The 72089-nt window shown below is 43.5% G+C and overlaps 1 protein-coding gene and 1 pseudogene across 1 annotated transcript; one reads left to right on the top strand and one right to left on the bottom strand.

Moving 5' to 3' along the window:
• The first annotated feature begins 40646 nt into the window (after positions 1-40646).
• LOC123170867 (uncharacterized) lies at positions 40647-41670 on the top strand (annotated as a pseudogene).
• Positions 41671-44286: 2616 nt separating this feature from the next.
• LOC123168341 (uncharacterized) lies at positions 44287-46559 on the bottom strand. Its single transcript, XM_044586211.1, has 3 exons — positions 45915-46559; positions 45498-45731; positions 44287-44891 (listed from the first exon to the last, which is right to left on the bottom strand). Exons 1-3 carry the CDS (start codon positions 46499-46501, stop codon positions 44420-44422), a joined length of 1293 nt encoding a protein of 430 aa, XP_044442146.1. The 5' UTR covers positions 46502-46559; the 3' UTR covers positions 44287-44419.
• Between the last annotated feature and the right edge of the window lie 25530 nt (positions 46560-72089).

Raw genomic sequence — 72089 nt, forward strand, 5'->3', positions numbered from 1 at the left:
GTAATTAGACACTAAACAGGTGGCATTCACACAAAGCATGTCTAAACTATGCAAATGACATAGCAATGCAAGATACCATACGCACAATATGAGCAACATAACCCTGCCAAGTTAGAGCATGCACCTCGGGGGGAAATAGGACTGGTCATCTGTCTCTGAATCCTCCTCCGAGGAGCTATCTGTAACCAACAAGACATGCGCTTCGTCAGATAGCATTGTCTGCTCTGAAGACCTTGTTTCCACTCCAGATTTTTCCATGACCGTGCCGAATGGCTGATGCACAGGAAGAGTAATTGAATGTACTAAAATTGTTGACAAATTTAACACGTAATAAAAAATGATGTCATGAAATAATTCACATATAAGATGACTGGCTAACCAGGGTGGCATTGCAAAATTCACATATATGATGCCTGGCTAAACAAGATGGCATTGCATGATTCACATATACGATAAAGAAACTAAACAGATGGCATTGACACAAAGCATGTCTAAACTAAGCAGATGACATCTTTTATGTATATAGAAAGCAATGCAAGTCACCATATGCATGATATTACCAACATCAGCATGCCAAGTTAGAGTGAAGACCTCATGGGGTAAATAGGAGTGGTCTTCTGCTTCTGAATCCCCCTCATAACAGTTATCTTCCTCTTGATTACGATCCGAAATGGGTGGAGGGGGGCTGCCTTTGCGCCCACCATGGAGCGACGTCTGCATGAAATTTTATTGCCACGCAAGGCTCGTTTCTTTTGCTCTACATGTTTAGTTCCATTGTGTACAATAACTGACAAGCATAGGAATAAAACATAGTGAGATTATGTAAGGAGTGCATGCACAAATCCAGAGTGATGGTAGCAAATTGTGGATAGACCCAAAACCAATGATAGCAGGCAGATAATAGCTTTAGTTAAAAAATATAGATAATGGCTCCTTTAATGTTTGTTTGCACCCAACATGAAACTCATAGTAGACACCTGAGATTAACCAGATAGTAGACAGATAATACTAATTGCAGCCCCAATATGTACCCCACAACGATTTAAAAACTCAAGTTTCAGCATAAGTTTGGACCTGACTCGGAGTCTAATAGGTGAACATGACGATAAAGTAGCATGTCATCATATTAAGCGATGCATAACATAAGAAGACACAGAAGAGTGCGACCTCTCTTGCGGACCCGTGTAGTCCTCAAGGTCATCTGCTCAGTTGATGATGGTAATGAAGTTGTCGTGGCTGCCGGCGGCGGGGAAGAAGATCTGAGGCGGCGAAAGACAGTCTAGAGAGCGGATCCCTACTGTGGTGAACCCTTCCGTCATTGGAGCAGCTGAGCTCGGATGGAACAAAGCACCGCAGGAGCAGGACAAACCACACAAAGTTTTCTTTGACATATATCTGTAACAGAAGTAATTGTGTAAGGGCTTGTTTGAATTTGAGGATTCTAACAATGAATGGATAGGAAATAGATAGGAATAGGATAGGAATGCACGTGCAAAACAGAGAATTTAAAAACACAGGATTTCTGCCAATCTGGGTGTTTTGTTCACAAGAATTATAAGATCACAGGATGCAAAGAAGCATGGTGAGATTAAGTCAAACCACAAGAAAATGTACATTTATAATGCTATTATGCTACTATCTCTTAGTCTTGTGCTTCATGAATAGGAATTTGAAAAGGAGGACAAGTGGAAATTAAAATTCCTACGGTTTTTCTTTCAAGGAGACACTAAAGGAACAAATCCTACAGTTTTCCTTTGCTCCATTCCTTTGCACAAAATTCATGAAAAGTAGTACCATATGAAACTTTCCAATTCCTATGTTTTTCATTCACTTTTCCTTTCAAGCACTGGCTATTCTAGTAGGTAGGCTTGAGCAAGGAAAAGCCTCCACTAAAAAAATGTTTTTGTGCTACTTCTATTACTTTGGACCCAGGCCACTGCCCTACTAGCTCAACTCCCAGGGCCATCGACAAATGCACAACTCAAACGCGCAGAGATAAATAATGATGGCGTTCAAGAGAGTCCATCACAGATAGCTAAGTTTCCTGGTACCTCACTACTTGTCATATAGTAGGATAAAATAATCATATTTCTCGTTACTCCGTGTGCTCAGTGGACAATATATATAACATGTAGAGTAAAAAAGAGATGCAACAAGTGTACAACCTCTTTGGCGAAGCCATGTCGATCTCAGCATGATTGGGTTGGCCGGTGAGGATGCTCCGGCTGACTTGGCTGTCGGAGGAGGGGAAGAAGATCTTAGGCGTCTAGAGATGGAGCCCGAGGTACTGCTCCGCTGTGATGGAGGGTTTCGTCGTTGGAGCAGCTCCGGTGAGTTGTACGACGCCGAGGCTAAAGCAGGACAAGAGAGACAATGTTAACCTGAGTGGAATTCTAATAGCATCTCCAATAGATGACGTAAAATACAAAACCACAAAGTGCTAGATGTAAAATACATCAACCGCTCATCTCTGAACTTAACTGTCGAAACTGAATTTAACTGTCGAAACTGAACTTACCTGTCGAAACTGAACGCACTAGAGGTGAGGCTACACGTTAGTCGGCTGACTTTTTCATCTCTGGTCAGTCGATTTTGCAGCCGTTGGATACGAAATCAAGGGGCTGCAGTTCATCTTCAACCTCCACCCCCTGAGCCGCCAGCCACCACCGGCCAAACAGCCGCCCCCTGCCGCCCGCGGCCGGTGGTGCGCCGCCCGGCCCGCCCCGAAACACTCCCCACTGCCAGTACGCCGCCTCCCCGGCCATCCCTCTAGCCCCCCCCCCCCCCGTGCCGAGCATTTTCTCCGGCGATCCCCACGCCACTACCCCACCACCGCCGGCGACCACCGCCCCCACCCTGAACCCTAAGATAGATAGTGGGGTACCTCTCCGGTGAGCCCCCTCCCTGTTGCGGCGGGTTCTTCCTTAACTCCGACGAGCCCCCTCCCCACCCCCTGAAAATTGACTGACCCAAAAGTCGATTCAGTCAACTAAAGTGTAGCTAAATCGGAGCAGCATCGCCAGCAAGATAAAGAGCGAGAGCAGCAGCAAGAGCAAGAGCAGACAAGGTAGGGGACCGAGAGCATAAGCAGAGCAGCAGCGCGAGCGAGAGCTAAAGTAGCAGCAGCTCCTACTGATGTGGACGTTGCCGCCGAGGGAGCGACGCCGTGGAGGGGAGCCGCACCATGTCGGCTCGGGACCGAGCACCGGCAGCACCGTGAGATCGAATCAAGAAGAAAATACGGTGATTAGTGTACAACCTCTTTGGTGGTGCCGATTAGGCCTCAGATTCATCCGAGGAAATGGTGATGATGATGCTCTTCCGGTGGTGCAGGTGAAGACGGCGGTGTGGGAATGGAGGTGGTGCGAAAGACGAGGGGAACGTCGGGGCAGCTCCTTGGAGGTGGAGGACGGGGTGGCTGAACCGGCAGGACGACAGAATCAACAATGGATCCTCGTCCGGTATGGTGGATGAGGGACGTCGAGGTGTTGCTGTGGACGACGTCGTCGGGGAAGAGGCTCCGGCTGGGTGGCGGACGGAGGAGGGTGTGGGGCTTCGCGGGTTTTCCCAGCCTCGGTGTACGAATGGGTGGGCGGATGGGATGGGAGTGGGGAACCATGGCTTAGGGACGCGCTTGTCTGAAATGTGGGGTAAGTTATGAAAGTACCCCCACCGATTTGAGGCGGTTCTTTCGGTTCAGGGGTATCACGGGCATTTTGCGTGTCGGGATTTCACAGGAGGTGGGAGTTTTCGCACGCGTTGTAATTTTGGAAGAGCAAGGCGCGGGTTGAGATGGAGGGATTTGTCGGAGGACAACGAGACAAAGATTTATCTTAAATATTTCAGGGTAACAAGGCGTGGGTTGAAGAGGCGGGAGTTTTGCAGCACGATAGACAGAGACGCTATCTTGAACTTCTGGCATAACAAGGCGCGCTTGAAATTTCGGGAGAACAAGCTTAACGTGTACCCAAAAAAGACAATTTAGACTAGTATGATATACTACGTACAATGTGTTCAACACGCACAACACACACACAGACACCATTTAGACTAGTAAGGTACACGTGCACTGCACGCATGAGATTTGGCAACCAAATTATGAATAAATACTACATTATAGCATGTAAGCTTTGAGTCATATATGCATGATGTAGATGTTCGTTTAATTCTTATAGTTCATTTCATTCAAACTCATCTAGTTTTCATAAGAAAGCTAATCTATTTTAAAATTCATGGAATTGTGCATTGTAAGGCATAAATTAAAAACAAATCATGTAGAAAAACATTTGGGCAATTCTGATACGGAAGATTCTAGAACAAAGAAGAAGTGCTTGTGTTTTGAGGTTTGTGCATTATGCTTAAGTTCAACCATAGAGTCTTCTAGATTGTACTGGTGGCAAAATCTGGTGGAATCTAGATGATATCCAACGGCCAGTAGTGCTCAAATTTGCCAGCTCTGCACCATCGGATTGGCCTCATCCAACGACCATCTTTCAAAGTTAAAGTTATCCGCACACTATATAAAAAATATAAAATATAATATATATAGGGGTATAGATATAGATATGTGATGCGAAAGCCACCCATCATCTCCAATTAGAATAGTGTGTCCATGCACGGATGCAATGTGGCCAAACGATGTCTGCCATCGGTATCTCAAATTCAAACCAGTCTGACCTTGTTCAATGTGTATACATTACAACATGCTCGTTTCCAAACCACACCGCGCAGATCTCCGTTATATTCATGCATGCATGGGTTTCAAACATCATGATCTCTTATTCAAATATTTGAATTCAACTTTACATTGATTATGACCTCACCTAGTCTTTTACACCCACACATTGGTCTTCTCTTTATAATTGTACCACTAACTTTCTCTCGTGCATGCATGCACACACACTACCAGTCGGCATTATCCATCGCACACATGCAATCTTTTTCTTCAGGTCGGTCTCCCATGAAGGCACACACACACACATCCCCCTCTCCATCATATCGGGCATTCTTTATCTCTCACGTGCATGCGCAACGATCGATGTTCCTCTATGTGTGTGTGTATATAGCTAGGTCTTTCATAGTTTTCCACATAAACCGATCAATCTATATATCTAGTGAGGTCTCACCCTCTTTCCCACGTCCACATCGATCAATCTATACCTCTCTATATAGGATTACATATATAGCTAATACACCCACATTAATTATATATCCAACGCCCCCCTCTCATCATCCATGCCTTCCGCTTCATCTCTCAGACGCGCGCACAATGGCGAAGACAGGGGGCAGCAAGGGCCCCGCCCCCCCTAACATCACTATATATCGAGGCTAATATGAATGTGATCATTAGACAATTGCTGGTAAAAATGGTTTAAGTTGATGAATTGGCCCTCCTCCTAAAGGATTAGCAATGCTTGCCCCCCTAGCTCATGGGACATTTTTCATGGCTCCGCCACTACGCGCAACAGCGCATGTTCTCGCCCCCTCTCTCTAAATATCGATCTCGCAGTTGTGCACTCCTTCATAGTCTCCCTCCACTCGGCCCCTCGCACCATCTTCTAGCCCCCCACTGGAATTTTCCACATGTACAATCTAGCAGACTCCATGGTTGAATTTAAGCATAATGCACAAATCTCAAAACAATAGTGGTTCTCCTTTGTTCTAGAATCTTCCGTATCATAACTGCCCAAACTTTTTTTCTAGTTGAATTGCCATTATTTGTTTTCCATGAATCATAAAATAGATTAAGGGCTTCTTTGATTCAAAGGATTCTCAAAGGAATTTTGGAGGATTCTAATCCTTAGGAATTCTTCCTATCTTGGTGGTTTGATTCGTAGGATTGTAAACCATAGGAATTTTTCCATATGATTCATTCGCACTAGATTTCATAGGAAACATCCCATCCACTCAAACCACTTTGAAAGAATTCTGCGTTTTTTCTATGCACAATCAAACACTCGTACAATCCTGTAGGATTCAAGATGACATTCCACTCTAATCCCATGTTTTTCCTATTCCCGCGTTTTGGATATCCTACGAATCAAAGAGGCCCTAGGTTTTTTATAAAAACTAATTGATTTTGAATGAGATGAACTATAAGAATTAAACGAAGGTCTACATCAGGCATATATGACTCAGAGCTTACATGCTATAGTTTGGTATTTATTCATAATTTTGTTGAAAAATCTGACGCGTGCAATGCACGTGTACCTTACTAGTACTTCGAGTATGTGCAAAACACAATGGCACGCTACACAGTGTCTCTCTTACAGTTCATGAAGCCACGTGGCACATGTGGAGGCGTTGTCGCGACATCCTTGTGTGGATTGATCACAGTGACGTGCTGCTGGTTCCAGAAGAATGTACTCGTCCTCCCTGAGCCACACTGGCGGTACATGCACGAAGCGAAGATGTGCACGCACGCCACGCACGCACTCATTCCCTCGCACGCACACGCGGGTACACGGGCGGACGCAATTTTGTACCAAGATCCACCCCATGTGATAATTTGACGCGTGTAAAGTCCTTCACTTCATTGATGGTCAATTAATACAGCGCATGCAAATTGAGTGGACGTGAGGGCGGAAGAAAGACATTACTACTCCACTGCGCGCATGCGAGTAGTTAAATCATGGGTTGCTAGTAGTACTTCCATTGGTCTCCTTCGTATTTTGTGCCAATTTTTGACAGTAACATAATATTTACGCATCTGAGCAGTGTAGTCTACTTGAAATTTATGTTCCACTAAACTCATCGGGAGCCGTTTCGGGCCTCGAAACCAAAACCCATCAATTTATCTTTACCTTGTTCCCATCACATTCGAAAGTACTAGTGCTACAATTAAGTGCAAGCCTGCTCACACCTACTAGTACGTACCAAACCTGAACGTGTTCCCACTATGCAGGTATTAGTACTAGTGCTAGTACTTAGGTTATAAAAAGGGGAACTACCTAACCGAAAATTACTCTACCTTTCCTCCTCATAAGTGCTTCTTCTTCGTCCGTCCTTGCCATGTCCGGTGCGCAGAGCTCTAGGTCGAGAACTACTCGTAACAAGGGAGCGGCAACCAAGGCTGCGGAAAAAAAGAGAGGGCTCGCCGCCACGCAGAGACCTCGAAAGATCTCTCACGGGCTGGCGATGGCTCCCAGGAGCGCCCTAGCCGCGGAGGCGAACATGCCGAGCTGGCGGCGCTGGAGTCGTTATCCCTCGACGGCATGCCCGATCAGCTCAATAAGCACCTCAATAAGCAGAAGGAGTTCATCCACGGCTTGGTGGAGCTGCTGAAGGAGAGCCTCGATGACATGCCCGCTGAGCTCAATAAGCAGGGGGAGTTGACCGCCGGCTTGGTGATGCTGCTGAAGAAGAGCATTGCCTCGGAGAAGAAGGCGACCGGCGAAATCCTGCAACTTCAGGAGGACAAGGCGAAGCTCTGCCACGAGCTCGACCTGCTGAAGGAGAAGAACGCCGGCTGGAAGAAGCTGCATGAGAGTAGTAGTTCCTCGATGAAGATGCTGCAGGCCCTCGTCATGGAACAGAAGGAGGAGTTGGCGAAGCTCCGCATCGAGCACCCGGCTGCTGTCAAGGTACGTAATGCGGCCGTGGAACAGATGATGAAGGCTCGCGTCGAGAAATCCCGCGTCATGGACAGAATGAAGAAGATGGCGGAGGAGACGCGCAAGGAGATGGAGGTCGTGGAGGCGATGAAGAAGCAGTTACGACTCCGCGGCGAATTAGATCATTTGGGGTGATAATCTTCCTTCTTCTTTTGCTCCTGTGTTTCTTCTTTTGCTTCGGGTGTTTCGCCGCACGTGTCACGTTCTCTGCGAGGCATGAATAGAACAATGCTAACAATGAGATGACTAGCAAATTAGATCATTTTTTATCGCCATATGGCACTGGGCTGCCGTGTTTCGTGCTCCTCCGTCGTAGTACTACTCCAGTGGAAAACTTGAGTATACCGCACGGTTCTTTGCTCCTCCTCAGGTCGTCGGCACATTTATACGAGCAGTCAAATCACAAGGCCCCGCCTTCCAGCAGTAATGAGCCGTCAAATCACAAAGGCCCTCGCCTCTCGTGAAAAGGACCAAGCTAGACTGCCCCGCCCTCTAGCCTTTTAAAAAATGTATACATTTGTACAGTAGTATCGATGGATTGCGCCATGGAGCAAAACTAACAAGATGAAATTAAAGAAAAAAGGTGGTACATATAGAGAGCGCTCGTCGCCAAATTATGCATATACTATATGACACTACCCACTATGAAGGTACTAGTAACATAGACTAGTAACTAGTCTATGTTACTCTCCACTATGACCAGCCAAAGTCGAGGCGCGGATACCAACGAGGGCCTGGTTGTGTCTATACTTGGACAACTCACCCGACTAGATGCGCACCAGGCAGACGAAGCTCGTGTCGTGTTGGTGCCATGTGCGGCCCGCACATTAACCAAAACCTCGCACCTCCATCTTAGCCTCCGCGTTTTAAACTTCTCAATCTCAAGTCCAAGGAGCAACGTGAAACCTATGATAGAGCCAATTAGATGGTTGAGAACACTACAATTCGTAGCTACAGATGCGTGTGTGAGAGAGGATGAGTGCGTGCGTGCACCTATTCTCAGAGTACAAGTGTATGTGGGTGGCATCGACCTAGGGAGCAGTGATGGTGCGTGCGAGAAGTCCCAAGAGATAGGTGTAATGCGTCTGAAAAAAAAGACTAGTCTATAGCTCGCCACGAGGCTATTCCTGTCGAACGCAAAGCGTAAGATATGTATCCGATGGTGCCAGTTTTTGCACGTACACAGCAGTAGAAAAAGAACTAGTACCATGGCATATGCTACACCACGGCCGAGAAAACATGCCGACGTTACGCCATCCGGGAATAGTGCCGCACTTCGAAACGAGAACCGTCAATAAATTTTGAGTGCGTCTCGGCACATTCCAAATTACTACTACTACCATGCTATATTTAATTGCAAACCAGTTCACACCGATCACAACCTAAACAGTTTCCCACTTAAGAGCGTATTAGTAGTACTCGGTTATAAATACTACTATGCTAAGATGACTGCACATTCCTCCATAACTCCTCATCCACAAAAAATCAAGTCAATCAAGCCATGGCCAGCGTGAGTTCTGGGTCGAGAGATTTCCACCAGGGAGAGGTGAGCATGGAAGAGGAAGCACGAGAGATGTCCCGCCTCGCCGCGAAAGCAGCCGACATGTCTAGCCATGCAGCAGTAGTAGCACAGAGGTCCCGCCCTGCCGCCGAAGCAGCACGGAGGTCCCGCCGCACCGTCGATGTAGCAGACTGGTCCGGCCACGCCGCGGAAGCAGCAGAGATGTCCCGCCGCACCGCTGAAGCAGCATGGAGGTCCCGCCGCGCCGCGGCGGCCTACGAAAATTTCTCATGGGCAGGCGAGGACTCTTACTGGCGCATGCATGCGATGGTCCATAGCCAGATGGATCAGATCTCCGGCTGGGCGAGGTTGTACGACGAGGCTACCGGCATCATCCGGCAACTAGGGGAGGGCAATGCGAAGCTCCGGCGCGAGCGCGACCTGCTGAGGGCGAAGATCGCCGGAAGGGCGAAGCAGGAGGAGGAAACCGCTGCCTTGTTGCAGAGGATGGGCGTCATCATCAAGAAACTTATTGACGAGAATGCCATGCTCGGCATCGAGCGCAACAGGCTGGTGGAGGAATCCATGGATGCTTCCAAGCAGCGTATTAAGGACATGAAACTGATGAAAGAGATCATCGCCTGCCGCAAGAACTAGTCTCCGGGACCTGCAGCGCATAAAGAAAGTAGAGATCAGCGAGCCAGATCGTTGTATGTGTCTTCCTTCTTCTTTTCCCTTGTGTATTTCGGGCATAGCCGCATGTGGCTTTTTTAATTATCTTCCTAATTATGTAAGACAATTATTATCCACTCTCATCGTCCTCATATATATTCATCAGTCTTGCTATAAGTCGCAGTAGATGCTATATAGGTCCGTCGGATCTTACATCAAGAACCATGCAAAATTTTCTTTTCAGATTTTCTTTTTTCTCTCTTAAATCTCAGTCGAGTGAGACATTGCCACGCCATTAAACAGAGGCTCGGGCGCCATTAATGGAGACCTTGGGAGAGAGGTGGACGGCAGATGGAGGTCAAAGGGCTCTCCTCCCGATAAGCACGCGCAGGGGTCTGATCGCACGCCTCCCGTACTCAAATAGCTACCCTGCACGGCGCCTCCTAGCTAATAAAAAAAGGGGACGCGTGGCGGCACGTAAATGGTAAATAGAACGCCCACGGTTTCAATAATACTTGTGTTTCCGATTGTAACGTGACAACACTTGTTCCAAAATGACTTTGTTGATTGTTAATGTGTGCGCCTTCGCAAATCGGACAGCAAAATTACCACAGCATGTTGGTGCCATGTCATGACACCAAGCCAAGTTTCATGATTTTCATGCGTGTTTCGGATTTACAGGAATTAAAAAACCAAGTTTCTCAATGTTTCCAGCCGAGAGCCATGACGCCCAGATGTTTGAATTTCATTCCCATTTCTGGCATGGGACCTAGAAATTTACCCGAGGACACACATGTGATTTTTCAACCAGCTTTGGTGCACTGGAGCATGTGCTTGTATTTAAAATTTGAATTATGCACACAAAGGTGACACGTTCCCTCTCAGAACCACGAGCCTTCTTGAGAGAAGCTCCGGTTTGCAAGAAACTTATACCAAAACTTGTTCCTATTCTGCAAATTTTTTACCACAGCATGGTAGTACCATGACATGACACCATGCCAAGTTTCATGATTTTCAGGCGTGTTTTGGATTTACAAGAATTTTAAAACCAAGCTTCTCAATGTTCTCGGCCGAACCACGATGCCCAGATGTTTGAATTTCATTCCCATTTCTTGCATGGGACCTAGAAATTCACCCGAGGACACACATGTGATTTTTCAATCAACTTTGGTGCACGGGAGCATGTGCTTGTAGTTCAAATTTGAATTATGCACATTAAATGACCAGAAACTCAATTAATGTATAAAAAAGGCCAAACGAACCCGGAATAATTCCAAAATTTAACAGGGCACTCATATAGTTCTATGTTGCCTCTGTAAAGAAAATCTGGGGGGAGGCAGCGTATATTGTTTCGCACACAAAGGTATAAAGAAATAAAGAAATTAGCATACCTATTTAATTCTTGGGTTCTTATTATTTATGCCACTAGTTGTGTATCACTACTCAGTTTTGCCATTAGAAGTTACAACTACTCAAAAAATGCCATCGATCCGTGAGATGCCTGCTCAAAAATGCAATTAGATATCTAAAAAATGCCATCGTTAAGTTAGATGTTTGCTCAGAAATGCCATTAGACATTGTTATTTTCACGTCAAACCCGTTGACCATGTTACATGACAAAAATAAGCCGATTCTCACAATGATAAGTTAATGGTGTCCAGCACAACACACCCCTCAAATAAAACTAAGCACCCTGGAATTCTTTGACAAAACTAAGCACCCTGAAATTCTTTGACAACTAAACTGCTGGCTATATGATGTTGGCCATATATATTGTACGTATATAATGTGAAGAAATGAGTGGTAGTACTATACCAACTAAAAGATGAAATGTACGAAATATAATGAGAAGAAACATAACATGGTTCTGCTGGGGCCTCAGCACAACACACCCCTCAAATTAAACTAAGCACAGCTGAAATTAAACTATGCAACTAATCCAGTAGACACTGCATTAGAACCACCATGAGAAACGACACTGCCACCTTACTCAGAGTCCTCGTCCACGTCCTCGACTTCGTCCTTGTCCCTCTTCCTCTTGGCCGATACTTCTTTGCTTGAACCGCACACTTGGCTCTTGCTCTTCATCCAACCCTTGTAGATATTGAAATGAAGGTAGCCATCCATTGCAGCGTAGTGGATGTGGTCTATATCTAGTACATTCCACTGCCATGCATGACGATGAAACGTGTACGGAGGTTTCTCTAGTTTACCGTACGAAGGATGAACCATGGCTCCTGCCATGGTCGGCATTGAAGGATGACCACGGGAGGGCAGCAGCGGATTCTTCTGGAGGTCGAAGGGGTTTCCTACAACGAGACCTATCTGACCATGGCTTCTTGAGGAAGTTCTTAAATTCCTCGCACTCAACGTCGGCTTGGCATATGTGGTAAACCAAGCATAAGTCATGCACGCAAACCTGGATCACGGCGGGCTTCTTCTTCTCTTCCTCCTTTAGATCCTTCTCTTGTCCCAGGACTGTGGTGTACTCAACATCTAGCCCAGCGACCCACTCATCATTTGAGTTTTCGAACATGCGACTAAAGCGAGCAAGGCATCCTTTCACCGTCGCGGAAGAACGGGTGTAGATGACGTCGAACTCATCGCCGGTGATGGTTCTAACCTTGTACTCACCGCCGATCATGGAGATTTGGGACGCCATGAATTTGGGAGGAGGGTTAGGATTAGTGGAACTGCCGTAATGTGAAAGGACGGGACGACTAGGAGCGAACTGCCGTAATGTTAAAGGACGTCCGGGGACGAGTAGGAGCAAACTGCCAGCGGTTTTTCGATTGTAAAAATGCTGAGTGGAGCGCGCGAACGGCAGGGTAGTGGCTTGCCTGCTGGATAAATGGATTCATGCACAGTGCTATGGGGGCCCAATTAGATGTCATGTCTACTCGACGCCCAATTAAATGGCTTTCGATGTCATGTCAAGCGTCGGGAAAATTACAGGTGATACGAAGCTTTCCATTCTCCCATGATACGGGCTTCCGAGAGCCCTTGGATCTGAGATCGAACGGTTGCATGGCGTGATTCTAGACCTATGGGTGAATATCCTATCCTGGAGGGTTATTCTGCAAATTTTCAGCAACTTAGCATGCGACCGTTCGATCTCAGATCCAAGGGCTGCCAGCAGCCCGTATCATGGTCGCGCCGCCTACCACGACCGTCGCCTCGCTCGCGCGGTCGCGCCCTTGGAGATTTAACACGGTGCGCTAGGCTATCTGATGTTGGCATGTCATACATAGTCATCACTTAGTCACTCGTACTACAACAAGGTTAGCTATAAGGTTGGCTATAAGAGTATTTTTTTACTTCTCTCTATCTCTTTCTTCGTAGTATTATTGCATTTGCCAAGGAGTGACCTCTTTCAATGAAATGGTGCTTAGATGAGGTGCTAAGGGCATTAAATGGCTTAGCAATCAAGTCCCCAATGCATAGGTGCTTAGTTTCTTGTTGCTAAGTTTGCTTCATTTAATTAACTATAGACTCATAATTGTCTTTTCACCTAGGTACACGCGCTTAGCACCATTTCTTCCTTGGGTCACCAAACTAGTCTCTCTCTTCTTAATTAACTTGCCACATCAGACTTTATGCCTATGTGGCAAGCTTAGCACCTGTAGGAGCAAGTAAGTACTCCATCCGTTCCAAAATAGATGACTCAACTTTGTACTAACTTAACTTTAAGTTAGTACAAAGTCTTAACTTTAAGTTAGTACAAAGTTGGTCATCTATTTTGGAACAGAGGGAGTACAATAGTGGGCTATAAGCCCGCTTTACATGGCATTTTTGCATATGTGGAGGAAAGCGGCAAGGAAAAAGTTGAGGTGTGGGCTCTCATGCAAGAGCCAGCCTCTACATGGTGGAGCATTGGGAGAGGTATCTGTATGGAGGTGGTCAGGAATCGGGAGACTCACGCTGGTCGTAGCGCCGCAGTTAAAATGATAATGGCAAGTCAAATCACGGGGCCCCACCTGTCCAGCAGTAAATCACTGTCAAATCATACAGCCCTACGTTTGCAGCAGCCTACTCCCTCATCTTCTCGCATCTCTGTCGAACCGACTAGCCGGAAAAGCCCCGCCTTCGGCTTTTAAATAGTATAGTATACTAATTTTGTATCCATGGATTGCGACATGGAGGAAAGCCTCAAGAAAACGGCGGTACACATGTTACGGAGTATACAGCACGCCCGTCGCGTTCGCGTCGCACTCGAGACGGTCGGTCGGTCTGGCACGCCGCTCTCCGAATGGAACGCGCGTCATATTGCGTTTGCACACACATGTGGGACCGCAATTGAGAACCGACCATGGGCACACTCCCCGGCCCCGCAAGTCGGGTGAGTTAATAGAAGAGAGAGACGAGCAATAGTACTACTAGAGAAGTTTTGTAGGGGTACATACGTTGGTACCTGGACGATCCCTGCAAGACACAGAAGATCGGTTCGTCCATGCATGTGACCAGACTCCAGCAGACACGCCTGGATTGGATATCGTCTACATATCGTGCAGGCTGTGTTGTACAGGGCTGTAGTTCTGGTGAGAAATCTAAAAAAAGGTTTCTTGTCATCTCGCAAAATTAGGTGTCATGTGCTTCGGATCACTGCGAGGTTAAACAGCAACAACTGAGTTGGGCTAGTCATTGGGGCACATGCACGAAGACTACTCGGCTGCCATCTAGGTCAAGCCGGCTATGTTAATTAGGACATCTATTGACGGACCCCTTTTCTACGAGTTTATCTTTAATTTGAGCTTTGATCCTCGTCTAGTTTGTCCGTCGGGATTCATCTTGTCTCCTTTGGGCAGTGAGGTTATGATTTCTTGTCATGTGGCATTTTTTCGTGTTATATGTTATAATCCGGTGCTTCAGATCAAAATGACGACAACTGCGCCTCCGGGGCACGTGCATGAAGACTTCTCGACAGTCATTGCCGAGGTCAAGCCGGCTCCGGCCGGTAGACAAAAGAAAACTAGTACTCCACTATATAGGCAGGAGCCTCCGCGCTTGCTTGCTAGTGTTGCTCTCTTCACACTGTCTCGTCCTCTCCAGATCTAAACACGACAGCGGTGGCCACACTCTCTCTCTCTGCTCACCGCTGGTCACAGATCCAGCCGGATCCTCTCCGCCGGGGAAGGTGAGAAGGTGCAACGTTCACGCGGTCGTCCTCGGCGACGGCTCTTACCCACTGCCGGCGCGTCCCGATCAGCGTGCCTTGCCGTTCTCTCCCAAGCATCGCTGGCGAGGGAGGGCCTCCCACCCCTTCTTCCTCGCTGCCGTAGTGTGGGCAGATCCGGCCTCCCGCCGCCCACCTAGCGACATCCCGGCGACCCTCAGGTATAACTTCCTTCGAAACCGGCCTTGCTCTACTTCCCGAGCTCCTGACGTCGCTGCATTTGTATCTTTTACTATTTCTCAGGCCCCCTCGTAGATAGGATCGATCGGCTGTTCGAAAACCACCTAATTTTTTACTGTTAAGAGGTAAAACTAGTTCATGCACTCGAATCTAGTACTACTTGGTTCAAACAAGGAAGAAAGGGGGTGGGGGTGGGGGAAGATTTGTTACCTGAATCTAGGACTTGGTCGAAAGAGGAAATAATGGGGGCGAAAAGTAGCAGAGACTGGCTATCCAACTGGTCTCTAGGTCTAATAGGGAAATAAAGGGAACGCAGTACAAACTCAATATAAACCCGATCTATTGGTTGAAAAAGGAAAGAAAGTGGGGACTGGGGGACAAGTCAACAGAGTAAGTCCAGCACTAGATTTGCTAGCCTCACACAGTATAAGGTGGCTATATACCGAACAAAAATGGGACCAACCCAGATATCCTCTTCTGATGTTTGTTGCCCCGAGCCGCTCTTATGTAATGCCACTGGTAAAATGTAGCAGTCGCACTGTTAAAAGTAAGGACACGTTAAACCAATGTTGTTTTCAATGTAATGCCTCCAGTAATATGAATCAATGGCACTTTTTTTCATGTCCTGCTAAATTTCCCATTAAGATAAGTTGCTTCTTTTCGTTAGAGATGCAACTGTCCTGGTCCGCCTACTCTCCCGTGCCCAAATACCGACTCTGTAGCAGCTGTTAATGTAATGTTGCTGGTAAAATGAAGCAATGGCACCATTAAAGTAATGTCGTATTTAACGGTTGTCATAGTTAATCCTAATGCCCACACTAATATCTAGCAATGCTGCTAGAAATTGCTACTGTCCTTGTACGATTGCCATTCAGATAAGGAACATGCTTTTTTCATTTGATGCATGTTTCATCACTTGTTAGTCACCCTCCTTTCCACCTTTTTTGTGCAAACAGAGATATACATTTCACGCTTGATCTTAGTTGAACTGCACAAATGATATCCAAATTATAGTTGAACATTCCAGGAGCTTCACGACCAACCTTGATGTTGCTCAATTTTATTGCAACTAATGAAGAAGAAGCTCTGTGGGTTTCGTTTTCTGATGGAAATGGAACCGGGGCTGGAGCCCTTTTCTTAAAAAAGAAGAAGAAGCTGCTAGCTCATGGGACATTGCTTCATTTTAGGTGAACTGCACCAAAAGGTCCCATGAATTGAATCATCCATGTTGGTGACTGGTGTCATCCCTTCTACGATGGCGTTGACTGCAGATATGGTTCCCATCACGAGGTATGTTCCTTTTTGGTCTGACCGTTTGCCAAAGATCCTGCATGTTGATCCTGCTCTTGTGCTACTGTTTTGGCACTGCCATGATAAAGCAGTAATGTTATTATTTTGCACCTTAATCTAGTGGCACTATTAATTTGAGGCAATGTTTTGGCACCGCTAGTGCCACTGTTTTTTTATATATCGAAAGAGGGGGTTCCCTCCGATTTCATTAAAGAAACCCAACCATAGAGAACCATTATCCGACAACATCTCAGTGTAAACGGGCAGTTATGCAACTACTACTAGAACGGACTGAGTACTAGCAGGAGACAAGTTCGCCACATAAGCTAGGCAGGTAGGGGGACGCAGCACCAGCTCGACCAAGTTTGGATTACAACCCAAATGCTACCACAGAAACATCAGGGGGAAGATAGGGACTGAAAGAGCCAGCTTCAGCATCCCAGTCTAAGCACCCCCGGCCTTCATCCTTGCGACGCACGGTACACCTCGTTTGCCACCTGCTCGACCCTAGTGTCACTGATAAAATGAAGTAATAATACAGTTAAAATAGAGCGAGTGTCCTCTCTATCATTTCATTTCCAATGTAGATAAAGAAAGTGCTTCTCTTTGTTAATGTATGTTTCATCAACTAGTCCCATTGTTAATGTTTAAGCGTTTCTGCAAACTGGGGTGCTTAATTTTAGTTGATCTGCACAAAAATAGAGATTTGAATGTCTCAAGGCCCCTCCTTGTACTACCGCTGTACACTGATGTTCATCACTGGCAGAAGGTGTATCGGGGAGACTTGGGACGATTTCCAGTATGAGGCGTGGCGTACCGTATGAGGCGTCGCAGGGCCCATCTCGCCCTCGCAGCATGGCATACTATGATACTATCGCAATATTTTCTTCTATTTATTTTGCGTGTTTCATCAACTAGTGCCACTATAATGTAATCACGCTTTTTCATTATCTGTGCAAACAGGGTTATTCAGCTGCATTTTGGTGGAACTGCACAAATGTACGGATGGAACCGGCATATATGCAGAGTGCGAGGTGTGCCAAGTAAAAATTACCGACACCAACCATGCTCCATGCACGCATTGGCATCCACCACCACCAGTGGGATGTGTGGCGCTCTCTGTGGACGGATCTTTCTCGGCAGCAAATCCTCTAACCAAATACTAGTAGCTTATATTGGCAGTTTTCTAGGGAGTACTCTTTTCTGAAAGAAGCACCAATCTATTTTTCTTTATTTGTACACAGTGTCACAACTTTGACCCAAAGGTCCAGAGCTATTTAAGGGTGATTGGCGTAGTACTCGGAGACTGATTGTAAGCATGATTTTCATTAGCTGTCACACTGATTGTAAGCATGAGCAGGTGGAAGATTAGGTTAGTGCGAAGCTTACCTTAAACCCTACCGCCGCCGTTGAAACGAGGCGAGCGTCGAGGGAACCATGGAGAACGGCGGGGAAGCGACGTCGTGCCATCCGGCCTCGTCTTGCGGTGGGAGAATGAATACTCCTGTGGCTCCGGCTGGCTCTGCACCCTCACGAACGGCACACCGTACTCGATCGATTGGTTATCCTCTGGGTGCTCGACCTTCGACCTGTACGCCCACCACCTCCTGACTTTCGCCTCGGGCGAATCTGTCTGCTCCATCGCCCAGAGGAGATACTCGATGAACTCGAAGGACTGCGGCGTGACTGCCGCCGAGGAGTACATGTACATCGCCGCCCTCATCGCCGTCGTCTCGCTCTTTCGCATACATTGCCACATGGCCCTCACCGTCCTCGAAATCTCCCACTCATTGTCAAACCAAGTAAGGATCTCCTTCAACTTGGCTAACTTTGCCTGGTCGCCGCCGGCGATCTGCCTGATTCGCTGTTGCATCCTCTCCATAAATGTCCTTCTGAGTGGTCCGGTGCTAGCTTTGGAAGATGGGAGGAGAGACGGTGGTCTTGCAATAGAGAAGAGGGAGAGGCGAGACGGTGGTTTTGGAATGGAAATGATGGAGAGGAGAGGAGGTGGTTTTGCAATGGAGAAGAGGGAGAGGCGACACGGTGGTTTTGGAATGGAGATGATGGAGAGGAGAGGAGGTGGTTTTGCAATGGAGAAGAGGGAGAGGCGAGACGGTGGTTTTTGAATGGAGATGATGGAGAGGAGAGGAGGTGGTTTTGCAATGGAGAAGAGGGAGAGGAGCGTGCGGCAGCGATTTAGGATTGGACGAGAGGGCCGGCGCGCTGTGACTGGATCAAAATCAAAATCAATTTACCCTTCAATTAAGAAAGCGACCCCACATTAACTAGTCTCCCTTTTATTCTGGGTCATAATTGACCATGATTTTCGCAAATAAAATATATGTTATACGTTGCAAAAATAATATAATTTGAAAGTACATTCAGATACGAACCAAACGATACAATTTTTGGTGACATGCATTCACATTTTGCTTGTCAAATACAGTACGTGGTCAAACTTTGACCCAAAATACGCAAAACAAAAAAATACTTCCAAGACCAGCGCCGCTCTTCCGCTCTTCTCCTCTTAAACCACCGCCGCTCCTCTCCTGTTCCAATCTAAATCCAGCGCCGCTCCTCTCCTCTTCCATTTCAAAACCACCGCCCCTCCTCTCCTGTTCCAATCCAAAACCAGCGTCGCTCCTCTCCCGTTCTAATCCAAAACCAGCGCTGCTCCTCTCCTCTTCCATTCAAAAACCACCGCCGGCGAGTGAAGGTGCTGTGGAGAAGTAGATCGATGGAGGAGTACAACCGATACGTGAGGATCGCAGACGGCGACCCTGTGAAGCTAGCTAGGATGTTGGAGATACAGTCTTGGTTTGACAACAAGGACCAACTAGCGGCGACGGCGACATCCATGGCCAAATATCTGCAACAGAGCGAAAAGGCGGCGATACTCCCGGAGGGAGTCGCGCGGGAGTACATAGAGCTGCTCCTCTGGGCCATGGAGCAAACAGATTCACCGAATCCGATCGTGAGGGAGCGGTGGTGGGAGTATCGATCCCAGATGGAGCATCCACCAGAGATTGAAGGATCGAGCATCTACAGGGTGCCGTTTGTGAGGGTGTCGTGCCAGAGCGAGCCGGTGGAGTCTTCGTCGACCGAACCCAACTGCAAGAGGAGAAAAACAGTTGGCCCGACGACGCTTCCCCGCCATCCTCTCCCTCGCCGTTCACATCGTCTCACGGGGCGGCTGTCTGCCGCCGAGGAATAGGAGGGACTGCCCCCCCCCAGCCCAATAGTCGGGCAGGTTGTGAATTGTCAGGAGGAGCTTAGGGTTGTCAGTATTTGCAGGTTGTGAATTGTGTTTTGTGTTGTGTATTTTGAGAGTACTTTCAGATATGAATGTCTTTTGAATTTCAGATTTGCAGTATTGAGCATATGAAGTATTTTATGAATTCTAGAGATCTATTTTTAGCACTTAAAAAATGTAGTTTCATAGGAGTATAAAAGTGCAGACAATGTGATTCTCAGAGAAGAAACTGCAAGTTTCAGTTTCAGATAAGAAACTCCAAGTTCAGTTTCAGATAAGAAACTGCAACTTTCAGAGGCAGAGCATTTATATTAACACGGCCTTTTCAAACAGTGTTAACATCATGTTGGAAGTTTTATTCATGGTCGAAACTGGAACTACCAGCCAGTTAACATCATGCTGATCAACATTCATGCATAGCACATCTTCATATGATGCACAGTCAAAAAGATATGCTATTTTCAAAATGCCCACACAATGTCGAGTGTGCGAAAAACAGAGAAAACGAGGGACGAAGTTTTGGCAAGTGTTGGACGTGGTGTGCGTAGATGACAATTGGGACCCACATGTCAATAAAGGCAGAGGCAAAAAATTTGGAGATATTTTCTCTGCACAGGTGGAATCGAACCCGGGCGGAACAGCTGTCGGGTAGTGTCACTCGGCCACTAGGCTAGTTCAGTTGTTTCGTTACTAATAAGGCACTTCCTCAGGTGGTCGGATCTCCTCCTGCGCCTTTGTGCGCTCGCCGCGACGCCGCTGTCTGCCGTTGTGAACATGCTGAACAAACGAGAGGAATCTGGAGAGGACTGTACGTGGAGAGGCGGACAGTCGGGACCCACCAGGTCTATGGCCGTACGCAAGCAAGTGCCTCATCGAAAAAATACTTCCTCCTAATGCTATACTGACGTTGGGGCCCACGGGTTTGTCAACATAGTTACATTTTTTAGGTGCTTCAACGTAGTTACTATAGGAGATAAATTCACAACGAAGCCGGGGAGCTGGCAGGTATCATTTATTATCACTGGGGCAGCAAGTATCAGCTGGGTTTTGGGCTGCCCCGTCTAGGCTTTCTTTTTTAACATGCGCAGCCCACGACCTCGGATGGGAGGTCCATAGGCCTGTTTGTATTTTCTTGAGGGCCGTCATGTATCGACCGGCCTATGGACCTCCCATCCGAGGTTTTATTTTTCCTGAAACATCGGCAGCCCAATTTATGTATTTTTTTGAAGAAAACGCAGAGGTCTGTTCTATTTTTCTATATAAGAATAGGAACGCCTGGTCCAACTTATGTTTCCCTTCTAACTATATTATATATATTTAAATTATTTTATATGTTATTATATATTATTGTTATTGTCATCATATATTTAACAGATACTTACATATGTAAGAAAACAATATCCCACATCTTATTAACTTATAAAAATAATTTCTTAACAATAAAATCCTGGATTTTTTTGGCAACGAAAATCCTGGTGATTGTGTACAAAAGCTTGGTAAGATTTAAGGACCAATGTAATAATAAATCACTTATTATTTAAATATATATATATAACAAAATGCTCAGCCCCTGTTTATTTTTTGATAACATTGCTGCGCCCACCCCAACATTATAATTAGAATCAGCCCAGCAAAATCGTGTATTTCGAGAAAGTGCAAATGGCCTGTAATTTTTTAGGAAAAACATAAATGGGCCGCATGGACGCTACATTATTTGTTCACCCAGCCCAGCTAATGGACTGTAATTCAAAAAAAAGATCAAATTGACTGTAAATTCTACCCCGCAAAAAAAGACTGTAAATTCTGAAAAAATGGGTTGAATACGTGCCACATTTTTGGAGGCTGAAATGTGGGCCAATAGGTCGAAGCCAATGCAAGTCGTTGTCAACTTAGTCAACAAATGATTCTGACATCGTTAGCCGTTGGATTTACATCCAACGACCGGCATCCATCTTCAATCTCTCGTCTTCTTCCTCCAGCGCCGCCGGGACCACCTGCTCCCGCCTCCTGCTGCTAGCAGCTCTGCTTAGCACGCTTCGCTGTGAAGCGCTACTCCACCGTTGGCCAGGCCATCCCTCCACCCCTCCACACCTCCTGTTCTTCTCCACCGACTGCCGAACCACACCGCACCAGAACCAGTTAACCCTCGTACACCTCTCCGTCTGCGACTCTACTCCCGCGTCTTCCCATCTCCGGCTCGTTGCTGTCCGGGGCCTCGCCGTCGTCCACCACCTTGGATGCGCTCGGCGCGGAGTGGTCAACGTGGTCAACGAACGACACCATCGGAAGTAGACTGTGCGTGGAGAGGCTGACAGCTGGGTCCACGGCCGCACGCAAGGAAATGCCTCCTTATTACGCGCAAAATAATGATTCCTCCACCTGACAGCTGGGACCCACCGGAAGGGCCTCTGTATTTCGCGAAAAAAACGTTCCCACCGCTGACAGGTCGGACCCACCAGCTATATCTTCGCACGCAAGGAAGTGCCTCCTTATTACGCACAAAAAATGAATACCCCCTGCTAGCTGGGACCCACAATAGTGGGAGGCTGACTTGTGGGCCAACTAAGTTGACGGGGACGGAGGGCTTTGTCAACTTAGTCAATATGAACGATTCTAGCTCCAGTGACCGTACGATGTCCATCCAACGGCCGTAGTGCTTCTTCAACCTCTGGTCTTCTTGCTCCAGCCGCCCAAACCAGCGCCGGTCGTGCCTCGTGCTCCTGCCTCCCGTGGCCGGCTGCGATGCCGCGGAGGCCTCACCGCCCCCTACTACTCCCACCGCTGGCCAGGCCATCCCTCTACTCACCCACACCCCCTGTTATTCTGCGGCGACGGCAGCCTCACACCGCAGCGAACCAGTGAACCCTCATACTCCTCTACGCGTGGGCATCCACTGCCGCGTCTTCCCCGGCTCCGCGTCGTCCCCTTCCTAGGCCTCGCCGTCGTCCACCGCCCTGGTGCTCTCGGCGCGGCGTGGTCAACGTGGTCAAGGAACGGCTTCCATCGGACGTGGACTGTACGTGGAGAGGCTGACAGCTGGGTCCACGGCCGCAGCAAGGAAGTGCCTCCTTATTACGCGGAAAATAATGATTCCTCCACCTGACAGCAGGGACCCACCGGACGGGCAACCGTATTTCGTGAAAAAAACGTTTCCCCCTGACTGCTGGGACCTACCAGCGACATCTTCGCACGCAAGGAAGTGCGTCCGGGCAAAAAAACGATTCGCCCCCTGACTGCTGGGACCCACCAGCTACATCTTCGCACGCAAGGAAGTGCCTGACAGTCGGGACCCACCTGGTCGAAGCGTACGTAGCGTTGTCATTCTGGTCGCGAATGTGTACGTACATACTGGTCGATGTAGAGGCGCGCATGTGTCGTAGTAGAGGCGCGCACGTAGCATGTACACGTACGTACAGCGGCCAGGGTGCAAGAAAGTAAATACGGCCACGTACGTACATACGGGCGGGGTCTCGAACGCCTACTCGCGCGTACGTACGGCCAGGGCTCGTGTACATGGCTGGGTCGGAACGGAGAAACTGCGTCGTCATCGTGTTCATGGGGAGGCAACGGAATGCGTCGTGTTCATCGGGAGGCAACGGAACGCGTGGGAGCCAACCGGCTTGGACGGAACAGCCGATGGAAACGAGGCCTGGCGTACCGCAGAACGGAGGAAACGGCCTTGTGTTCGACCGCCACGCTCGAAACGGGATCCTGTTCATCGGGAGGGGTCTGGCGTACCGCAAAATGGAGGAAACGGACCTCCTACGGTCGAAACGGGGTCCTGTTGATCGGGAGGGGTGTGGCGTACCGCAAAACGGAGGAAACGGACTTGTGTTGGAGCGCTACGGTCGAAACGGGGGTCCTGTTCATCGGGAGGGGTGTGGCGTACCGCAAAACGGGACTCCACGGGATACTGTTCATCTCCACCGTCGACCCACTCCAGCCTCCACGGGCTACTGTTCATCCACCGTCGACCTCCTCCAGCCTCCACCTGCGACTGTTCATCCACGGGCTCATGTTCATCCAGCCTCCACCACGCGCTACTCCACCGGCTACTGTTCAACCAGCCCTCTCCACGGGCTCCTATTCAACCACCCCTCCATGGGGTACTGTTCATCCAGCCCCCCACCGTCTACTGTTCATCCAGCCCTCAACGGGGTGGTCCTATTCATCCAGCCCTCCACGGAGTCCTGTTCATCCAGCCCTAGCCGGCTCGATCGATCGGGGTCCTGTTCATCCAGAGGCAACACCACGGGGTCCTGTTCATCCACCCCCATCGGGAACTGTTCATCCAAACCCCCCCCAGCAATGCTCACTGTTCTTCCAGAGGCAGCATCGATCGGCTTCAGTTAGTAGCAGTAGCGAAGGAATCACTCGGGTTCAGTAACGTAGCAAGTGCAATCGCTCGGGTTCAGTTAGAGCCCAACGCCTCGCCCGGATTCAGTTAGAGGCCAATGCCTCGCTCGGGTTCAGTTAGACCCCAACACCTCGCACACACGCGCGTACGTGTACGAGAGAAACGCGCATCGCTCGGCCCCCGACCACCCACCGTAACCGGAAACTCCCCGAAATTTTCCTCGCCCTCGCTTCTACCACGGTTTTTTCCGTCATGACGGCCCAAAGAATGTCATGCAGTTGCGTCTCCGGCCCGCCCAGGACGAAAAGCCCATTTTCTGTCATGATTTTTTGTCATAGAAGTAGGAGCCCACCACATCTATGATGATGCCGGGTTTTGTCACAATTATTGTCATAGAAGTGTCATAAGTATGACAGAAAAAAATCGTTCGGCCCAAAATGTCATGGATGTGTCTTTTTTTGTAGTGTCAGAGGTGGGTCTAGCCGCGGGTAACTCCCCCAACAATGATGTTTGTTGCCCTCTTGTGTGAGTAGACCCCAATTTCTTGGGGATATGGATGAACCTTGCTATGTGTAGGATCTGAAACGTTTAATGTGGCTATGAGATCCTCTATTGAATGCTTAGTTTAATAACTTCATGAATGTTGTGGAGGGGCCCCACTCAACATTTGTGCCTTATGGCTATGAAGTATACCATTGTCGTTTTAAAGGTTTAGGAGACAGAGGTAATTCGAGGTGACAGTAAAAGCCTACCGCTCCTAACCTTTGCAATTGACTGGGGAATAATGGAGAACCCTTAGAGAGGTCGCGCCCACGGGGAAACCCTTAATTATCATGAGTTGTAACCCTCTGGGGGAGACTATGATAGTGGCTTGCACGGCATGAAGTCTACCACGGGTAGAACATGTACTGTACCCGGCTCTGCCCAACATAATTGTCAACAGTAGCTCAAGTATTGATACGTCTCCAGGGTATCTATAATTTTTTATTGTTCCATGGTATTATATTATCTGTTTTGGATGTTTTAGATGCATTAATATGCTATTTTATATTATTTTTGGGACTAACCTATTAACCTAGAGCCCAGTGCTCGTTCCTGTTTTTTCCTTGTTTTAGAGTTTCACACAAAAGGAATACCTAACAGAGTCCAAACAGAATGTTCGCGATGATTTTTCTTGGCCCAGAAGACATCCAGAGGGCTTGGAGTGCATGTCAGGAAAGCCACGAGGCGGCAACAAGGTCGGGATGCGCGCCCAGGGGAGTAGGGCGCGCCCCCACCCTTGTGGGCCCCTCGTGACTCCAACGACCTATTTCTTCCGCCTATATATTCTCAAATATCCCAAAACCTTCCAGGAGAGCCGCAAAACCACTTTTCCACCGCTGCAATCTTCTGTACCCGTGAGATCCCATCTAGGGGCCTTTTTCGGCATCCTGCCGGAGGGGTATTCAATCACGGAGGGCTTCTCCATCAACACCATTGCCTCTCCGATGAAGCGTGAGTAGCTTACCACAGACCTACGGGTCCATCGCTAGTAGCTAGATGGCTTCTTCTCACTCTGTGATTCTCAATACAAAGTTCTCCTCGATGTTCTTGGAGATCTATTCGATGTAATACTCTTTTGCGGTGTGTTTGCCGAGATACGATGAATTGCGGATTTATGATCAGCTTATCTATGAATATTATTTGAATCTCCTCCAAATTCTTGTATGCATGACTTGATATCTTTGCAAGTCTCTTCGAACTATGGATTTGGTTTGACCAACTAGATTGGTTTTTCTTGCAATGGGAGAAGTGCTTAGCTTTGGGTTCGATCTTGCGGTGCTCGATCCTAGTGACAGAAGGGGAACCGACACGTATTGTATTGTTGCCATCGAGGATAGCAAGATGGGGTTTTCATCATATTGCTTGTGTTTATCCCGCTACGTCATGTCATCTTACTTTATGTGTTACTCTATTCTTATGAACTTAATACTCTAGATGCAGGAAGGAGTCGGTCGATGTGTGGAGTAATAGTAGTAGATGCAAGCAGGAGTCAGTCTACTTGATACAGACGTGATGCCTATATTCATGATCATTGCCTTAGATATTGTCATATTTATGCCCTTTTCTATCAATTGCTCGACAGTAATTTGTTCACCCACCATAATATTTTCTATCTTGAGAGAAGCCTCTAGTGAAACCTATGGCCCCCAGGTCTACGTTCCATCATATAAGTTTCTGATCTACAATTTTAGTTTCCTATTTACTTTCTTTGCAATCTTTTACTTTCCGTTCCATAAACCAAAAATACCAGAAATATTACTTTACTGTTTATCCATCTATATCAGATCTGACTTTGCAAATAACCATGAAGGGATTGACAACCCCTTCATGGCGTTGGGTGCAAGTTGGTGTTTGTTTGTGCAGGTATTCGGTGGTTTGTGCGTTGTCTCCTACTGGATTGATACCTTGGTTCTCAAAAGCTGAGGGAAATACTTACTCTACTTTGCTGCATCACCCTTTTCTCTTCAAGGGAAAAACCAACGCAACCTGAAGAGGTAGTAGGAAGGATTTCTGGCACCGTTTCCGGGGAGATCTATGCCAAGCCGAGACATACCAAGTACCCATCATAAACTCTCATCACTCCCATTACATTATTTTCCATTCGCCTCTCGTTTTCCTCTCCCCCACTTCTAAAACGATTTTTGAAAAGATTCGCCTTTTCTTCGCCCCTCTTTCATTCATCTTATTCATTTGCTTTTTGTGTGCTCGTGTGTTGGATTGCTTGCTTTGTCACAATGGCTCAAGATAATACCAAATTGTGTGACTTTTCCAATACCAACAACAATGATTTTATTAGTACTCCGATTGCTCCCACTACTAATGCGGAATCTTGTGAAATTAATACCGCTTTGCTGAATCTTGTTATGAAAGATCAATTTTCCGGCCTTCCCAATGAAGATGCCGCATCCCATCTTAATAATTTCGTTGATTTGTGTGATATGCAAAAGAACAAAGATGTGGATAATGATATTGTTAAATTGAAGATATTTCCATTCTCACTTCGAGATCGTGCTAAAAATTGGTTTTCATCTTTGCCTAAAAACAATATTGATTCATGGAATAAGTGCAAAGATGCTTTTATTTCCAAGAATTTCCTCCCACTAAGATCATCTCCCTTAGGAGCGATATCATGATTTTTAAGAAACTTGAGCATGAACATGTTGCACAATCTTGGGAGAGGATGAAATTGATGATACGAAATTGCCCTACTCATGGTTTGAATTTGTGGATAATTATACAAAATATTTATGCCGGATTGAATTTTGCTTCTAGAAATCTTTTAGATTCGGCCGCAGGAGGCACTTTTATGGAAATTACTTTAGGAGAGGCTACTAAACTTCTAGATAATATTATGGTTAATTATTCTCAATGGCATACTGAAAGATCTTCCACTAGTAAAAAAGTGCATGCGATTGAAGAGATTAATGTTTTGAGTGGAAAGATGGATGAACTTATGAAATTATTTGCTAGCAAGAGTGATCCTATTAATCCTAATGATATGTCTTTGTATACTTTGATTGAAAACAATAATGAATCTATGGATGTCAATTTTGTTGGTAGGAACAATTTTGGTAATAACGCGTATAGAGGTAATTTTAATCCTGGGCCGTTTCCTAGTAATTCCTCTAATAAATATGGTAGTTCCTACAACAATTCTTATGTAAATTATAATAAGATGACCTCTGATTTTGAGAATAGTGTTAAAGAATTTGTAAGTTCTCAAAAGAATCTTTGATTAAAGAAAATTTTCTTGAGATTGATGATTTGGCTAGGAACGTGGATAGAATTTCTCTTGATGTTGATTCTTTGAAACTTAGATCTGTGCCACCTAAGCATGATATTAATGAGTCTCTCAAAGACATTAGAATTTCCATTGATGAGTGCAAATAAAAAACCGCTAAGATGCGTGCTAAAAAAGATTGGTTTATAAAAGCGTGTTCTTCTAGTTTCCATGAAAATAAGGATGAAGATCTTAAAGTGATTGATGTGACTCCTATTGAATCTTAGTTTTCCAATGTGAATCTTGATAAAGATGGGACTATATATGAGTCAACTTTAGTTAGAAGGCGTCCCAATGATTCGGAGTTTTTAGATCTTGATGCAAAAATTGATTAAAGTGGGATTAGAGAGGTCAAAACTTTAAATAGCAATGAACCCACTCTTTTGGATTTCAAGGAATTTAATTATGATAATTGTTATTTAATAGATTGTATTTCCTTGTTGCAATCCATGTTGAATTCTCCTCATGCTTATAGTCAAAACAAAGCTTTTACTAAAAAGATTGTTGATGCTATGATGAAATCTTTTGAAGAAAAGCTTGAATTGGAAGTTTCTATCATTAGAAAACTTTATGATGAGTGGGAACCTAGTATTAAGATTAATATTAAAGATTATGAATGCCATGCTTTGTGTGATTTGGGTGCTAGTGTTTCCACGATTCCAAAAAACTTGCAATCCTACATGTCCTATTATTCTTGGTAGACCTTTCCTTAGAACAATTGGTGCAATTATTGATATGAAAGAAGGAAACATTAGATTTCAATTTCCGTTAAGGAAAGGCATGGAACACTTCCCTAGAAAGAAAATTAAATTGCCTTATGAATCTATTATGAGAGCCACTTATGGATTGCATGCCAAAGATGATAATACTTAGATCTATTCGTGTTTTATGCCTAGCTAAGGGCGTTAAACTATAGCGCTTGTTGGGAGGCAACCCAATTTTATTGTTGTTTTTGCTTTTTAGGTCCTGTTTTGCAATAAATATTTCATCTAGCCTCTGGTTAGATGTGGTTTTGTGTTTTAATTAGTGTTTGTGCCGAGTAAGACCTTTGGGATAGCTTACGGTAATAGTTGATTTGATCTTGCAGAAAAACAGAAACTTTTGCGCTCAGGAAAACAATTCTCATTTTTAGCAGGAGCACGATAAAATATTGATTCTTTTTGAGGAAGATTAATAAACAAATTTCTTTGGATATCCTAATTTTTCAGGATGTTTGGAGTTACATAAGTATTTGAAATATCCAGAATGCTACAAACTGTTCTGTTTTTGACAGATTCTGGTTTTCGCGTGTTCTTTGCTTATTTTGATGCGTCTATGGCTAGTATCGGGGGGTATGAACCATGGAAAAGTTGGAATACAGTAGATATTACACCAGTATAAATAAAGAATGAGTTCACAACAGTACCAAAAGTGGTTATTTATTTTCTTGTACTAACAGAGCTCATGAGATTTTCTGTTGAGTTTTGTGTTGTGAAGTTTTCAAGTTTTGGGTAAGGATTTGATGGACTATGGAATAAGGAGTGGCAAGAGCCTAAGCTTGGGGATGCCCAAGGCACCCCAAGGTAATATTCAAGGATACCAAGAGCCTAAGCTTGGGGATGCCCCGGAAGGCATCCCCTCTTTCGTCTTCGTCTATCGGTAACTTTACTTGAGGCTATATTTTTATTCACCACATGATATGTGTTTGGCTTGGAGCGTCTTGTATGATTTGATTCTTTGCTTTTTTGTTTTCCACAATCATCCTTCCTGTACACACCTTTTGAGAGAGACACGCATGAATCATGATTTTTTAGAATACTCTATGTGCTTCACTTATATCTTTTGAGCTAGGCAATTTTGCTCTAGTGCTTCACTTTTATCTTCTAGAGCACGGCAGTGGTTTTATTTTATAGAAATTGATGAACTCTCATGCTTCACTTATATTATTTTGAGAGTCTTTAAAACAGCATGTTAATTTGCTTTGGTTATAAAATTAGTCCTAATATGATAGGCATCCAAGAGGGATATAATAAAAACTTTCATATAAAGTGCATTGAATACTATGAGAAGTTTGACTCCTTATGATTGTTTTAAGATATGAAGATGGTGATATTAAAGTCATGCTAGTGAGTAGTTGTAAATTTGAGAAATACTTGTGTTAAATTTTGTGATTCCCATAGCATGCACGTATGGTGAACCGTTATGTGATGAAGTCGGAGCATGATTTATTTATTGATTGTCTTCCTTACGAGTGGCGGTCGGGGATGAGCGATGGTCTTTTCCTACCAATCTATCCCCCTAGGAGCATGCGTGTAGTACTTTGTTTCGATAACTAATAGATTTTTGCAATAAGTATGTGAGTTCTTTATGACTAATGTTGAGTCCATGGATTATACGCACTCTCACATTTCCGCCATTGCTAGCCTCTCTAGTACCGCACAACTTTCGCCGGTACCATAAACCCACCATATACCTTCCTCAAAACAGCCACCATACCTACCTATTATGGCATTTCCATAGCCATTCCGAGATATATTGCCATGCAACTTTCCACCATCCCATTTATATGACACGCTCCATCATTGTCATATTGTTATGCATGATCATGTAATTGACATCATATTTGAGGCAAAGCCACCTTTCATAATTCTTTCATACATGTCACTCTTGATTCATTGCACATCCCGGTACACAACCGGAGGCATTCACATAGAGTCATATTTTGTTCTAAGTATCGAGTTGTAATTCTTGAGTTATAAGTAAATAAAAGTGTGATGATCTTCATTATTAGAGCATTGTCCCATGTGAGGAAAGGATGATGGAGACTATGATTCCGCCACAAGTCGGGATGAGACTCCGGACAAAAAAAGAAAGACCAAGAAATGAGAGAAGGCCAAAATAAAGAAATGAGAGAAAAGAGAGAAGGGGCAATGTTACTATCCTTTTACCACACTTATGCTTCAAAGTAGCATCATGATCTTCATGATAGAGAGTCTCCTATGATATCACTTTCATATACTAGTGGGAATTTTCATTATAGAACTTGGCTTGTATATTCCAACGATGGGCTTCCTCAAAATGCCCTAAGTCTTCGTGAGCAAGCAAGTTGGATGCACATCCACTTAGTTTTCGTTTTGAGCTTTCATAAACTTATAGCTCTAGTGCATCCGTTGCATGGCAATCCCTACTCACTCACATTGATATCTATTGATGGGCATCTCCATAGCCCATTGATACGCCTAGTTGATGTGCGACTATCTCCTTCTTTTTGTCTTCTCCACAACCACCGTCTATTCCACCTATAGTGCTATGTCCATGGATCACGCTCATGTATTGCGTGAAAGTTGAAAAAGTTTGAGAACGTTAAAAGTATGAAACAATTGCTTGGCTTGTCATCGGGGTTGTGCATGATTTGAATATTTTGTGTGATGAAGATGGAGCATAGCCAGACTATATGATTTTGTAGGGATAAGCTTTATTTGGCCATGTTATTTTGAGAAGACATAATTATTTTGTTTGTATGCTTGAAGTATTGTTGTTTTTATGTCAATATTAAACTTTTGTTTTGAATCATACGGATCTAAACATTCATGCCACAACAAAGAGAATTACATGGATAAATATGTTAGGTAGCATTCCACATAAAAAATTCTGTTTTTATCATTTACCTACTCGAGGACGAGCAGGAATTAAGCTTGGGGATGCTTGATACGTCTCTAACATATCTATAATTTTTGATTGTTCCATGCTATTATATTATCTATATTGGATGTTTTATATGCATTAATATGCTATTTTATATTATTTTTGGGACTAACCTATTAACCTAGAGCCCAGTGCCAGTTCCTGGTTTTTCCTTGTTTTAGAGTTTCGCAGAAAAGGAATACCAAACGGAATGAAACTTTAGCGATGATTTTTCTTGGACCAGAAGACATCCAGAGGGCTTGGAGTTCACGTTAGGAAAGCCACGAGGCGGCCACAAGGTCGGGAGGCACGCCCCCACCCTTGCGGGCCCCTCGTGACTCCATCGACCTATTTCTTCCGCCTATATATATTCTCAAATATCCCAAAACCTTCCAGGAGAGCCGCGAAACCACTTTTCTTCTGCCGCAACCTTCTGTACCCATGAGATCCCATCTAGTGGCCTTTTCCGGCATCCTGCCTGTTGGGGAACATAGTAATTTCAAAAAAATTCCTACGATCATGCAAGATCTATCTAGGAGAAGCATATCAACGAGCAGGGAGAGTGTGTCCACGTACCCTCGTAGACCGAAAGCGGAAGCGTTTATCAACGCGGTTGATGTAGTCGTATGTCTTCACGATCCGACCGATCCTAGCACCGAACGTACGGCACCTCCGTGTTCAGCACACGTTCAGCTCGATGACGTCCCTCGTACTCTTGATCTAGTTGAGGCCGAGGGAGAGTTTCGTCAGCATGGCGGCATGGCGACGGTGATGATGAAGTTACCGGTGCAGGGCTTCGCCTAAGCTCTACGACGATATGAACGAGTTGTGTAACTATGGAGGGGGGCACCGCACACTGCTAAAAGATCAACTTGTGTGTCTATGGGGTGCCCCCCTCCCCCGTATATAAAGGAGGGAGGGAGCAGGCCGGCCGGCCCTAAGGGGCGTGCCCAAGGGGGGAATCCTACTCCAAGTAGGAATCGCCCCCCCCCTTTGCTAGTCCAAGTAGGAGAAGAAGGAAGGAGAGGGAGAGGGAGAGGGAGAGGGAAAGAGGGGCCGTGCCCCCCTCGCCTAGTCCTATTCGGACTCCCCTTGGGGGGGCACCTGTTGGTTGCTGCCCTCTCTCTCCCCTAAGGCCCACTAAAGCCCATTACTTCCCCGGGGGGTTCCGGTAACCCCTCCGACACTCCAGTTTTATCCGAAACTATCCGGAACACTTCCGTTGTCCGAATAACATGGTCCAATATATCACCCTTTATGTGTCGACCATTTCGAGACTCCTCGTCATGTCCGTGATCTCATCCCGGACTCCGAAAAACATTCGGTCATCAAATCACATAAAATCATAATACAAATCGTCATCGAACGTTAATCGTGCGGACCCTACGGGTTCAAGAACTATGTAGACATGACCGAGACACATCTCCAGTCAATAACCAATAGCGGAACCTGGATGCTCATATTGGTTCCTACATATTCTACAAAGATCTTTATCAGTCAAACCGCATAACAACATACGTTGTTCCCTTTGTCATCGGTATGTTACTTGCCCGAGATTCGATCGTCGGTATCACCATACCTAGTTCAATCTCGTTACCGGCAAGTCTCTTTACTCGTTCTGTAATGCATCATCCCGCAAATAACTCATTAGTCACATTGCTTGCAAAGCTTATAGTGATGTGCATTACCGAGAGGGCCCAGAGATACCTCTCCGAAACACGAAGTGACAAATCATAATCTCGATCTATGCGAACCCAACAAACACCATCGGAGACACCTATAGAGCATATTTATAATCACACAGTTATGTTGTGACGTTTGATAGCACACAATGTGTTCCTCCGGTATTCGGGAGTTGCATAATCTCATAGTCAAAGGAACATGTATAATCCATGAAGAAAGCAATAGAAATAAAACTCAATGATCATAATGCTAAGCTAACGGATGGGTCTTGTCCATCACATCATTCTCTAATGATGTGATCCCGTTCATCAAATGACAACACATGTCTATGGTCAGGAAACATAACCATGTTTGATTAACGAGCTAGTCAAGTAGAGGCATACTAGGGACACTCTATTTTGTCTATGTATTCACACATGTACTAAGTTTCCGGTTAATACAATTCTAGCATGAATAATAAACATTTATCATGATATAAGGAAATATAAATAACAACTTTATTATTGCCTCTAGGGCATATTTCCTTCACTTACGGAGGGGGATTCGATCACGGAGGGCTTCTACATCAACACCATTGCCTCTTCGGTGAAGCGTGAGTAGTTTACCACAGACCTACGAGTCCATAGCTAGTAGCTAGATGGCTTCTTCTCTCTCTTTGATTCTAAATACAAAGTTCTCCTCGATGTTCTTGGAGATCTATTCGATGTAATACTCTTTTGCTGTGCGTTTGCCGAGATCCGATGAATTGTGGATTTATGATCAGCTTATCTATGAATATTATTTGGATCTCCTCTGAATTCTTATATGCATGATTTGGTATCTTTGCAAGTCTCTTCGAACTATCGATTTGGTTTGGCCAACTGGATTGGTTTTTCTTGCAATGAGAGAAGTGCTTAGCTTTGGGTTCAATCTTGCGGTGCTCGATCCTAGTGACAGAAGGGGAACCGACACGTATTGTATTGTTCCCTTCGAGGATAACAAGATGGGGTTTTCATCATGTTGCTTGAGTTTATCCTTCTACATCATGTCATCTTACTTAATGTGTTACTCTGTTCTGATGAACTTAATACTGTAGATGCAGGCAGGAGTCGGTCGATGTGTGGAGTAATAGTAGTAGATGCAGGTAGGAGTCAGTGATAGAACTCGACTAGATGGCGAGTCGTTCGACGTCCCAATCTTTCACGGTACTAGCAGCAGCAACTAGAAATTCCGGTCGAGCAAAGATGCAAGACCGTAAGATCAGAAACTTGTGTCGAGTAGATTGGATCGACTCCACACGTAGCAGCAACAAAATCCCCTCGGATCAGCAACAAAGATATTTGGTGTCCCCCAACATGGGATATTTTCTGTAGTTTTATTGATCTCACGACTAAAACAAAAATCTGCTCTCTACAACGGCCGTAGCCAGCCTTTTATATAGGCATCACACACCTGATCAAACCGGCCCACGAGAAAAGCAAAACTGATACGGACTCTCTCTCCTAACCATAAACCGAACAGGACTCCTAGTACTACTACGACTCCTCTAAATCTCACGCCTAAGGAAAAGTTCCTTTACCTAACAACCAAGAATTTAGTAATTAACTATCCGGCCACGCTGATCACTAAGATCCAAAATATACCTTAACCGTACTATAGCACCTTGGATTTAGAACGCTTCTGCATGTAAACCTCATGTGACCTGGACCGAAATAGAACCGACAATTATCCAACTTGGCATACGAAAATTAGGCTTGACTTCTTCAGGCTCTGGTTCTGGTGACGGTATTTTAAGTGCCATTGTACCCATCATCAAAATATTAGAATTTGTAATATGATCAGTTATTGCTACGGCACTGACGGGCACATCAAGTGTACTTGATACGGACGTGATGCCTATATTCATGATCATTGCCTTAGATATCATCATAATTATGCCCTTCTCTATTAATTGCTCGGCAGTAATTTATCCACCGTAATATTTTCTATCTTGAGAGAAGCCTCTAGTGAAACCTATGACCCCCGAGTCTACTTTCCATCATATAAGTTTCTGATCTACAATTTTAGTTTCCTATTTACTTTCTTTGCAATCTTTTACTTTCCGTTCCATAAACCAAAAATATTACTTTACTGTTTATCCATCTATATCAGATCTCACTTTCCAAATAACCGTGAAGGGATTGACAACCCCTTTATCGCGTTGGGTGCAAGTTGGTGTTTGTTTGTGCAGGTATTCGGTGGCTTGTGCGTTGTCTCCTACTGGATTGATACCTTGGTTCTCAAAAGCTGAGGGAAATACTTACTCTACTTTGCTGCATCACCGTTTCCTCTTCAAGGGATAAACCAACACAAGCTCAAGAGGTAGCAAGTATCCGGTATATACTATGCTTATGCATATGTGCGTTAGAAACATACCAATGGGGATTCCGAACTCCTTGAGAGCGCCCTTTTCATTCTACTATTTCACTAGTCATCACAATTCTCGCACATCATTTAGTTTTTATGTTATTTAGTTACGATTTACAAACACTACTCAACAATCCTTTTTATCCGTCCTCACTCTGCTTTAAGTCTACAATTGTTTGCAGGCACGAAAATATATAGTTCTTTACAAGAGGCAAAAGTTTGATTCCCGTGCTGCCTGTGGGATCGATACTCCTACTTTGAAAAGGCTACAACTAAACCATGTGCACTTGTAGGCTATCACATACCGGTATCTTCAGAAGCAGAGCCTCCAAATTGGTCCCGTTGAACCATGGAAACTAAGTTCGGTTTGATCTTGTACTCAGCGACAGCAACCTCAGGTTGTGCTATGGGTTCACGCATAAAGTTATTGCCTTAAAAACAAAACTTCCAAGATTACAAGCCATGGTAATATTTTTGGGGTTTTTCAAGTGATGAGACTTGAAACAGAAATAAAACTAAAACTAAAGCTTTAACAACAATTCTAAACACAAAGACTAGGAACACTCAACTCCTCCCCGACAACGGCGCTAGAAAAGAGGACTTTTTTGTGATCCGGAAATGGAATCAGAAAGTATCCATGTCTATTTCTCTAGAGGTGACCCTGGGTATCGAACCCACGAGAGGAAGGTCCCCTTGAAGCTAGGGTCTCTAGCAAGCTTTTGTTACAGAAACAATTCCAGCTTTTGACCGGATCAAATCAACAACCTTGAGTTGAACACTTATTATAAAAATAGGTACGGGTATGAGGTCTTAATGCTTACAACAATGTATTTGTGCTAGGACCAAATATGATCTTAATTTGTGCACTGGAAGTCCCCCGTCGAGATGTGCTTGTTACGAACCGAAGTGGGGGATGTGTCCAAATTACATCTTGACCGGCATGCATCCTACATCAAGAATCAATTGTCCAAGTGAAGGCCCTATCCATCTCAAGGGGTTGCCTCAATAATTAAGATTATAATAATCAGACAAGAACTTTGGGCTTTTAATGACTACACCTCTTGAATCCCCAGAGATAAGATCCGTGTTACTGTACTAAACCCTTCTGTCGCTGGTGTTTAGAATAACACTTCATGGTCTCCCTGCCCTTAGCCTCTCCGTGGTTCACTCTCCATGATCATGGGTACCTGTAGGGATGAAGAACACAGATGAGACAAGAGACATATACGGAACAATTTTATTTCACACATACGGGGTATTAATTCAAAGCACTTCTATTGATCCCCACAACAAATACAGAGGGTTGCAAGGATCTTGCCTCAACCCATACCTTACCGAACTACTCAGAAAAGGAGATCAGATCACACGAAGAACACATAGAAGAACACATGATGGAGATTGATTGTTTGATAACATTTTTTTACAATGGATGCCGTGTGCGATGTACGATTACAAGTACGATCTAGTGGAAGATGAACTATGGTGGTGATGGTGGCTATGGAGATGGAAATGATGGCGGCTAGGGTTGATGAAGAAGGATGAGGATGACTCTGTTGTGGCTTCGCTCGTGGATGTTCTATTGACATTTCGGCCTCGCCCCCTTTATAAAAGTTGTTCAGGTGGACGAGGGGCCTCGGTTTCCATGTCATACGGCCGCTCATGTGAGGGGTCGCGGTCGTATGGAATGTCGTCTTTTGCACTGTTTCTTCTAGTGCGCATTCTCCTGATTTCTTCTATCTCCTCCTTCAGTCATTTCCATATTCTCACTTGATTTCGTGCATATTTAGCCCATTTCCTGTAGAAACACAAGAAAGAGAAGATTTTTGGAGTCCTTTGCATTCATTAGTCATTAGTGGAAATATCGGAGTGAATATCTCAGTTTAATTGAAATATCTCGGTTTAAACAATGGGTAGATGAGTGTGAAAATATCACTCATCAAGCACACGGATTCTTGAACGTGAGAGCCGAGGGAGGGTGAATACCGTCTTCCTTGAACTGGTCGTTCATCATACCACAAACTTGACAACAATCAGGCAAGCGCTCATACTTGACAGCGAAAATCTCCCGCTGCCCTCCTCTGACCATGGACGTAGCTTCCTTCAGAGGGGTTTGAACGTCAAGCCTCACTCTGGCGCTATAAAAATTACACTGGAAATCGAATGATGAAGGTTCATCATCAATGTACTCCCCAATCTTTGACACCAGCTATTTAACCATGCCATGATAGGCCTTTGGTGGGTTGATGATCTGCGCCCAAATCTTAAGGTGAATAGCTTGATCGTCGAGGGCTTTGTGTATCCATCGTAAGGAGCACTGAGAACTGGATTGCCCCTGAAGTGCCACGGCCCTCCCTTGGTGACAATCTCCCAGTCCCCTAAACAGCTGAAGTGCGTCACAAAAAGGTTTTCCTCTAGGGTTCGAATCTTCACCCCACACGCAAGACCCCAAGCAGTGCGCATGATTTTGGAAACCCAATAGCTGCAACAATATTTGTCCATGTGGACTCTGACAATGATCATCCAGCGCAGGTTCTCTTAGACAGACGCCACTTCCTCCTTGAAGATCACATCGTCTAGGTCATCGTCCCCGAGAGCTAAATCCCTCATCATCTCATCCAGCCTCTCCTTCCCTTGCGAGCCCAAAGAGGATCCATGTTTCTTCGCCATGGTGCCGCCTTGTAACAGATTAGATCAGTAGCCGAAGAAACCTCACCTCCCCTTGATCTCTCACCGTCGACTTGCCAATGCTGGGAAGTGGTGCAAGGACCGACCCTTAATCCGCTCGAGCGGTCGCCGGCGGAAGAATCAGGGGCGAGTGAGAAAGCGTTCTCAATGTCGGCGGAGCCGGCTAGAGGAGATAAACCCTAGCATGAGGGAAGAAAGGGAAGTTATTTATTTCGTTTTTTCCTTCTTATCTAAAACAAGTTCGTTTTTTCTTTTTTTTCTCCATTTTTGTTTTCTTCTCTCTGTAATTCGAGATTTAGAAGAAGTTACAAAATTAAATAAAATTGTGAATTCTGAAAAAGTTCATGGAGCCAAAAGTGTCCTTGAATTCAAATATTGTTCATAAATTTGAAAAAAATGTTCGTGATTTCAAAATAATGTTCACAAAAATTAAAAAAAAAATCACTAATTCTAAATAAAAATGTTGGTAAAAAACCTTTTTTCCTGAATTTAAGAAATTATTCCCAATAATTCAAAAAATGTTCATCGTTTCAACAAAATGTTCGCCTTTTCAAAAAATAAACTTAATTTTCAAAAAATATCCATGAATTTGAGAAATGATCTCAATTTAAATAAATAAACAATGGCTCATATCTGATGATCAAAATTAGAAATTTTGATGATATTTTTAATATGCATGAAGATTTTTTATCAGATGATTTTTTTAATTTGATGAACATTTTTAGAAATCAATGTACAAATTTCAAATTTGATGAACACCTTTTGAAAATGACGAACAAATTTTGAAATTGATGAGCAGTTTCTAAATCCCCATGTACAAAAAATGAATTCGTTGAACAATTTTTTAATTTGATGAACAAAAATATGTTCGCAAATTTGAAAAAAAAACACAAAAAATGTTTATGAATTTGAAAATGTCATGATTTCGAAAACAATTCACGAATTTATAAAACAAGTTCATGAATCCAGAAAATATTCACAAAATTGAAAGATGTTCGCAAAACAAGGAAAGGAAAAAAGGAAAAAACAAAAACAAAAAGGAAAGAAAGGAAGGAAGAAAAATAATAATAAACATAAAGGAAAATAAAAAGGAAAAGGAAAAGAAAGAAAAAACAAAAGAAAACAAAAAACCAGGCCAGGGAAGGTTCTAGAACCTTCCCAAAATCGGTGGGGATAAAACACTATTGGGCTAGAAAAAATACGCGTCCCGAGGGGTACGCGCGATGTCATTCGCGGGCGACCTATGTGCCAAATAGGATCGCCCGGAAGAAGAGGGGAGCACGTAACTGAGGAGTGTCGTTCCCAGCCTCCCCAAGGGTCACTTGGGGTGGGGTGGGGGCGCTCTCAGCCGCCGCCACGTGTCGCGCTCTAAGCGCTTTTTTCGAATTCCTTTTCATTTCTCCGCACGCGTTTTTGACTTTTAGATGATTTTCCCAGTTTTTTTGGTTGTTCACCAGTCTTCCTTAGTTTTTGGACAAAAAAATTGAATTTTTCTGCATGGAAACACATGTTTTTTCCTTCCACGAGAGGCACGGTTTTGATTTCGTGAGAGGCACGAATTTGCTTCGCGAGAGGCACGTTCGTGCCTCTTGGAAACGGAAAAAGGACGTGTCTTCTCTTTTTCTTCTTCCGTAAGAAACACGGTTTTGCTTTCGTGAGAGGCACAGGTTTCCTTCTATGAGAGGCACGGTCGTGCCTCTAGAAAACGAAAAAATAAATATGTTTTCTCTTTTTTTCCTTTCGTGAGAGGCATGATTTTGCTTGCGCGAGAGGCACGATTTTGCTTGCACGAGAGGAACGGCCGTGCCTCTCGAAAATGAAAAAAAAACGTGTTTTTTTACTTTCGAGAGGCACGGTTTTGCTTCCTCGAGAGGCACGACCGTGCCTCTTGGAAACCGAAAGAAAAACGTGTTTTCTCTTTCTTTTTTCCTTTCACGAAAGGTATGATTTTGCTTCCGCGAGAGGCACGGCTCGGAAATGGCTTTCGAAAAGGAAAAAAGACGTGCTCCCGATTCGGTTTTTTCGTCTGGTGTTTTTGTCTGATTTTTTCTTAAGAAAAAGTTCGTCACAATCTATCAACATGGAATCTAGTTTTGAAGATCTCGATGCGAGAAATTCAACAATGAAAACAGTTCAAGATTTAGTCACACGGTTTAATAGATAAATCGTTTTGAATAAACGGATCTACCGAAAAAGAAAAAACTCACATGTTGCGAAAAGTGACGCATATGCAGCGCGCCATTTGTTGCAACCTGGAAAGGTGGAAGTGGAATAATATTCCTCTATTAGTGACTTCGAGAACAAGAAGTTCTGTGATTTATCTCTAAAAAAGTTCTGTGATTTCGTAGAAAAACATTTTAAATAACCGATGAAACCGTGTCCGGCCCGCTTTGGACGTTTTGGAACGGCAAGGCCCATCGAATTCCTATCGACGCGACGCTCCGACACGTCGACCTCGAGCTTCGATTTGGGAAAGATCGTGCCGCCGGCCGGCTTCATCCGCCGCCGCCGCGCTACCCGTCCCCAGCGCCTCTGTTCTCCGGGGGAGGAGCGCGAGCGGGCGGTGCGTCCTGGCCGTCTCGGTCTCGTCTTCCAATGGTAGGTCTGCCTTTACCTGCTCCCCCTTCTTGCATTTCTCCGTGGAATTGTTTGAGAACTTGGAGTTGAGTTGAATCTTAGTATTACCTCTCTTGCCGATTTCAAGGTCCATTCTGAAGCCATAACGGTCCATTTGAATCCGGTAGGATTTAGTAATTCCAACCTCTTCGCTAATTATCCCGAGCTGGCAATTTTTATTTTTTTGGAAAGATCCGGGTTGGCCGGCTTCATTGATTTAGCAGAAATTGGAGATCCATTTGGAGGGGAATCGCATGTAAAGGGTGTCCAATTGGGCGTTTTTGAGATCAATCATGTTGTTGAATACATGACAGTATAGTTTCCTTGTGCAATATTCAGTGACAGACTTGTAATTTTGGGTGTCTAGTTCTGATGTTTAAGTTCAGTCTCTGCGCTTGAGCATACACTAAAGTAACAATGGCTCATATCAACGGTGTAGGTGCAGCTGGGCTCTCCCCATTGAGGGACTTGGAGAAGAGTGGTGATGGAGATCCCGCTGGAAGATATACGGAGGCCGCTAATGCGAACGCGTGCTAACGATCCTGACACGGTGCAGCAGCTCACGGACAGCATCCGTGTCATCGGCCTCCAAGTACCTGTGGGCATCTTTTCCTTTAACATTAATTTTACTTACCAAAAGTATTTTTCTTTTAGCTCATAAGATAAATATTCTGTCAGAACTGGAATTTTCTTATGTGGAATTGAGTACATATGAATAAAGTTATATAGTAGCTAATACGTGGCCCGACCACTGCTACTAAATTCCGTGATCTTCACACAGTTGTCTGAGGACTTTTGTGTTATGGTTCATTGAGATTCACTTGGTCGAGTATATGCGTCAATTTGAAGTGAGTTGTTTACCTGCATGTTCGGCATACAGCATCACAAAGTGCAGATGCATTTCAGCCCACATGATCCTGCACTATTATGTCTAGAACGACTTTTCCTAAGCTCATTTGACATGTGAAGTCTGTTCACGTGCAGCAGTAACAACAGGGACTCTATTAGCTCTGTTGTGCTCCTCTGAATCAGTCTCTTTTTATTTTTGATATGCCAGACTTTATTCCTCATATAATGGCTAAGTCGTTTACAAAAATTGGAGAAATAAAATCAGGGACATTCGAATCCCAAAAGCCTGACGATCTAGTACTAGAACAATTTTTCTCAAGGTTATTAGCTACTCCATTAACCTCCTCTAAAGCAGTGACCAAACGACATACAAGCAAATTCAGACGCCAAGTGTTTGCATTCCATGATAATCGGAAGCTCAGGCCCCAGGTATGCTTCATCTTGAACAACTGCTTCAACCGCAAAGGTGCTATCAGAATCAGTCTTCTTTTTAGGGTTATAAGAATCAGTCTTAGTTCAAAGGAAGTGTGCCCTTTATACCCGGACGGTCGGACCAGGGGCTTTATAATTTCAACAGCGGCTCTATTATGCCTAAGATTGGATCTAATCTAGGTCTAAACTAGGGCCTTACTTCTGTTTTTCCTTGGCCATCGAAGTAGAAGGTGCCCCCTTCTGGTTCGGGCACATGGGTAATTATACCCGGTCTTCAGTCAGTTGGACGCCTTCCTTTCCTGGTCTCCTGCTTGTGGACGCCTTGAGCCTCCCAATCTTGATCTCTGAATGGTGGACGTCTCAGCCTCTTTCCCATGTGACTGGTGAACTCCCTTTCGCCTGAGGCCATGACATTAAGGAAGGAGGGGGTCTGCTGTAGATGTTCTCTTTAGCATACAACTTTTCCCCTTTTAGAAGTAAGATTAAGGGTTTGAGCGACTCTGAACAGGGCCTGGCATGATGCGGTATGGAAATTTATGCTTCCCGCCAACATAGAGCAGGGCCAGTGAGTTGAGATTCCACCCATTAATGACCAACATCACAACCATGAGACCGAAGCAATGCATCATAAAGAAACTTTGGAGGCACTTTTCAAAAGAACTGAAATTAGTAGATAACGGTAGACAACAATAAGTCTATATAGTTCAGTAGGAAAAATAAACTAAACCTGTAAATCTGTCTCTATTAATTCATATCGGAGCACTTGCTGAAGCACTTTACATGACAGAAGCAACATGCACGCCTAAAAACATTACAAAGACAAAAAAAGATCTAATTGGGGAAAACGACAAGGACGTAACAAATGATTGAGTATGTCTTTCTTCCTTTGCCGGAAGCACCCATTTTTTTGGAATTGCTGATTGATGACCGAATTGCTTCTATAGCACCTCCACCTCATTATCTTGGACTACTGGTATATCTCCCACTTCTCCATCTCAGCCTCCAACTCTTCTTCTCAACTATCCGTACTTCCAATATGTCCTTCCATGTCTCTATCTATTAGTATACTGATTACAGACTCCCCATAAATCCTCATGTTAATGGGGGAAAATACGATAGATTTGAGCCAACGGTCCAACTACAATTGCGCAAATGAACTTCAGGGGGACTGGATCGACTCCTGTCGCCAAAAGAAGGAAAGAAAAAAACTGTCCAAAGTTTCTTTATGAAGTGACCCATTCCGATAAATGTTCATCTGCTATTTTCTTATTTTCGACATCTCTGCCATTTCATATATAATCTTCCAAGCCTATGTCCCAACCTAGGTCTCTAGAGCAAGAACGTAACATGAAAATACCTCAGTAAATGCCAGTCGTGCCCCTGATCTCTTCATTCTCCATTCTCAGAGACCCAAATTTAATATCATGGAGAGTGTTGCGATTTAAAATGATGGTGAGGGTAAGGTTTTCATAACTGATTGGTTTGTCTGTTTGACTCCCAACTGACAAGCTGCAAACTATAGTGCCGGTGAAATATGAAATCCTTAATTTTAATTTATATCAAATATATCAACCCTATCGTCATATTTATATATAGGCATGCATTACATTGCCACAACATAGCAACACCACACAATATTAGTTACCGGGGACTCTTGGACTAAAAACAGGAAGAGCCAACATGCATGCTTTAGATAAACTAGTGTTAGTATAGTAGGATCTGACTATCAAGTAGAAGGTCTAATTTTCAAGTAATTTGGCAACTGAATCATATTTGATTTAGTCAACAAATATTTAACTTTTTGCAAAGATTCCTGTGCTTTTTCATGGGGTCATTGCAATCTCATAATGTAGGCAACAATCATGTACTCCCTCTGTCCCATAATATAAGAACGTTTTTGACACTAGTGTAGTGATAAAAACGCTCTTATATTACGGGACAGAGGGAGTATGATATATTATGATACAACAGTCAGGGCCACGTATTGAGACAATATGTACACTTTCGCATGGTAATACAACAACAATATATAGTCTTACGAAATAAGGGAGATGACAAACAATATATTAAGATGATGAGACTATCGAAGGTGAAATATTTGTTCATTATTAAACACACATGCCGGCCATAATGTCTTGAGCATGTTATGTTGCCATCTTTAGGAGGAGAATCCGTTTATTTATGGGACACATGCCTGGCTAGCATTCCAAACATGGCCCAAGCCTACGATCTACTACATCTTGTTCATACATTGCCAAGATAAAAATAAGCTGGCCCTTGTTGGCCATCAGGCACATAGTTTCCTATCCCGTCCATAACAGCTGCAACAGAACCCATCATCTGCTGCTCACTCCACATTGGCTGCTGATCCACTTGTTGATTATATATGGAGGGGGAGCACTGAGCTTGGTTGTTCATGACTGTTAACGAGCTCGTCGGAGCCTGCAACCTAAAGCTTGGGTCATTGTTGAGGCCGGTAAAAGAAAGGGCTTGCCGGGGGACAGAACTGTTATTTGCTGCCAATAGCTCATTGTCGTGGAGCCTCACATCATTGATGCTGTAACGCTTTGTCCCTGACGATGCCTTTTTTTGTATTCTCTTGAAAAACTTTTGTGCATGGCTTGAAACTTGGACAGGGGTCTTAGTGGTGACGAAGTGCTTGGATATGTTTTTCCAGTCGCCACGACCATAGATTTCCAGCCCATAGAGAAACGACCTGTGGACATAATGTTCAAGAGAATAGTTTGGTTAAATTGTTGACTGAAAGATGAATCGTGGAGTTGTTTTATTGAAGCAACTAATATAGATTGAAGCAAAGTACCTATTTGACATGTTCGAACCACTACAACAACACATGCTTATTATTTTTTATTTACGGGTACTGGATAGAATGTATGTATATCAGAAATCCATAAGTGAACGAACATTTTGTAACATATTGATAACCCAAACATATTACAATTTCAAGACATTACAGGTTATTGATTTGTTTGATTGGAACAAGACGTACCATATTGGAATTTAATGGCCTATTTGACTGCCTTTCTATTATTTAATCAAGGTCAAATCACATAAATTTGTTAAGCCAGAAAAAAAGTAAGAAAAGAAAGTTCATCAATATATAATTTGCAGGGATTAGTATTTATCAAAAAAGTAAATCAGAAACATGCAAATATATATTTAGTAAAGTGCAATATAATTGCATATTTAACCTACCTGCCTCATAAAATTAATTTGCAGGCATGCTTAATTAGCATATGTTGATTTTAAATAAATAACAACTAAAACTACATGACAGGGAAGAATATAGCTGTCGACTAACTTGTGTTCCTCTATGGTCCATAACTTCCGTTGATGTGGGGCAACAGCTGGTCGATCATTGGAAGTATTGTTCTCCAACAACACCATCTTGTTCTTGTCTGCCATCATCCGAGCCTCCTCCGTCTTCGTGATTCTTGTATCCTCCAGAGCACAACGAAATGGAAATCCATTATCATCCATGTTTGTATCCTCGTCCTCTTGCACCTCGAAGTTTTCATTAACAAGGTCACCCATGCTGTAAAAAGAAATTGACAGTGTCCATGTGTACATTTAGTAACGTGCAATATATCATCACAAATGTAATCTACCAATCTTACATAATAAATTTGTACAACATTTTTAACTAGTATATGTTCACTTAAAACAAACAGCAATTAAAAGTACATGACAAAGAAGAGTATACAAACTGTGGACGAACCTATGTTCCTTGTTGGTCCAAAAATCCCATTGATGTGGGGCAACAACTGGTTGATCTATGGAAATATTGTTCTCCAACACCACCATCTTGTTGTTGTCTACCATCAGCGGTGCCTCACCTGTCACTGTGATCCCCGTATCCTCCATTACACAACCAAAGGACAATCCATTATTGTCCACGATTGTTGCCTCCTCCTCTCGTACCCCAAAGTTTCCGTTCGCATGGTCACCCATGGTGTAGAGACCGTGTATGTTGCTAGCACCATTCTTCTCCCCCGGTAGCTCATAGTTACCATTGACAGGTTCACAAAAGGTGAGCATGTTTTGTGGGCTACCACCAGTAACATGGGTCCCCTCCCTCAACTGGATCATATTCATTTCCATGGCGAGATCAACATAAATATCTATTACCTGTTGCATGGTTTTTGATGGGAACAATGCATGGAGAGAATTCACGATGTAGTTGTGCTTCTTGTTCTTGTCATCATTGGCGTTGTACATGATTTTGTTGGTGTTGAGCCTGGCAATGAGTGATCGTGCCTCCTCTACCTGAGATGAGGTCCACCCCTGGATGACTATTGAATCCATGAGAGACTAGATAGTTGGACACTATAGAATTATGAGTAGTATGAACTATGAAGATGGATTATATCTTCAGGATGGAGAGTGCGGAGTAAGATAGTGTATTTATAGCCCTCTTGTGTGCAGTCCTATTTTCGTTAATTAATTTGGCATATTGATGGTTTGCCGGTCCATACAAAAGTAGACTCAACTATAGTTAAGATAATTCTTTTGGCCCTCTGAGGAACATGCCAAATTACTTTAAGTTGACCTCGACATTGTGCCATTCTTTGAATTTTTTTATTGGTTTGCCAATGCAAATAATTGTCGCAGACCTCCAAATATACGCGAAGAAGATTGGTAGAAACAACACACGCAGTCCTATTGAGTGTTTGTCAAATTCGGTCTAGATAGATAGAACACGCATCTGGCGTGCATGCATGACATGTGCTCTCATCTTAGAGTGCAAGACTCAAACCATGGTCTCCACCGCTCTCAAATATAAATGGCACACAGGATCTCCATTCGGGTTTGGCTGCCAGTGCCACATGTATCAATGGAGTTTTATTGCGTACATATGTGCAAATAATTGATTAATATCTCGCCATGAATAACTAGGCTACATATATGATTCATACATTACCAACAAAGCATATCTTTTCTCTTAATTTTGGTGACCATTCTTCCCACATCCACTGCACGAAATTCCATCTATAGGCAGATTTCTTGGCTTAGGTCAATTAATGGCACTTCATGGTAAAAAGATTTAATACATGGACCAATCAATTGTGACATACCTACATATCTTTGTTTATATGTATATGTAGAGATACAAATTAATTACCCATGAAGTCAATAAATTTGACACACTTATATTCCATCTCTCTCTCTCTCTCTCTCTCTCTCTCTCATGCATGTTCAAAATAATTTCAAGATTTCTACGTGATATACACATTAATCAATGTGCTTTTTGAGACACTAGTGCATGAATACACATAGCTGTTGCAAAACGAATATAGATTTTTTAAGTGCCCGATGCATCGTCGAGCTATCATATGGGACTATGTGCATACTCATGCACTCATATGCCAATGTTTTAACCACGTCCATAGATGGTTTTTGCTTTGTAGTTTCAACGTTCAAACTAAGTTTTAATACTGTTATCACATCCCAATTTTTTTTCCAAGTTTGGTATATTAAAAAATTTACACGGAAATAAATTCTTTTCTAGGAAATACCCATGAGTGCCTAGAATTGGTTGATTGATTGTGGCCTAGGAAGGGATAAAATCCCAATGCAACTAGTTGAAATGTAGCTAGCCTTTGTAGGAATTCAAGCCATTTGAAATATTGTTGGGCAAAAGTATTCTTAATAAGTCCCAAGAGTATATCCAAGCCAAATAAATTCTCCCCTCAAAGGATTTGAGTTGGATTCATTTTGAAATCAATTCTAAAATCAAAGGGAATTATTTAAAATTGGCTTTGCTTTTATATTGGCAAAAAAAGAAATTTCATAAGTCCAAATAATGAGTTTGACCTTCTGCCAATTTTTTAAAATGAATTTGAAACATAATTGGTTTTGAAACCAAATTCAAATTCAAAAGGAAAATATAAGTGCAGGAATTATATGTTGAAAATGCCGAAACAAAAAGTTCAAACATTCAAAAATATTCCATTTGGAATTTAGAAAATGTTCCCTGTTTGAAGAAAAATCAAATTCAAATCCTATTTGAATTAAGAGAACAGTCATAAAAAGAAAAGGAAAGAAAACATGAATGAAAAAAAACAAAAAAAAGAGTCCTGCCGAGCTAGCCATCCAGGCTGCAGCCCAGCTAAGCCGCTCATCGGAGCCGCCCCAGCCTCTCTCTGTCCCATGCCCTGAGCCGCTGACCAGCGGGCCCTGCTGATCAGGGTCGTCCCTCACTTCTCGCAACTGCACGCGCCCACGTCGCCCACGTCCCGCACACACGACCTCCCCCCCGCGTGCTCTCCGGTCACGCCAGCCCCTGTAATCCTGCCCTATAAATCCCCCTCGCCCTCCTCTCTCGTTTGCCCCACACCGCACCGGACATTGCCGCCAAGCTGCTCCACCGTGAACCCCACCGTTCGCCTCTGCTCTATGCTCTCCGGTGATAATTTCGACGAGCACGACCATCCCCAAGACTCGCCGACGCCACCGCTCGACACCACGCATCACCGCGCACCTTGTGGACCTCCTCTGCGTGCCCTCGCCCCTTGAAGTCCACGACCATCGGAGACCAAACCTCAACGCCGTCGTGAGCTTCACTCCGGCGAGCACGGAGAGCCCTAAGCCCCCTCGCCTTGTCCACTATCTCCACCTTGCACGTGTGCATCGCCTTGACCCTTTCGATTGTCCAAAACAGCACTAGAACATCGCCCGCGACCCCGGTCAAACCTCTGCGCTGCCTCGGCCATCATCGGCGAGCTCGCTCCGGCCACCTCTGTCGCCCTCGAGGACCATCGAGGCCACCAGAGGCCCCAGGTCACCAAGCTGCACATGTTCATGCTCTTCCTCGTCTCCAGCGGCCACGGGAGCGACCGGAGCATCCACACCCGAGCCATGCGCCGCCGTCGTCGTGTTTTCCGGCGACATCTCCGGTGAGCACCAAAACCCTAACCCTCGGTCTGATTTCAACCGTCCGATCCAGATCGCACACACCACAACCACTCACTTAATTAAATTTAATTGGAAATTTCACAAAACCCCCTGAACTTAAAACACTCATAACTAATTATCCACAAGTCCAAATTGAGTGATTCTTTTTGCAAAATGAACCTTGTGAAATTTGGGAATTGAATATTTATAATTGAAATTCAAATAAAATGAGTTCAACCGTAAATAGGGCATAACTTGCAAAATAAAAATCCAAATAAATTGATTATTTTTGCAAATTAGACATAGTGAAATATATTTTTAAGTTAGAAGACATTGGTCCCAATTTGGATAAATAAAAAATATATTTTAAAAAGAATATAGTACAGGCCAAAATTCAAATAGAAATTTAACCCAAATTGGTTTAACTACGAAATAAAATTTGTTTGATAAAACAATTATGATAGAAATAAGTTCAGAAACTATAATGTGAACTTGAGTAACTATTTTTGGTGAATTATTTGACTTTAGGAAATTGAAATAACATTTAATTAAATTCAAACACAATTTGATTATATATTTAAAACCCTGGGTTTAATTTGAGTAAAACTAACGCAAAATGGTTTAGTGAATTAAATTAAACCTAGTAATTTTTTCAGAGTTAATAATTGACTCTAGGGGAAAGATGAACTCAAATTAAGTTCAAATAGAGTTTGAAAACTATTGCACATAGTAGATCACTTGGGATTTGTATTGACTTTAGTTAAATCAAATAAACAAACTATAGTAAAATTATACTAGAATCATAATTGACTGTAAGTTTAACTTGAATTAAACGAACAAACTATAGTAAATGTACTAGATTTATACTTGACTATAGGGAAACACTAATTATGTTGTTTTGAACTAACTTTGTCAATTATGGAATGATTCATAAAATCAAATTCAACCTATTGGAACCAAAACAAATTGTGAACTCAATTCAATTTGAATCCAAATAAGATGAACCCTAATTCAATCCAAGTTGAATTGGAAGCCAGACCAAGTTATCATTTTTAGACTTTAGTGTATTCAAACTCATGAAAGGTCAACAAGTTTGAATTTTCACTCAACTGCACATGAACTTGGCTATCCAAGATTCATAGACCTTGACTCTGTTGTTAAGATCCTTTTGATTGGATCTGACAACCACAACTTGACATCACATACTCCTTATGTGATGAACCCTATTACTGAAATTGCATGTGAACCCTTATGTCACATGTATTCCAATTAACAAAGACTATGTTGTTTTCCAAACTCTTATGAGTTAACTCTGACACATGATCTCACAGCACAATGACACTGAAACCATGCACAAACACTTGGTGTATGTTTGATTGTATTGTATGGTTCTTTATGATTGCTCTTTACTTACGTTAGATTGTATGGAGAGCGAAGAGTAACTTTACCAAGATTGTGAGATCGAAGAACCATCAATACTAGGCAAGTACCACTTTGATCATGATACCCAGTATTTTCTTGCATTGTAGTTTTACCATGTTAGGTGTGTGCGTTTAGGATGCTAAATTCTGTACAATCCAGTAGTTCACAACTTAGGTCCAAACTTACCCTGACCTTGTAACCATCGAGTAGTTGCTTAGCTACTATGACATGGATTCAGAAACACCAACTCATATTCCACCATACAACCACATGCATGGTTGACTACTTAACTACAACTTAATTAATGAATCATCTGGGCGCTGCTTCGGCATTGCTTTGGTGGCCGCGTGTTTTGTGGGCGATGATACTGAAGGAAATATGCCCTAGAGGCAATAATAAAGTTATTATTTATTTCCTTATTTCATGATAAATGTTTATTATTCATGCTAGAATTGTATTAACCGGAAACTTGGTACATGTGTGAATAGAAAGACAAAACATAAGTGTCCCTAGTATGCCTCTACTTGACTAGCTCGTTTATCAAAGATGGTTATGTTTTCTAACCATAGACATGTGTTGTCATTTGATGAACGAGATCACATCATTAGGAGAATGATGTGATGGACAAGACCCAATCGTTAGCTTAGCATTTTGATCGTTATAGTTTCATTGCTACTGCTTTCTTCATGACTTATACATGTTCCTCAGACTATGAGATTATGCAACTCCGGAATACTGGAGGAACACTTTATGTGCTATCAAACGTCACAACATAAATGGGTGATTATAAAGATGCTCTACAGGTGTCTCTGAAGGTATTTGTTGGGTTGGCATAGATCGAGATTAGGATTTGTCACTCCGTGTTTTGGAGAGGTATCTCTGGGCCCTCTCGGTAATGCTCATCACTATAAGCCTTGCAAGCAATGTGACTAATGAGTTAGTTGCGGGATGAGGTATTACGGAACAAGTAAAGAGACTTGCCGGTAATGAGATTGACCTAGGTATGAGGATACCGACGATTGAATCTCGGGCAAGTAACATACCGATGACAAAGGGAACAATGTATGTTCTTATGCGGTTTGACCGATAAAGATCTGCGTATAATATGTAGGAGCCAATATGAGCATCTAGGTTCCGCTATTGGTTATTGACCGGAGATGTGTCTCGGTCATGTCTACATAGTTCTCGAACCCGTAGGGTCCGCACACTTGACGTTCGATGACGATTTGTATTATGAGTTATGTGTTTTGATGACCGAAGTTTGTTCGGACTCCCGGATCAGATCATGGAGGTGACGAGGAGTCTCAAAATGGTCGAGACATAAAGATTGATATATTGGACCATGTTATTCGGACACCGGAAGTGTTCCGGATAGTTTCGGGTAAAAACAGAGTGCCAGAGGGGTTACCGGAACCCCCCGGGGGAACTAATGGGCCATCGTGGGCCTTATTGGAGAGAGAGGAGGGCAGCCAGGGCAGGCCGCCCCCCCCCTTAGCAGTCCGAATTGGACAAGGGAAGGGGGGAGGCGCCCCTTTTCCTACTCCCTCTCCCTCTCCTTCCTTCCCCCTCTCTCCCTTTTGGTGGAATCCTACTAGGACTCCTACTCCCTCTCCCTGTCCTTCCTTCCCCCTCTCTCCCTTTTGGTGGAATCCTACTAGGACTAGGAGTCCTAGTAGGACTCCTCTCTTGGGGCGCGCCCTAGGGGCCGGCCGGCCCAACCATCCTCCCTCCTTTATATACTTGGGGATGGGGGCACCCTAGAACACACAAGTTGATCTTTTAGCCCTGTGCGGTGCCCCCTCCCCAGTTACACACCTCGGTCATATTGTCATAGTGCTTTGGCGAAGCCCTGCGCCGGTAACTTCATCATCACCGTCGCCACGCCATCGTGCTGACGAAACTCTCCCTCGGCCTCAACTGGATCAAGAGTTTGAGGGATGTCATCAAGCTGAACGTGTGCTGATCGCGGAGGTGCCGTACGTTCGGTACTTGGATTGGATCGCGAAGAAATTTGACTACATCAACCGTGTTACTAAACGCTTCCGCTTTCGGTCTACGAGGGTATGTGGACACACTCTCCCCTCTCATTGCTATACATCTCCTAGATAGATCTTGCGTGGTCGTAGGATTTTTTTTGAAATTACTGCGTTCCCCGGCAGTGGTATCAGAGCCAGGTCTATGCGTAGATGTCATATGCATGAGTAGAACATAATGAGATGTCATATGCATGAGCCAGGTCTATGCGTAGATAGTCATACTGCTTACCAGCAACGTCTTACTTTGATTCGGCGGTATTGTTGGATGAAGCGGCCCGGACCGACATTACATGACCGCATACATGAGACTGGTTCTACCGACGTGCTTCGCACACAGGTGGCTGGCGGGTGTCTATTTCTCCAACTTTAGTTTAATCAAGTTTGACTACGCCCGGTCCTTGTTGAAGGTTAAAACAGCACACTTGACGAAAAATCGTTGTGGTTTTGATGCGTAGGTAAGAATGGTTCTTGCTAGAAGCCCGTAGCAGCCACGTAAAGCTTGCAACAACAAAGTAGAGGACGTCTAACTTGTTTTTGCAGGGCTTGCTGTGATGTGATATGGTCAAGACATGATGTGATATAAATGAAGGAAATATGCCCTAGAGGCAATAATAAAGTATTATATATTTCCTTATATCATGATAAATGTTTATTATTCATGCTAGAATTGTATTAACCGGAAACATAATACATGTGTGAATACATAGACAAACAGAGTGTCACTAGTATGCCTCTACTTGACTAGCTCGTTAATCAAAGATGGTTATGTTTCCTAGCCATAGACATGAGTTGTCATTTGATTAACGGGATCACCTCATTAGGAGAATGACGTGATTGACTTGACCCATTTCGTTAGCTTAGCACGCGATCGTTCAGTATGTTGCTATTGCTTTCTTCATGACTTATACATGTTCCTATGACTATGAGATTATGCAACTCCCGTTTACCGGAGGAACACTTTGTGTGCTACCAAACGTCAGAACGTAAATGGGTGATTATAAAGTTGCTCTACAGGTGTCTCCAAAGGTACTTGTTGGGTTGGCGTATTTCGAGATTAGGATTTGTCACTCCAATTGTCGGAGAGGTATCTCTGGGCCCACTCGGTAATGCACATCACTATAAGCCTTGCAAGCATTGTGACTAATGAGTTAGTTGCGGGATGATGTGTTACGGAACGAGTAAAGAGACTTGCCGGTAACGAGATTGAACTAGGTATCGAGATACCGACGATCAAATCTCGGGCAAGTAACATACCGGTGACAAAGGGAACAACGTATGTTGTTATGCGGTCTGACCGATAAAGATCTTCGTAGAATATGTGGGAGCCAATATGGGCATCCAGGTCCCGCTATTGGTTATTGACCGGAGACGTGTCTCGGTCATGTCTACATAGTTCTCGAACCTGTAGGGTCCGCACGCTTAACGTTACGATGACAGTTTTATTATGAGTTTATGTATGTTGATGTACCGAAGGAGTTCGGAGTCCCGGATGAGATCGGGGACATGACGAGGAGTCTCGAAATGGTCGAGACGTAAAGATCGATATATTGGACGACTATATTCGGACTTCGGAAAGGTTCCGAGTGATTCGGGTATTTTTCGGAGTACCGGAGAGTTACGGGAATACGTATTGGGCCTTATTAGGCCATACGGGAAAGAAGGAAAAGGGCCTCAAGGGTGGCCGCACCCCTCCCCTTGGTCTGGTCCGAATTGGACTAGGGAAGGGGGGCGCCCCCTTCCTTCCTTCTCTTTTTCCCTTCCTCTTTTCCTATTCCTTATGGGAGGTGGAATCCTACTAGGACTAGGGAGTCCTAGTAGGACTCCACACTTGGTGCGCCCCCTCCTAGGGCCGGCCTCCTCCTCCCTTGCTCCTTTATATACGGGGGCAGGGGGCACCCCATGAACACAACAATTGATCCTTGAGATCTCTTAGCCGTGTGCGGTGCCCCCCTCCACCATATTACACCTCGATAATACCGTTGCGGAGCTTAGGCGAAGCCCTGCGTCGGTGGAACATCATCATCGTCACCACGCCGTCGTGCTGACGAAACTCTCCCTCAACACTCGGCTGGATCGAAGTTCGAGGGACGTCATCGAGCTGAACGTGTGTAGAACTCGGAGGTGCCGTACGTTCGGTACTTGATCGGTCGGATCGTGAAGACGTACGACTACATCAACCGCGTTGTTATAATGCTTCCGCTGTCGGTCTACGAGGGTACGTGGACAACACTCTCCCCTCTCGTTGCTATGCATCACCATGATCTTGCGTGTGCGTAGGAAATTTTTTGAAATTACTACGTTCCCCAACAGTGGTATCAGAGCCTGGTTTTATGCGTTGATGCTATGCACGAGTAGAACACAAGTGAGTTGTGGGCGATCTAAGTCATACTGCTTAGCAGCATGTCATACTTTGGTTCAGCGGTATTGTGAGATGAAGCGGCCCGGACCGACATTACGCGTACGCTTACGCGAGACTGGTTTCACCGTTCGGAGCACTCGTTGCTTAAAGGTGACTGGCGGGTGTCTGTCTCTCTCACTTTAGTTGAACCGAGTGTGGCTACGCCCGGTCCTTGCGAAGGTTAAAACAGCACCAACTTGACAAACTATCGTTGTGGTTTTGATGCGTAGGTAAGAACGGTTCTTGCTAAGCCCGTAGCAGCGACGTAAAATATGCAACAACAAAGTAGAGGACGTCTAACTTGTTTTTGCAAGGCATGTTGTGATGTGATATGGTCAAGACATGATGTGATATAATGTGTTGTATGAGATGATCATGTTTTGTAACCGAGTTATCGGGAACTGGCAGGAGCCATATGGTTGTCGCTTTATTGTATGAGATGCAATCGCCATGTAATAGTTTTACTTTATCACTAAGCTGTAGCGATAGTCGTAAAAGCAATAAGTTGGCGAGACGACTACGATGCTACGATGGAGATCAAGGTGTCGCGCCGGTGACGATGGTGATCATGACGGTGCTTCGGAGATGGAGATCACAAGCACGGTGCTTCGGAGATGGAGATCACAAGCACAAGATGATGATGGCCATATCATATCACTTATATTGATTGCATGTGATGTTAATCCTTTATGCATCTTATCTTGCTTTGTTTGACGGTAGCATTATAAGGTGATCCTTCACTAAATTATCAAAGTATAAGTGTTCTCCCTGAGTATGCACCGTTGCAAAAGTTCTTCGTGCTGAGACACCACGTGATGATCGGGTGTGATAGGCTCTACGTTCAAATACAACGGGTGCAAAACAGTTGCACACGCGGAATACTCAGGTTAAACTTGACGAGCCTAGCATATAACAGATATGGCCTTGGAACACGGAGACCGAAAGGTCGAGCGTGAATCATATAGTAGATATGATCAACATAGTGATGTTCACCATTGAAACTACTCCATCTCACGTGATGATCGGACATGGTTTAGTTGAGATGGATCACGTGATCACTTAGAGGATTAGAGGGATGTCTATCTAAGTGGGAGTTCTTAAGTAATATGATTAATTGAACTTAAATTTATCATGAACTTAGTCGTGATAGTATTTTGCAAATTATGTTGTAGATCAATAGCTCGCGTTGTTGCTTCCCTGTGTTTATTTTTGATATGTTCCTAGACAAAAATTATGTTGAAAGATGTTAGTAGCAAAGATGCGGATTGGATCTGTGATCTGAGGATTATCCTCATTGCTGCACAGAAAAATTATGTCCTTGATGCACCGCTAGGTGACAGACCAATTGCAGGAGCAGATGCAGATGTTATGAACGTTTGGCTAGCTCAATATGATGACTACTTGATAGTTTAGTGCACCATGCTTAACGGCTTAGAATCGGGACTTCAAAGACGTTTTGAACGTCATGGACCATATAAGATGTTCCAGGATTTGAAGTTAATATTTCAAGCAAATACCTGAGTTGAGAGATATGAAGTCTCCAACAAGTTCTATAGCTAAAAGATGGAGGAGAATCGCTCAACTAGTGAGCATGTGCTCAGATTGTCTGGGTACTACAATCACTTGAATCAAGTGGGAGTTAATCTTCCAGATAAGATAGTGATTGACAGAGTTCTCTAGTCACCATCACCAAGTTACTAGAACTTCGTGATGAACTATAGTATGCAAGGGATGTCGAAAACGATTCCCGAGCTCTTCGTGATGCTGAAATCGATGAAGATAGAAATCAAGAAAGAGCATCAAGTGTTGATGATTGACAAGACCACTAGTCTCAAGAAAAGGGCAAAGGGAAGAACGGGAACTTCAAGAAGAACGGCAAGCAAGTTGCTGCTCAAGTGAAGAAGCCCAAGTCTGGACCTAAGCCTGAGACTAAGTGCTTCTACTGCAAAGGGACTGGTCACTAGAAGCAGAACCACCCCAAGTATTTGGCGGATAAGAAGGATGGCAAAGTGAACAAAGGTATATTGGATATACATGTTATTGATGTGTACTTACTAGTGTTTATAGCAACCCCTCAGTATTTGATACTGGTTCAGTTGCTAAAGAGTAGTAACTCGAAAACGGGAGTTGCAGAATAAACAGAGACTAGTAAAAGGCGAGGTGACGATGTGTGTTGGAAGTAGTTCCACGATTGATATGATCATCATCGCACACTCCCTATACTTTCGGGATTAGTGTTGAAACTAAATAAGTGTTATTTGGTGTTTGCGTTGAGCATGAATATGATTTGATCATGTTTATTGCAACACGGTTATTCATTTAAGTTAGAGAATAATTGTTGTTCTGTTTACATGAATAAAAACCTTCTATGGTCATACACACCAACGAAAATGGTTTGTTGGATCTCGATCGTAGTGATACACACATTCATAATAATGAAGCCAAAAGATGCAAAGTTAATAACGATAGTGCAACTTATTTGTGGCACTGCCGTTTAGGTCATATTGGTGTAAAGTGCATGAAGAAACTCCATACTGATGGGATTTTGGAATCACTTGATTATGAATCACTTGATACTTGCGAACCGTGCCTCATGGGCAAGATGACTAAAACGCCGTTCTCCGGAACTCTGGAGAGAGCAACAGATTTGTTGGAAATCATACATACAGATGTATGTGGTCCGATGAATATTGAGGCTCGTAGCGGGTATCATTATTTTCTGATCTTCACAGATGATTTGAGCAGATATGGGTATATCTACTTAATGAAACAGAAGTCTGAAACATTGAAAAGTTCATATAATTTCAGAGTGAACCGAAAATCATCGTAACAAGAAAATAAAGTTTCTACGATTTGATCGTGGAAAAGAGTATTTTAGTTACGAGTTTGGCCTTCAGTTAAAACAATGTGAAATTGTTTCACTACTCACGCCACCTGGAACACCACAGTGTAATGGTGTGTCCGAACATCGTAACCGTACTTTATTAGATATGGTGCAATATATGATGTCTCTTACCGATCTACCACTATCGTTTTGGGGTTATGCATTAGAGACAGCTACATTCACGTTAAATAGGCACCATCAAAATCCGTTGAGACGACGCCTTATGAACTGTGGTTTGGCAAGAAACCAAAGTTGTCGTTTCTTAAAGTTTGGGCTGCGATGCTTATGTGAAGAAACTTCAACCTGATAAGCTCGAACCCAAATCGGAGAAATGTGTCTTCATAGGATACCCAAAGGAGACTATTGGGTATACCTTCTATCAAAGATTCAAAGGCAAAACTTTTGTTGCTAAATTCAGAAATTTTCTAGAGAAGGAGTTTCTCTCGAAAGAAGTGAGTGGGAGGAAAGTAGAACTTGATGAGGTAACTATTCGTGCTCCCTTATTGGAAAGTAGTTCATCACAGAAACCAGTTTCTGAGACACCTACACCAATTAGTGAGGAAGTTAATGATGATGATCATGAAACTTCAGATCAAGTTATTACTGAACCTCGTAGATCAACCAGATCAAGATCCGCACCAGAGTGGTACGGTAATCCTGTTCTGGAGGTCATGTTACTAGACCATAGCGAACCTACGAACTATGAAGAAGCGATGGTGAGCCCAGATTCCGCAAAATGGCTTGAGACCATGAAATCTGAGATGAGATCCATGTATGAGAACAAAGTGTGGACTTTGGTTGACTTGCCCGATGATCGGCAAGCAATTGAGAATAAATGGATCGTCAAGAGGAAGACGGACGCTGATAGTAGTATCACTATCTACAAAGCTAGAATTGTCGCAAAAAGGTTTTCGACAAGTTCAAGATGTTGACTACGATGAGAGTTTCTCACTCGTATCTATGCTTAAGTCTGTCTGAATCATGTTAGCAATTGCCGCATTTTATGAAATATGGCAAATGGATAAACAAAACTGCATTCCTTAATGGATTTATTAAAGAAGAGTTGTATATGATGCAACCAGGAGGTTTTGTCAATCCTAAAGGTGCTAACAAAATATGCAAGCTCCAGCGATCCATCTATGGACTGGTGCAAGCATCTCGGAGTTGGAATATACACTTTGATAAGTTGATCAAAGGATATAGTTTTATACAGACTTGTGGTGAAGCCTGTATTTACAAGAAAGTGAGTGAGAGCACTACAACATTTCTGATAAGTATATGTGAATGACATATTGTTGATCGGAAATAATGTAGAATTATTCTGCAAAGCATAAAGGAGTGTTTGAAAGGGTTTTTTTTCAAAGAAAGACCTCGGTGAAGCTGCTTACATATTGAGCATCAAGATCTATAGAGATAGATGAAGACGCTTGATAAGTTTTTCAATGAGTACATACCTTAACAAGATTTTGAAGTAGTTCAAAATGGAACAGTCAAAGAAAGAGTTCTTGCCTGTGTTACAAGGTGTGAAATTGAGTAAGACTCAAAACCCGACCACGGCAGAAGATAGAAAGAGAATGAAAGTCATTCCCTATGCCTTGGCCATAGGTTCTATAAAGTATGCCATGCTGTATACCAGATCTATTGTATACCCTACACTGATTTTGGCAAGGGAGTATAATAGTGATCTAGGAGTAGATCACTGGACAGCGGTCAAAGTTATCCTTAGTGGAATAAGGATATGTTTCTCGATTATGGAAGTGACAAAAGGTTCGTCGTAAAGGGTTACGTCGATGCAAGTTTTGACACTAAATCTAGATGACTCTAAGTCTCGGTCTAGATACATATTTAAAGTGGGAGCAATTAGCTAGAGTAGCTCTGTGCAGAGCATTGTAGACATAGAAATTTGCAAAATACTTACGGATCTGAATGTGACAGACCCGTTGACTAAAATTATCTCACAATCAAAACATGATCACACCTTAGTACTCTTTGGGTGTTAATCACATAGCGATGTGAACTAGATTATTGACTCTAGTAAACCCTTCGAGTGTTGGTCACATAGAGATGTGAACTATGGGTGTTAATCACATGGTGATGTGAATTATTGATGCTAAATCACATGGCGATGTGAACTAGATTATTGACTCTAGTGCAAGTGGGAGACTAAAGGAAATATGCCCTAGAGGCAATAATAAAGTATTATATATTTCCTTATATCATGATAAATGTTTATTATTCATGCTAGAATTGTATTAACCGGAAACATAATACATGTGTGAATACATAGACAAACAGAGTGTCACTAGTATGCCTCTACTTGACTAGCTCGTTAATCAAAGATGGTTATGTTCCTAGCCATAGACATGAGTTGTCATTTGATTAACGGGATCACCTCATTAGGAGAATGACATGATTGACTTGACCCATTCCGTTAGCTTAGCACGCGATCGTTTAGTATGTTGCTATTGCTTTCTTCATGACTTATACATGTTCCTATGACTATGAGATTATGCAACTCCCGTTTACCGGAGGAACACTTTGTGTGCTACCAAACATCATAACGTAAATGGGTGATTATAAAGGTGCTCTACAGGTGTCTCCAAAGGTACTTGTTGGGTTGGCGTATTTCGAGATTAGGATTTGTCACTCCAATTGTCGGAGAGGTATCTCTGGGCCCACTCGGTAATGCACATCACTATAAGCCTTGCAAGCATTGTGACTAATGAGTTAGTTGCGGGATGATGTGTTACGGAACGAGTAAAGAGACTTGCCGGTAACGAGATTGAACTAGGTATCGAGATACCGACGATCAAATCTCGGGCAAGTAACATACCGGTGACAAAGGGAACAACGTATGTTGTTATGCGGTCTGACCGATAAAGATCTTCGTAGAATATGTGGGAGCCAATATGGGCATCCAGGTCCCGCTATTGGTTATTGACCGGAGATGTGTCTCGGTCATGTCTACATAGTTCTCGAACCCGTAGGGTCCGCACGCTTAACGTTACGATGACAGTTTTATTATGAGTTTATGTATGTTGATGTACCGAAGGAGTTCGGAGTCCCGGATGAGATCGGGGACATGACGAGGAGTCTCGAAATGGTCGAGACGTAAATATCAATATATTGGACGACTATATTTGGATTTCGGAAAGGTTCCGAGTGATTCGGGTATTTTTCGGAGTACCGGAGAGTTACGGGAATACGTATTGGGCCTTATTGGGCCATACGGGAAAGAAGGAAAAGGGCCTCAAGGGTGGCCGCACCCCTCCCCTTGGTCTGGTCCGAATTGGACTAGGGAAGGGGGGCGCCCCCTTCCTTCCTTCTCTTTTTCCCTTCCTCTTTTCCTATTCCTTATGGGAGGTGGAATCCTACTAGGACTAGGGAGTCCTAGTAGGACTCCACACTTGGTGCGCCCCCTCCTAGGGTCGGCCTCCTCCTCCCTTGCTCCTTTATATACGGGGGCAGGGGGCACCCCATGAACACAACAATTGATCCTTGAGATCTCTTAGCCGTGTGCGGTGCCCCCTCCACCATATTACACCTCGATAATACCGTTGCGGAGCTTAGGCGAAGCCCTGCATCGGTGGAACATCATCATCGTCACCACGCCGTCGTGCTGACGAAACTCTCCCTCAACACTCGGCTGGATCGGAATTCGAGGGACGTCATCGAGCTGAACGTGTGTAGAACTCGGAGGTGCCGTACGTTCGGTACTTGATCGGTCGGATCGTGAAGATGTACGACTACATCAACCCTGTTGTTATAACGCTTCCGCTGACGGTCTACGAGGGTACGTGGACAACACTCTCCCCTCTCGTTGCTATGCATCACCATGATCTTGCGTGTGCGTAGGAATTTTTTTGAAATTACTACGTTCCCCAACAATAAATTGTTGTATGAGATGATCATGTTTTGTAACAGAGTTATCGGTAACTGGCAGGAGCCATAAGGTTGTCGCTTTATTTTATGCAATGGAATCACCATGTAATTGTTTTACTTTATCACTAAGCGGTAGCGATAGTCGTAGAAGCAATAGTTGGCGAGACGGCAATGATGCTATGATGGAGATCATGGTGTCACGCCGGTGACAATGGAGATCATGACGATGCTTCGGTGATGGAGATCATGAGCACAGGATGATGATGGCCATATCATGTCACATATTTTGATTGCATGTGATGTTTATCTTTTATGCATCTTATTTTGCTTAGTACAGCGGTAGCATTATAAGATGATCCCTTACTAAATTTCAAGGTATAAGTGTTCTCCCTGAGTATGCACCGTTGCCACAGTTCATCGTGCCGAGACACCACGTGATGATCGGGCATGATAAGCTCTACGTTCACATACAACGGGTGCACGCCATTTTTGCACACGCAGAATAGTCGGGTTAAACTTGACGAGCCTAGCATATGTAGATATGGCCTCGGAACACGGAGACCGAAAGGTCGAACGTGAATCATATAGTACATATGATCAACATAGTGATGTTCACCATTGAAAGCTACTCCGTCTCACGTGATGATCGGACATGGTTTAGTTGCTTTGGATCACGTGATCATTTAGATGACTAGAGGGATGTCTATCTAAGTGGGAGTTCTTAAGTAATATGATTAATTGAACTTTAATTTATCATGAACTTAGTCCTGATAGTTATTTTGCATGTCCTATGTTATTGTAGATCAATGGCCCGTGCTACCGTTCCTTTGAATTTTAATGCGTTCATAGAGAAAGCTAAGTTGAAAAATGATGGCAGCAACTACATGGACCGGGTCCGTAACTAGAGGATTATCCTCATTGCTGCACAGAAGAATTACATCCTGGAAGCACCGCTAGGTGCTAGGCCTACTGCAGACGCTATTGATGACGTTAAGAACGTCTGGCAGAGCAAAGCACAAGACAATTCCTGAGCTCTTCGCAATGCTAAAGGCTGCAGAGGTAGAAATCAAAAAGGAGTATCAAGTGTTGATGGTCAACAAGACCACTAGTTTCAAGAAAAAGGGCAAAGGGAAGAAGGGGAACTTCAAAAAGAACAACAAGAACCCAAGTCTGGACCTAAGCCTGAAACTGAGTGCTTATACTGCAAAGGGATTGGTCACTGGAAGCGGAACTGCCCCAAGTATTTGGCGGATAAGAAGGATGGGAAAGTGAAAGGTATATTTGATATACATGTTATTGATGTTTACCTTGCTAATGCTCGTAGTAGCGCCTGAGTATTTGATACTGGTTCTGTTGCTCATATTTGCAACTCGAAACAGGGGCTGCGGATTAAACGAAGATTGGCTAAGGACGAGGTGACGATGCACGTGGGAAATGGTTCCAAGGTCGATGTGATCGCCGTCGGCACGCTACCTCTACATCTACCTTCGGGATTAGTTTTAGACTTAAATAATTATTATTTGGTGCCAGCGTTGAGCATGAACATTATATCTGGATCTTGTTTGATGCACGACGGTTATTCATTTAAATCAGAGAATAATGGTTGTTCTATTTATATGAGTAATATATTTTATGGTCATGCACCCTTGCTGAGTGGTCTATTTTTGTTGAATCTCGATCGTGATGATACACATGTTCATAATATTGAAGCCAAAAGATGCAAAGTTGATAATGATAGTGCAACTTATTTGTGGCACTGCCGTTTAGGTCATATCGGTATAAAGCGCATGAAGAAAAACTCCATGCTGATGGGCTTTTGGAATCACTTTATTATGAATCACTTGGTGCTTGCGAACAGTGCCTCATGGGCAAGATGACTAAAACTCCGTTCTCCGGAAAAATGGAACGAGCTACTGACTTATTGGAAATAATACATGCCGATGTATGTGGTCCAATGAGTGTTGACGCTCGTGGCGGGTATCGTTATTTTCTTACCTTCACAGATGATTTGAGCAGATATGGTTATATCTACTTAATGAAGCATAAGTCTGAAACATTTGAAAAGTTCAAAGAATTTCAGAGTGAAGTGGAAAATCGTCGTAACAAGAAGATAAAGTTTCTACGATCTGATCGCGGAGGTGAATATTTAAGTTACGAGTTTGGTCTTTATTTGAAACAATGTGGAATAGTTTCGCAACTTACGCCACCTGGAACACCACAGCAAAATGGTGTGTCCGAACGTCGTAACCGTACTTTATTAGATATGGTGCGATCTATGATGTCTCTTACTGATTTACCGCTATCGTATTGGGGTTATGCTTTAGAGACGGCTGCATTCACTTTAAATAGGGCACCATCAAAATCCGTTGAGATGACGCCTTATGAACTGTGGTTTGGCAAGAAACCGAAGTTGTCGTTTCTTAAAGTTTGGGGCTGCGATGCTTATGTGAAAAAGCTTCAACCTGATAAGCTCGAACCCAAATCGGAGAAGTGTGTCTTCATAGGATACCCAAAGGAAACTGTTGGGTACACCTTCTATCACAGATTCGAAGGCAAAATATTCGTTGCTAAGAATGGATCCTTTCTAGAGAAGGAGTTTCTCTCGAAAGAAGTGAGTGGGAGGAAAGTAGAACTTGATGAGGTAATTGTACCTTCTCCCAAATTGGAAAGTAGTTTATCACAGAAATCAGTTCCAGTGATTCCTACACCAATTAGTGAGGAAGCTAATGATGATGATGATGAAACTTTAGAACAAGTTACTACAAAACTTCGTAGGTCTTCCAGAGTACGGTCCGCACCAGAGTGGTATGGTAATCCTGTTCTGGAAGTCATGTTACTAGACCATGGTGAACCTACAAACTATGAGGAAGCGATGATGAGCCCAGATTCCGCGAAATGGCTTGAGGCCATGAAATCTGAGATGGGATCCATGTATGAAAGCAAAGTGTGGACTTTGGTGGATTTTCCCGATGATCGGCAAACCATAGAAAATAAATGCATCTTCAAGAAGAAGACTGACGCTGATGGTAATGTTACTGTCTACAAAGCTCGACTTGTTGCAAAAGGTTTTCGACAAGTTCAAGTGGTTGACTACGATGAGACTTTCTCACCCGTAGCGATGCTTAAGTCTGTCCGAATCATGTTAGCAATTGCCACATTTTATGATTATGAAATTTGGCAAATGGATGTCAAAACTGCATTCCTGAATGGATTTCTGGAAGAAGAGTTGTATATGATGCAACCAGAAGGTTTTGTCGATCCAAAGGGTGCTAACAAAGTGTGCAAGCTCCAGCGATCCATTTATTGACGCGTGCAAGCCTCTCGGAGTTGGAATAAACGTTTTGATAGTGTGATCAAAGCATATGGTTTTATACAGACTTTTAGAGAAGCCTGTATTTACAAGAAAGTGAGTGGGAGCTCTGTAGCATTTCTAATATTATATGTGGATGACATATTATTGATGGGAAATGATATAGAATTTCTGGATAACATAAAGGGATACTTGAATAAAAGTTTTTCTATGAAAGACCTCGGTGAAGCTGCTTACATATTGGGCATCAAGATCTATAGAGATAGATCAAGACGCTTAATTGGACTTTCACAAAGCACATAACTTGATAAAGTTTTGAAGAAGTTCAAAATGGATCAGTCAAAGAAAGGGTTCTTGCCTGTGTTACAAGGTGTGGAATTGAGTCAGACTCAATGCCCGACCACTGCAGAAGATAGAGAGAAAATGAAAGTCATTCCCTATGCTTCAGCCATAGGTTCTATCATGTATGCAATGCTGTGTACTAGACCTGATGTGTGCCTTGCTATAAGTATAGCAGGGAGGTACCAAAGTAATCCCGGAGTGGAGCACTGGACAACGGTCAAGAACATCCTGAAATACCTGAAAAGGACTAAGGATATGTTTCTTGTTTATGGAGGTGACAAAGAGCTCGTCGTAAACGGTTACGTCGATGCAAGCTTTGACACTGATCCGGATGACTCTAAATCACAATCCGGATACGTATTTTTATTTTTGCATCGTGGCGGGATCAACGTGTGGAACGGAGTACATAGCTACTTCAAAAGCAGCAAATGAAGGGGTCTGGATGAAGGAGTTCATATCCGATCTAGGTGTCATACCTATTGCATCGGGTCCAATGAAAATCTTTGGTGACAATACTGGTGCAATTGCCTTGGCAAAGGAATCCAGATTTCACAAGAGAACCAAGCACACCAAGAGACGCTTCAATTCCATCCGTCATCAAGTGTCAGAAGGGGACATAGAGATTTGCAAGATACATGCGGATCTGAATGTTGCAGACCCATTGACTAAGCCTCTTCCACGAGCAAAACATGATCAGCACCATAACTCCATGGGTGTTAGAATCATTACTTTGTAATCTAGATTATTGACTCTAGTGCAAGTGGGAGACTGAAGGAAATATGCCCTCGAGGCAATAATAAAGTTGTTGTTTCTTTCTTTATTTCATGATAAATGTTTATTATTCATGCTAGAATTGTATTAACCGGAAACTTAGTACATGTGTGAATACAAAGACAAAACATAAGTGTCCCTAGTATGCCTCTACTTGACTAGCTCGTTTATCAAAGATGGTTATGTTTCCTAACCATAGACATGTATTGTCATTTGATGAACGAGATCACATCTTTAGGAGAATGATGTGATGGAGAAGACCCATTCGTTAGCTTAGCATTTTGATCGTTACAGTTTCATTGCTATTGCTTTCTTCATGACTTATACATGTTCCTCAGACTATGAGATTATGCAACTCCCGAATACGGGAGGAACACTTTGTGTGCTATCAAACGTCACAACGTAAATGGGTGCTTATAAATATGCTCTACAGGTGTCTCTGAAGGTATTTGTTGGGTTGGCATAGATCGAGATTAGGATTTGTCACTCCGTGTTTTGGAGAGGTATCTCTGGGCCCTCTCGGTAATGCTCATCACTATAAGCCTTGCAAGCAATGTGACTAATGAGTTTGTTGCGGGATGAAGTATTACGGAACGAGTAAAGAGACTTGCCGGTAACGAGATTGAACTAGGTATGAGATACCGACGATCGAATCTCGGGCAAGTAACATACCGATGACAATGGGAACAACGTATGTTGTTATGCGGTTTGACCGATAAAGATCTTCATACAATATGTTGGAGCGAAGATGAGCATCCAGGTTCCGCTATTGGTTATTGACCGGAGATGTGTCTCGGTCATGTCTACATAGTTCTCGAACCCGTAGGGTCCGCACGCTTAATGTTTGATGACAGTTTGTATTATGAGTTATGTCTTTTGATGACCGAACTTTGTTTGGAGTCCCGGATGAGATTACAGACGTGATGAGGAGTCTCAAAATGGTCGAGACATAAAGATTGATATATTGGACCAGGTTATTCAGACACCAGAAGTGTTCCGGATAGTTTCGGTTAAAAACGGAGTGCCGGAGGGGTTAACGGAACCCCACGGGGGAACTAATGGGCCATCATGAGCCTTATGGGAGAGAGAGGAGGGCAGCCAGGGCAGGCCGCGCCCCACCCCCTTAGCAGTCTGAATTGGACAAGGGAAGGGGGGGCGGCGCCCCCTTTCCTACTCCCTCTCCCTCTCCTTCCTTCCCCCTCTCTCCCTTTTGGTGGAATCCTACTAGGACTAGGAGTCCTAGTAGGACTCCCCTCTTGGGGCGCGCCCTAGGGGCCGGCTGGCCCTCCCCTCCTCCCTCCTTTATATATGTGGGGAGGGGGGCACCCTAGAAGACACAAATTGATCTTTTAGCCGTGTCCGGTGCCCCCCTCCACAGTTATATACCTCGGTCATATCGTCGTAGTGCTTAGGCGAAGCCCTGCGCCGGTAACTTCATCATCACCGTCACCACGCCGTCGTGCTGACGAAACTCTCCCTCGGCCTCAACTGGATCAAGAGTTCAAGGGACGTCATTGAGCTGAACGTGTGCTAATCGCGGAGGTGCCGTACGTTCGGTACTTGGATCGGTTGGATCGCGAAGAAGTTCGACTACATCAACCACGTTACTAAACGCTTCCGCTTTCGGTCTACGAGGGTACGTGGAAACACTCTCCCCTCTCATTGTTATACATCTCCTAGATAGATCTTGCGTGGTCGTAGGATTTTTTTGGAAATTACTGCGTTCCCCGACAGATACTTCTCCATCGTATCTACTTTTCCAAACTCTTTTGCCCTTGTTTTGGACTCTAACTTGCATGATTTGACTGGAACTTACCCGGACTGACGCTGTTTTCAGCAGAATTGCCATGGTGTTATTTTTGTGCAGAAATAAAAGTTCTCGGAATGACCTGAAACTTCACGGAGATGATTTTTTGAATTAATAAAAAATATTGGCGAAAGAATCAAGTGAAGGGGGCCCCACCTTGGCCGCAAGGGTGGGGGGCGCGCCATCCGTCCTTGTGGGCCCCCTGGACCTCCACCGACCCGAACTCCAACTCCATATATTCACGTTCGGGGAGAAAAAATCAGAGAGAAGGATTCATCGCGTTTTATGATACGGAGCCGCCGCCAAGCCCTGTTCTTCCTCGGGAGGGCAGCTCTGGAGCCCGTTCAGGGCTCCGGAGAGGGGAATCCGTCGCCATCGTCATCATCAACCATCCTCCATCACCAATTTCATGATGCTCACCGCCGTGCGTGAGTAATCCCATCGTAGGCTTGTTGGATGGTGATGGGTTGGATGAGATTTACCATGTAATCGAGTTAGTTTTGTTAAGGTTTGATCCCTAGTATCCACTATGTTCTAAGATTGATGTTGCTATGACTTTGCTATGCTTAATGCTTGTCACTAGGGCCCGAGTGCCATGATTTCAGATCTGAACCTATTATGTTTTCATGAATATATTGTGTTCTTGATCCTATGTTGCAAGTTAGAGTCACCTACTACGTGTTATGATACGGCAACCCCAGAGTGACAATGTCGGGACACTTCCCGGTGATGACCATAGCTTCAGGAGTTCAGGTATTAACTAAGTGCTAATGCTTTTGTCCGGTACTCTATTAAAAGGAGGCCTTAATATCCCTTAGTTTCTAATAGGACCCCGCTGCCACGGGAGGGTAGGACAAAAGATGTCATGCAAGTTCTTTTCCATAAGCACGTATGACTATATTCGGAATACATGCCTAGATTATATTGATGAATTGGAGCTAGCTCTGTGTCACCCTATGTTATAACTGTTGCATTATGAATGCTATCCGACATAATTATCCATCATTGATCCATTGCCTACGAGCTCGTTTCATATTGATCTTTAAGTTACTTTTCCCTTGCCACTGTTACGATTGTTGCAAAACTGCTACTATTACTTTTGCCACTATTACCGTTACTTCCATACTACTTTGCTACTAAATACTTTGCTGCAGATATTAAGTCTTTCAGGTGTGGTTGAATTGACAACTCAGCTGCTAATACTTGAGAATATTCTTTGGCTCCCCTTGTGTCGAATCAATAAATTTGGGTTGAATACTCTACCCTCGAAAATTGTTGCGATCCCCTATACTTGTGGGTTATCAAGACCTTTTTCTGGCGCCGTTGTCAGGTGGCATAGCTCTATTCTTTGAGTCAGTTGGGATTTATATCTGTTGATAACTATGAGGAATCTGAAATACAAAAAACCAAGATCTATCCCTCAACTACGAGGGGAGGTAAGGAACTGCCATCTAGCTCTGCACTTGATTCTCCTTCTGTTTTGAGTAAACTTGCGACACCTACACCTGCTATTGATTCTGATATGTCGCATGTTATTGACGATGCCACTTCTGCTATGCATGATGCTTATGATGATACTACTTCTATGCTTGATAATATTGTGCCACAAGGTGAATTTCTTGATGAACAACTTGCTAGGGTTAGAGAGAATGAAATTACTGAAACTGATGATATTATTGAAACTGAAGATTATGATTCTCCCCCTAGATATGAATTGCCTGTTGTACCTGAGGGTTATGTTATGGATGAAGAAACTGCTAGAGACTTCTTTGCTTGCAATGATAGAGAGGATCTTAAGAAATTGTTAGCCAAGCTGAAAGAGAAATCCTTGAATGCTAGAATGAAATATGATCCCGCTTTTGCTACTTCACCTATCTTTGTTACTGATAAGGATTATGAATTCTCTGTCGGTACATGTAGTTCATAGTGAAATATGATTACTTCTATATGCATGTTTTTTGTTATCAAGATAATATTTAAATGATGATATAACTTGACAACAATCGTATTCAAATAAGGAAAATTGATTCAAATTTAGTCCATATGATAGACGACAATATATATGTTCATAGGGTGGAGTAAAATGTTCATATATGATGGAAGATCAAAATGTAGGACTACATCCATTATAAAGTGCAAGGTCACCTAACAATATATTTTAATTCAACATAACGTGGATTCAAAAATTGAAATTCGAGATCCTGGAATTTGTAATCATATAAAAAGGGACATGACTCTTTCTTGTGGTGGGAATTGATTTGTTTTTTGTTGTTGTTGAGGGAAGTGCGAATTGATTTGGTACTGTACATGGTAATCTTGTTCTTCCGATTTTTTTACATTTTTCTTGTAACTAGTAGAGTGGCCTACCCGATGTGCGGGCTAGAATTTTTAAGTTCTATCATGATAATGCCTTATTCGATATGTCTATACAATTTTGGAACCTAATGTGATAAACATGCACCTAACCCAATAACCATCATCTTTAGGGTGTTGAACTCAATGCGAGGGCATCATATTTAGAGTTTTGAATTTAATGGTAGGGCGTCATTTTATGAGAGTGGTAATTTCTAAAAATATGTATTTATTGTTTCCTATGTAATCATGTCAGTATATAAATTTATTTATGTCTGATAATATATTATTACATAGAGTCAATGTTTTGATCTCGTGTCGGGCGAGAGTTTGTACGTGACTTTACATGAGTATGGAGTTGAGATCTTCTAGTTTGTATGTGGTATTGGATGTATACAACCAAATAGTTCGTCTGCATTCACAGGACATAGAATATGTTTATCTTATCCAGATATATCTGTCATTTACTCACTTTGTTCCAAGATACATGGCCTCTTATTAATAATGTCTAAGATATAAATTTTACCATTGTTTGAATTGATAATGAAAATTGCATTCTAGTGGAATGTTGGAATACTTTTGAACAAAAATCTAATCGTGTTGTTTTCTTTTGACCAATCCTAGCATCTATTTAAATCGATGGTAGAAGCGAATAAGTTTCGTATCCAAAATTGTGAAGAAATTTTCTTTTAAGGCAACATCTTATCATTTTAAAACATATATATATATATATATATATATATATATATATATATATATATACATATAAAATTACCTTTTCTTTTGTACTTTACTCTCTATGTTGCCTCTTATTTAGATAATATGTCGCCTTCACATCATCATATGCACTATCTTGTTGCAAAATTTAAGTGAACACGCCTTTATATTATTTACGTTTGACCAATAATTAGAGTGATAACCTATGATTATATGAATGGTTGTGTATGTGAACCATTGGCGAGTGTGAGGTTGCTCGTTATAATCCACCCAGGTAATCCTTAGGATTGGCACGACCATTGTGTTATATTACTTGAAGTATATGCATGTGTGCATGATAAGTGGGTTGATGCCCACCTTTACCAAGCAAGAATTGACACTTCCATTATTTTGCATGGGCAACTTCTAAAAAAATAAGCTAAATTGGCTCTATAAAGCGGATAAATGACACTATATCCCGCTTAAAACATTAAATTGTACGTATATGTTGCTTAGTGGAACTCTTCTCCAAGCGTTGTTACCGTAAAACATTCAATGTATATCTTTATCCAATGGTCGACAATCATATATGTCAGCACACTATTAGACATATGTGTAGTATGATAAACGTTACAATATGGCCTCTTATATTTTGTTGAAGCTTCATATCTTTTTATAAAACTCTTCAACATTCACTTGCACTTCTCCAAGTACATAAATTTTCATTCTATCTAGAAGTCCCACAAAATACCAAGGACAACTTGTCCGGGGCATTCCGCATTTATGTTACATGACTGGACCATATAGTTTTATATCATATGCAAGGGGTAGATGAATATCATTCTCAATACTCGACACCTCGGTGATGACAATTCACAACCTCACATTCTTTCTCAAAACAAAAATGCAAGGGATTAGATTATCTCAACAGAAATACACTGAACTTAAAACATCTACACCACTCGATATTTATCAAGCATGGTTTGTCCCATAGGCAATATCATAGTGTAAGCAATTATATTCAATAGAAGCTTATTTAGTTAGTGTTAAATTCTATGCATTGTGCTTGGTCACGTCCTCCGCAATGGATAGTAGCTCC

This window comes from Triticum aestivum, chromosome 7D, assembly GCF_018294505.1.
Source record: "Triticum aestivum cultivar Chinese Spring chromosome 7D, IWGSC CS RefSeq v2.1, whole genome shotgun sequence".
Lineage (NCBI taxonomy): Eukaryota > Viridiplantae > Streptophyta > Magnoliopsida > Poales > Poaceae > Triticum > Triticum aestivum.

Coding starts and splice junctions, on each gene's coding strand:
- LOC123168341 (XM_044586211.1), bottom strand. CDS start 46,501: ATGGATTCAATAGTCATCCAGGGGTGGACCTCATCTCAGGTAGAGGAG. Junction 45,732..45,914: donor TGGACCAACAAGGAACATAG/GTTCGTCCACAG, acceptor TTCTTTTTACAG/CATGGGTGACCTTGTTAATG. Junction 44,892..45,497: donor TGGACCATAGAGGAACACAA/GTTAGTCGACAG, acceptor TTATGTCCACAG/GTCGTTTCTCTATGGGCTGG.